General features: G+C 37.4%; 2 long non-coding RNA genes and 1 pseudogene across 3 annotated transcripts; 2 read left to right on the top strand and 1 right to left on the bottom strand.

The window, feature by feature from the left end:
* Positions 1–30461: 30461 nt before the first annotated feature.
* LOC140233078 (uncharacterized) lies at positions 30462–46570 on the bottom strand. Its single transcript, XR_011901525.1, has 3 exons — positions 46551–46570; positions 40323–40390; positions 30462–30727 (listed from the first exon to the last, which is right to left on the bottom strand). It is a non-coding gene; the product is annotated as an uncharacterized lncRNA (long non-coding RNA).
* A 4233-nt stretch (positions 46571–50803) lies between these two features.
* LOC140233077 (uncharacterized) lies at positions 50804–57163 on the top strand. Of its 2 annotated transcripts, none has more exons than XR_011901523.1 (4): positions 50804–50997; positions 54645–54883; positions 55174–55353; positions 56664–57163. It is a non-coding gene; the product is annotated as an uncharacterized lncRNA (long non-coding RNA). The 2 variants fall into 2 exon arrangements; XR_011901524.1 differs by lacking the exon at positions 50804–50997 and adding an exon at positions 51534–51565.
* A 2557-nt stretch (positions 57164–59720) lies between these two features.
* On the top strand, positions 59721–64476 carry LOC140233348 (uncharacterized; annotated as a pseudogene).
* Positions 64477–72089: the final 7613 nt, after the last annotated feature.

The following is a 72089-nucleotide window of genomic DNA, read 5'->3' as shown; positions in this document are numbered from 1 at the left end:
ATGCAATTCATTTGCGAATGCGTGTTTGCATGTTTGTGTGCACTTCCATGTGTGTTGTGTTGCTATAATTGATATAATCCACGCTGTTTCTTCACATTAAAAACACGTTTATGGCCTATACAACAGGGCAATGCCTGGAATGAACAATATGCGTGCAATATCAAGATTCTTTTCAATGTAAATCATACTGCTTGCTGCAGTGTGATGTTAATCCATGCACCTGTCATGCACTGTCACCATTCATGCTTATGTATGACGGTTATTTTTGATTCGTTTGACGTTTTTTCTTGAGTGTACACGTAACTATAATGTACACCATAAACATAGATATACTTGTGTGATTATTTCATTTAATTTCATGACATCACTATGTAATGTTTATTTATAATCGTAGCCTATGCATGATAATTTAGATAACAATTCAATCTAGATGATAACGATAATCAATATTTTGGTTAAATGAGCAAGTTGTCACTGACCACGCGTTTGTTTTAGCACGCAGCACATGCACAATATTACGTTTTCGTCTTCATGACTATCGACGATTTACTAATTATGCTTCAATATATCTTGTAGAATGATTCTGCACCGCAGAGTGGCAGATGAGAAGTTTAAACCTTCCAAACGTTTTACTTCTTCCAGTTCTCGTATCACTTCCAAGTCTAAACAACTATTACTTCATCTTGAGAGAACTATCCCGTACAAAGTTGTGGTCTTTTTTGGTTCTATCTTTTCATATTCAACATTTTGTCAATGACCTTCAAGAGCTTCAACACATCATCATGAATATATATTTGGATTAACTTTTTGTATCATTTTGACCAATAATGCAAAAAGTTAATCCCGATAATTAATTCTGATATGTGATATAACTCAAATGTTTTGATACTGTATTTTTGACTGAGAATGAAATAAATGAAACGAAACAAAGAAGGCACGATCTGTTATCCATGATAACGAAATTTGTATGTGCTGTCATTTTTTCATTTAACACACTCTTTGTGATATTCACATCCAATCGAGCCTGAGGCTATGTGAGAAAAGCTTCTCTATTTGTGCATAATGTCACCAATAGACCGGTTTATACTAATACAATATTCGGATATTACGTGCACGTTTGGGACACAGGTTAATTGTCACAGATAACAAACGACGTAACCATAACTAATGATGCATCTGGATTTCAAGCATAGAAATGAGTATGATGAGGGATAGGTGAACGGAATATCTATTCGCCAGTTGTCATAAAAAAATGTATCCAAACTGTGGATAACTTTCGTAAACTGGTCTATTGTCTGCTGCTTGTCACTCTGCACTGTAGTTTCCTCATTTGCCTTACTACGACTGACCGTGTGTGAAGTTTCTGTAAATCTTTTCCATCCTGCACTCACACCTGCAACGTTGAAGTACACATTTATACACCAATGCGCATGCATGCTGCTATACACTTATCGTATCCAATCAAATTAATGACCGCGCGATGAAACGGATGTTTATTTATATATTCACGCGTCTAGAAGGACAATCCAGGACCAGTTAAAGATGAGTATGAGATGAAAGAGTGGAAATGTCATAAGCACAACGATGAAAGTTTGACCAAATCATATAAAATTAGGGAAGTTTTGAAAATATGAAGTTCTGTTAATTTTCACAAACAGTTTTTGAACAGTGATATTATGAATATGCACATGAATGAGTTGTGTGTTTTTGCACTACGGAGATTTTATATAATGACCTACAAAGGGACAAAACATGTCTGCACTACAAAAAAAAGAAGAAAAAAAAACCAACTTGAAACAAAAGCAAAAATCAAACTGACAAAGCAACACAGCAACAAAGCAAATGTGCCGTTTCAATAAAATTCCAAAGCATGTATACTTTCCTCTGCAAAACAGCACCCCATCACAACTCGGCACAGCCTGGCACCTTGGTTGATTTACTTTATCGAAAGAGGATCCGGACTTAAAGAGAAGTCGGCATGGAGTAGCTGCCATACTCCTTTGTGCATGAACTTTTCAGGGCTACTCTATCAGTTTGAAAACTTTGATAATGATATTGTACAATGTTCCAATGAACACTCGATTCACTATATAGCCCTCACAAGAAATGTGACCCGAAAATGCGCTCTGACCTACAACAACGAACCAGAGTGGCTGGACCCAGTCTATGATCGTTGCCATCCTGAGACAACCACGGTCTCAACTACCACATCGTCCACTACAGTAAGAACACTTTTTACGTTAGTATGTGTTAATCTGTTCATTGATTTACTCTTTTTATGGTATCGGGTGCTTCCATCCACAAGCATAATCATACAGATGTGCTGTATGAGAGAGCCCTATACAGCAGAAAAGGTTACAAAATCACGATGATATATAATACACACGTATAATGATATCAAAGTTAAATTGTCTAATCAAAACATCTAAACAAACGGAAGAAAGGAAAACGAATTAACAAGGGATGGCTGACTTTGTGCAATTGTCATCGGAATGAATTATCGAATCTTATGATACTAAAACAACCCACAAAAAAAAAAGGCACTAGATGTATTATCATAATGAGACATTATTCATAGGTGATGGCTGCCAGTCAAATTTGCAAGCGAAGGAATTAATTTCAAACTAATTGTAGATTATGTTTCAAGTTTCAAGTTCAAGTTCAAGTTTCAAGTTTATTTAACCAATTCATTAAACATTTGACATTTTACAAAAGGATACAGCATTAAGAATAATGAATGGTTTGGGACCCCAAAAGAAGCAGAGCTTGTAAAAAAGGGGTCCCGGATAAACATATAAAACAAAGCAAAACATACTAAAGTTTTAAACATATTAACAAGAAGTATAATAGTAACATATTTACATAGGACAGATGCAACACAAGCACACACACACACACACACACACACATTCAATCACACAAACACGTGTCACAAAAACGCTCATGCACATACATATAATTCACATGAAATTGCAGAAAGATACTTTCTATTTTACTATACTTTTAAATTCAGCTTCCCTGATCAATTCTTGTTTTACAAATTTCCCTCAAGATAGATGCGACATGTACGTTTAAAGTTGGATAGTGATGAGGCTGACCTAATTCTCAATGGCAAATTATTCCATTCTCTAATACAAACATATACAAATGAATTTTGGGCAGTTTGAGTTCTTGCAAAGGGTTGATGAATGAGATTACTTTTACGCGTATTATAAGCATGAACGGTAGAATTTAACACAAACGCATCCTTCATGAAAGATTTCGGATCATCTTGTGTCTTAAACATAAAAATCAAGCAACTCAAGATAACTAATTTTTCAAATGGCAAAATATGAAGTTGAATAAACAATGGCAAACTTGGACTTCTATAGTTTGAATTTGTAATATACCTTACAGCTTTTTTCTGAAGAACAATCAACTTATCTATATGAGTCTTATAAGTATGTTATTGAAAGGTATCTGTGTGTCTGCTTGTAATTTCGAAACTACGTAGATTATTGTTATTAAAGGTTAGCTGTGTGTCTGCTTGTAATTTTCAAACTATAATGTAGGAAGCAAGAACAACTGAAATCGTAAGAGATACAACAGAAAGGCAGAGAGAACGGTCCACCACTGAAACATTTACGAAGAAGTCGACTGAAGCCACGACATCGTATTCTACGTCCGGTGCGCCTGCAGTGACTACCACCGAAGAGGGCTTGTCAGTGAGCACAGAGAACGGGCTGACTTCCCCTAGTAGACAGACCACAGATGGTTTAAGATTCACCACTGATGTTACTTCAAAAGAGGCGACGACGTTTTCGACTACACAGACATCCACACAAAACGGCCTAATTGAGAGTACTAGCTCACGTTCTTCCACTGCACGGACATCCACTGAAACACGCCCGACGACTTCCCCTAGTAGACAGACCACAGATGGCGTGAGACTCACCACTGATGTCACTTCAAAAGAGGCGACGGCGTTTTCGACTACACAGATATCCACACAAAATGGCCTAATTGAGAGTACTAGCGCACGTTCTTCCACTGCACGGACATCCACTGAAACAAGCCCTACGACAGACGACGTTAAACTCACAGTAGCGACAGAATCTTCAACACTTTCCGCGAGCAGTGAAAGAGGCCTAACTGAGGTTGATAGTGCTTTATATTCCACTTTACAGACACCGACCGAAACAAGCTCGCTTGCAAAAGATAGATCACTGCAATCCACAGTAACATCAAAAACTTCGAGCCCGCCGTCATCAAGTGAAGTTGGCGTCACAGACAGTGAATTTAACACTGACCAAGCTTGCGGGAACGAATTTGTAATCTTGGAATCCGGACATAGAGTCAATTTTTCCCGGACTCCCGCTAACAAGGAGACACTTGTCCGGATTAAGTGCACGAGTAGCAGTCACGTTCGTAAGTTCTGAGCCATTGCGGTGGGATAACAAATTCAGCAACTCCCGAGGAAGCATATATTTGCAATACAGAGTGAATACCATAAAAACGCCAAAATATCAAAGAGAAATACAAAATAATCTTTCAGTGACTCTACCCTCTATTATTTCCAATTTGATCGGCAGTACATGTCGAGTCAGTAGGTGAAGCTACATAAGCTGAATAAACACTGATAAGGACAGAAACGTAAATAGAAAAGTGAATAGATGACCTAGAATGCTCTAGATATAAAGATGTTAGAAAATTCCATTATTATGTACGAACAATATACGAACAGTAGGATACTGATTGCACTGTGCTTGCTGCGAGTGACTATATAGGTGTAAAAAAATGTGATATTCATAAGTGCTTAAGGATGCATGTTTTTGTGTTTATATGCATGTGTGTCTTTGGGCATTATAGGGAATGAACTGATGGGTGGAACGTTAGAGTGCTCGCAAAAGCTGAAATACATTAAAACCTGTGGTCTAAAGATATAGACCGAATAAGGGCTCTGCATATGCAACACTTTTAGGTGAACTAGTTACACTGATGTGTACATTTAGTACTGTGCAGGCCCGTAGCCAGGATTTTTCAAGGGGGGTGCGGTCACTAAAAAAACGGACCTTCGGTACCAATACCAATGATGACACACACACACACACACACACACACACACAATTATATATATATATATATATATATATATATATATATATATATATATATTCTTTGGACGACCAAACTACAAAAGTTGTATAGGAATTTGCGCGCGAAGCGCGCCGCAAATTGTGAATTTTGACTGTTTTAATGACGTTTTAAAGTCTCGAGGAAATTTGTATTTTTGTCTGTTGCATGTAATCGCGTTACGGTATTTCATCTAGGAAATAGTAAAAACTCATTTTGCCAGGAAGTTGCAAAGTTTAATTGTGTTCGAGACTCTGCGCGCATAGCGCGCCGCAAAATTGAGAATAGTGATTTTCCTGGTGTTGTTTTAACTTTTATTTTTTCTATTGTATACCCGCGTTAGCAGGCCTGAAGCCTGATATGCGAGTTTGTCAAAAACGAAAATGAATAAGAAAATTTTAAAAACAAAATGAATTGTAAATGTGAACCATTTATATTTTGCCTCCTTGTGGTAGAATATTTCCAGCATTTCCGAACTTTCAAATAATCATTTTAGATTTAATAATATTAAAGGTAGTAGATCCGATTCGCAAACATCTCCAATATCAGTCAAATGTCATATTAACCATCATGCTAAGAAGGTTTTCTTTGTGAAATTTGGAGGCCAGTGAAATTCAAAAATTAAACATCCGTTAGCCATTGGAAGAAGTTGAGTGCAAATTCAGACCTCAGGCTTAGTGCTCAGATGTTTTCCTATTTGATTTGACCTGTCTCACTGTGCACACTAAGATACATACTGGAATGGTTATTTCTTATTTATTAAATTATAGTAGCATATTTGGTTACTAGCTGTCTCTAGGCATTTTCGAATTTGGGCTGCAAAGAGATCCACTACCTTTAAGTTAGAAGAGAGATAAGTAAATAATGATAAAATAAACAAACAAAAAAGAATGAGTTTCTTTTGTAGTACTATCTGACAAACCTTTTACTTTACCGTTTTACTTCATAGCTCAGCACTTTCCATTCTCTCTCATACCCTCTTACCCATTACATTTAAATGAAATACAACTAAAATGAGTTTGCGTGCCTGCATAATACTCTTTGGAAATTATAAGTGAAAATGTTCTTAGGTTTTGGCTCACTTTAAAATGAGAACCAATAGAACTGTCACAACATGAGAAAATGTATAAGTAATAATCAACAGTACATTTCCGAATTTGTCCTGCAAAGAAATCCGCTACCTGTAAGTTAGAAAAGAGATTAGTAAATAACGATAAACTAAACAACAAAAAAGAATGAGTTTCTACCGCCGTATCCAGAACAGAGCCTGAAACGGTGCAGGCTCAAGAAATCGTTTGTACTATAATACGTCTTGAAGTACTGTGTGATACTGTTGACTCAGACTTCTACAAAGCTGTAAGTGAGAATTGTAATCCAATCCGACTCATTACCCGAGATATTTATGAAAATATATCAATAAAGAATGTAAATTAAATAACGATGCGTCACAATGCAGTCTAACGCTCTCACAATGCTATCATACATAGGGTTTTTCACTGACTGTTTTTACCCCGGAGCTCTTGCAATATTCAGGCTTTTGTAATACTATCTGACAAACTTTTTACTTTACCATTTTACTTCATAGCTCAGCACTTTCCATTCTCTCTCATACCCTCTTACCCATTACATTTAAATGAAATACAACGAAAATGAGTTTGCGTGCCTGCATAATACTCTTTGGAAATTATAAGTGAGAATGTTCTTAGGTTTTGGCTCACTTTGAAATGAGAACCAATAGAACTGTCACAACATGAGAAAATGTGTAAGTAATAATCAACAGTACATTTCCGAATTTGGCCTGCAAAGAAATCCGCTACCTGTAAGTTAGTTTCTAACGCTCTCACAATGTTATCATACATAGGGTTTTTCCCTGACTGTTTTTACTCCGGAGCTCTTGCAATATTCAGGCTTTTGTAATACTATCTGACAAACTTTTTACTTTACCATTTTACTTCATAGCTCAGCATTCTCTCTCATACCCTCTTACCATTACATTTAAATGAAATACAACTAAATTGAGTTTGCGTGCCTGCATAATACTCTTTGGAAATTATAAGTGAGAATGTTCTTAGGTTTTGGCTCACTTCAAAATGAGAACCAATCGAACTGTCACAACATGAGAAAATGTATAACTAATAATTTGTTGGAACCGTAAGCAAATGCCAGCTGAAGGCGAGTAGGCAAGTGTGTTTAAAAGCATTAGATTATGCACGGAGATCGTACAGTTACTTGATAGATGATCTTTTCTCGAATGTTGGTACTAGCAGAAGGGCTAGAAAAAGCAGCTATTATAATTCGTTAGGCATGCATAATGGCCCAATGAGTGTTACAAGAGAACTGGAGTAAGACAGGTCTTTCATTTTGTTTTGTCTCTCCTGATCGTTCGTAAGAAATGCTATTTCATGACCACCTTTTCACAATTTGATTGGAGCATGCATTCATAATGGAAAATAGTTGACATAATAATCTATCCCCAGGCATTATCATGCCAACATGTACTTATATATACATGTACTATATCTTTGTGAGACGTAGATATAAAATGTCTCAGGTTTTCGATTATAGTAATTTCGAGGAAATTTCTTTAATATTTATCATATATGTAAACTTGAGGCTATTAGATTTTCATCCACTTACCTCTGTTCCTGTGAAAAAATGCAAGTGTCAACCTCAATGTCATCCACGAATCGCACGTACTCGGGCGGCCAGTGGAAAAAAAAACCACCGGTCACACGCGCCAAGGGCCATGGCATGCAGTGCCAATATAATAATAGCTCGCACAAACTGATACATAACATTTGTGTTTGTGTGCATGGGGACGATCCGATGGTTCATACAACAAAAGGGTTTCGTACAATTATTTTTAACATTGTTAAACGTACTCTTCCACATTTACGTAGCATATAATGTGTCTTTATATTTATTTGGATTGTTATCTTGAGAATTGCTAAAAACCGTTATTATGAAAAAGTGGACCTTTCAGAATTTGGGGGGGGGGGGGTGCGTACGCACCCGACGCACCCCCCCCCCCCCCCCCCGGCTACGGGCCTGCTGTGGTATAATGCTGTGGCTCTATATATACTGTAGACGATAATGATGTAGTCGGTGCTTTAGTACATTCCAAGATATTTCCCATTTGATCTTTATGAACCATCGATATTTGAAACATGGATTTTTCTCTGCTCCAGTCATTTTGAAGACAGACCAGTATTGAACAGCATATTTGTAGTTAGGCCCTTCTTTTACGCGTATCCTTCAAAATCCTAATCTTTGCCTGATTTAGTGTGATGGGAAAATTTTTTCAAATCAATAGAAAATGAAAGGAAACAGGCTACCAATTTGATTCGACATTATTTCCTTTTCCAACAGAAAGTCAAATAAAATGCAAAGCTTTATTTGTAAAATATTTTGCTTACAATACAATGTATGATATTTATAAAGTCAATTCAAGGTAAGTCTCATGCTAGCCTGACATAATTAACATGTTCTGTAAAAATTAAGCGGCTATGGCTGACATTATCAAATATATCAGGCCAAAAGGCATTCATGAATCGGAAATCAAGTTAAACATATTGGCCAATCACTTTCACGTAGAGATATTCCATGTCTCCATCAAGTAAGAATTTCTTCAGATAAGAATTTCTACCCGCTCAACGGGGTACTATATAGTGAAGTGTGACCATATGTGACCTTAGCTCGCTTAATACTCCGTGAACTCTTGAATCAGATCATACTTTCGTTTGACAAAAGTGTATCTTTGATTGGGATCTTATCTTTTCCACTTTACTTCACTTGCTTTAACTTTGCTTACTGTTCTGACTAAGAACTTGCTTTTGTGCACCGTATTTCAGTAATTCAACGAAATGTAACTCGAAAGTGTGTTCTGACCGTTAACAACATACCAAAGTGGGAGAGTCCAGTTTATGAACCGTGTCAACTGGAGACGACGTCAATCTCAACCACACTGACCAGCAACCCTCCAGTCACGAAGTTGATAGAAGTGAGTATTTGCAGTATATCTAATTATCAAATATTGGTAGGTGATTGGTCATAATGCATTGACGTGCCAAATGCAGCAGGGATCAAAATTGTTATATTTGCGAGCAGTGACACCACGTCAGGTAACCTAATTCAGGAATTTCACTCACTACCGACGGGAATAGATTGAAATGTTAATATGACTCTTTTGTTGTTTTCGTTGATCTCTCTTTCTAGTGGGCTTCCAGACTTTTACTTTGTTCTCAACTGGTGTTTTTTTTTTCTCTGAGGGGCCCACATTCTACAAGCTTTGTCTTTTTAGTGGGTCCCTCCATTTTTCGAATTTTGCATACTGTTTAGTTACTTCTAATCACTTGATTTCTATGATAGTGTATAATTATTGTAAGGTGGTACAATCATTGTACATTCTTTTCATGTTACATAGTTTACGCACCTTATTTTCTGTTGCCAAAAAAGTGATGTTTATATTTTTGTCGAAAAATGAAATAAAACAATGAATTGAAATTGAATCTGCGCACTGCCGTCATTCGGATACAGTCTAGTCTGCTCAGTGTTGTGTACAACTTATTGTGCAACAAAATGTTTACCATACTCAATACGTCAATAACGGACTGTCAACTTTTAGATAAACATAATGTGATTCTTACTCCAAATTAAGCATCAAAATGTCAATGCATGTGAATGATTCTGAATACAACATTTTGCTAACAATACGTTGTACAGAGTATAGGATTAGCCAAATGGCAATCATCAGAATTTTTTATACGAGAAGTCCTTACACGAGTTTGATGATAAAATGGTTGTATCCGCGTGTTCTTTTTCTCTGTGTTTTTATTTCGGTTATTAGGTACCTGAAAATCTGACTGCAAATAATGTCGATAACGTGACGAGATCCCTGCAGAAAGAGACAACAGACCGCTCGAGTTTCACTGAGGATGATCTTGAACTCGTCACGGAAATATTTTCTGATGTCATAGAGCTGGACCTTGTAGAAGAAGAGGTTTGTACAATTAAGTTGGTACAAGTGAGAACCTATATCACGTTTATAGCGACAGTTAGTCACGCTGAATGTTTAAATCTTCCTGGTAGGCCTACTGTCAGAGCCAAAAACAACAACAACAACACAATTTCAATTTACAAATCAGCAACAAAGAGACTGTACAGAAGTTCATAAGCTCTTAAAGCGCAAACTGGGTGGTGAGCGCTCTGGCATAGTGGATAAGACTCACGACTCGCAATCGGAAGACCCGAGTTCGATTCCCGCCCATACAGTGGACAAGATGTTTTTACCATCGGGTACCTTTCGACCCAGGTGTTTTAATGGATACCTGGCAACGCTAGGGTAATAAAGATGGCAGGACCCTTGGTAAAGCAGTGGCAACACTGAAGAGGCTACCCTGGATAAAAGAAACACGAATTTTGTTATTGGATGTGTTGGACAACGAATTGTAAAAGAAACCCAAGTTCCCACTCAAAAAGTGACATAATTTGTATGCATCATCTGATTATGTACAAATGCCTCTACTTCATATAAGGCCCAAGTCACACAATGCTCTGCGTCCGGCGGCGTTACGTCAAAAAAAAAAAAAAAAAAAAAATTATTTTTTTTTTTTTTGCGGACTCCCGCGGATCCCTCGCCGTCCCGTGAAAATTTTGACAAAACTTACGACAGAAAAAGCGGGCGATACGGACAGATACGACCAGATGCGGATACTTGCGTCCACTTGCGGATAATCTTACGAATTGACACATAAATCGTTCTTTCGACTTGCGTTAACTTCCGAATACTTCTGAACACTTGCGGAAAGTTGCGAATATTTACGGAGAGTTGCGAATATTTTCGGATAGTTGCGGAGAGTTACAGATTGGTATGAATGATTGTGGACAATGTGGTTTTCTCTGGAGACCCCTGCTTATTCGGTGTATTAATGCCAGCAAGGTTATCACATTTATGACTGTCTTAGTACAATGGGGGAAAACTGAAATTATGTCATGTTCAAGTTGTGAAGACTTTCCGTATTATTTTGAATTTGTTTAATAACAATAAAGAAAAATGAAATTTGGAACTTTTCAAATTTTGAAAGTTTTTTATTTCATTTGTGCAACTCAAATATAAATGTGCATCATAAATGATTTTATCTTATTTTATTTCCTTTTATTTCTGCCTTTTTCACAAAGTATTTACAACATAAACAATTTTCCAATACTGTAATCATGCTTTATCCAACACAAAATGAATATAAATATCATCATGTAAACGTACCAATAATGAAATATTGTATAAGTGAGTTATAATCATACTTAAATTATTTGAAAATCATTAACATTTCAATCGAATTGATACAAACAAATTGGAGGAGACCGTCATCCTAAGCTAAAGCTTGAATTTGATGACGGCCTCTGGATAAGCATATAGCTTATACTTCATTACATAAATACTTCAATACATATTAAATTGTATAACGGAGTAGGGTACGTATAAATGCATCAGTGCAAAGGTGTTGTAAGGTGAGTTAGGGTACAAGTCTTATTTGCAGTTATGTTGTTTGATTATTGAAATGAAATTTGTTGCTATTTAGAAAAAATGTGTATGTTTATTTTCATATAAAAAATGATATACACAGTGTTTATGTATGCATACGTGCGGATACGAGTCATGTAATGTGAAAAGGTGGTGATAAGAATAAAGTGTACCTTGGCAAATATATAAGAACTGCGTCCGCACTCTGTGTTTTATCAGACATGGAATCCTTCAGAAAGTTTAAGATTTCACTTCAAAACTAATTCATGAATTTAAAAAAATGTATGACTAAATGCATAGAATACATAACATAATTATACCACGAATAAAATACTACATGGATCGATAAGTTAACCCAAACTAGGCCGGGCTATTTAGGTAGATCATAGAGCCGGGTGGGGGGGGGGGGGGGCCTCCCAGGCCCCCTCCAGATCTCGGCCGTCGACCGCTCGATCACGACGAAAATTAGCACACACATTGCCTATGACGTAATCTAAAGTACCACGAAGTTAAATTTTAAAAAAAAATTATCATTCATGCTTAATTATGCTAATTTATGCATAATGATGCATGAAATCAGACAAATTGGTATAAATCACTAAATAAAGCTCGAAATGGGCACATTTTTTGTGTAAATATTCTTTTTAGTGTCCTGAGCAAATACATGAGAAAAAAATTGTACCATCTGAAAAAAATTTTCATGTATTTTATTGTTTCTTTAATTTCTTATGTATTTCATTGTTTTTTCGACTTTATGTTTTTCATTGTTTTTCGATGAAACTTGTCCGCGACATTGTCCCAAACAAGAAAATATGTTATTGATTGATTTTAATCAATAAAACCCCAAAATAATCATGCTTTTGTGAAATTTGCCTGTAAGCACAGTTTGCATTGAAATTGTACACGAATTCACGTTTTTGAGCAATTTTTGGTCTGACATGCACGTACATATTTATGCGCAACTTCGTAATCGCGCCCGGGCATCGCAAATTTGGTGTCAAAAGATGCGGGAGACTCGAAAGAAAAAAAGTCATGAAACGTCGCGGCGTTAGCTTTTCGCGTTAGCGATACATCGCGCGAAACGTCGAGGGGAGGGGGGGGGGGGCCCTCGGAGCCCCCTCCCGACCTAGTTAGGGTTAAACAACATAGTAAGAAAATATAGTTTAGAGTCCTAGAATAAACAAATTTTGGTTACGTTGTAATTGTGCATGGATATTCATGACTTACTGGATTATGTTACGGAGATTGTTAAAGTAATGCTTGATAAATCTCCAGACAAAAATGGACTTTAGAACACCCCTCCCCCATCCAGATACAATATAAAATATGTATACACATTCCATGGAGTGTGGAATGGCTATAAGACTATAGAGAAATACTAAATTCGTTCTCATTTTTTTTTATAGCTTATCACTGTCCCACACCTTCCCCCGGCCAGAAAAGTAAATAAAATGCTGTCACTCTATCCCCTACCAAAAAATATTGACCCTTTCGAATAATATACATTCAAGGTTGCAAGGAAAACAAGTTCACCACCCGGGGTCAACCGATGTCATCTGTATGTGGGTGTCATCTTAAATTGACCATTTGCGGGGAGAAATTTCATAACTCGACCATGCGGTTGTACCACTCCACCGCTCCTTCAGGTACATGCGCTGTAGTGGTTTCTCGGAGTCTCTGCTCCCATGGGAGTGGAAAACGGAAAACGTCAAGGGACGCAGTTGTCCGCAGCTTTCGTAACTGTCCGCAGGTGTCCGTAAGCAGACGTAAGTGTTGTGATACGTTAACTTGCGGTTAATTTCGGATACTTGCGGCGGACGCAAATGAATGCAAATGGACGGGAGGTAAAACATTTTGCGGATGGTCTGCGTCCAAGCTACGGATAGTTACATTCAGTTACGGATAGTTACGTTTAGTTACGGTTACTTGTGTAATGCCCCAGTCACACAGTGCTTTGCGATGGGTAACTTTGCGATGGGCGGTGAGTTGGCTCAGTCGGTAGCGCGTCTGCCTCACGATCACGCGGCCCGTGTTCGAACCCGAGTCTGGACTGAGCAATGTTGTGTGTAAACATACCGTCCCCTCTAGCAAGAGGCAAAACACTCTGTCCCTCGGATAGGACATAAAATGGAGGTCCCGTGTATGAGAGAGCAACAACTCATCCACGTAAAAGATCCCGCTTCATTCATTCATCGCAAAGAGCAGGGTGTTTAACCCGGTGAAGCGGTCCCACCTCACATCCAACTGGACCCCATGGAAGACCAGCTTAACGTAGCCGAATATGGGCTATCCAGCCATCTTGTCAGATGGAAAATGAACAAACAAACAAACAAACAAACGTCCGCCGCGGATAGATACTGATGAGTGAACGCAGGGGGACGCAGCGTGGACGCATCCGCAGGGACGTATGTAGACGTAACTGTCCGCTACTCATCCGTAAAGAAACGCAAAATGACGGCGCCAAGCCTGCGAAATTCTGAAATGTTCAAAATTTCGCATAGGGATTATACAGATGCAGACTTTCGCAAGTAACCGTAACCAAACGTAATTATCCGTAACTGAACGTAACTATCCGTAGCCTGGACGCAGACCATCCGCAAAAAAATTTACCTCCCGTCCGTTTGGGTTCGTTTACGTCCACCGTAAGTATCCGAAAGTAATCGCAAGTTAACGTATATCAACACTTTCGTCCGCTTACGGATATTTGCGGACAGTTACGGATGCTACGGAAGATTACGTTTCGACGTTTTCCGTTTTCCACTCGCATTGGAACACAGAGACTCGTGGGAAGCCACACAACTCATGTTGCCAAGCTGCAGCGCATTTACCTGAAGGAATGCTACAATACTGTCGGAGCAGTGGAGAGGCAGAAACGCATGGTCAAATTATGACATTTCTACCACAAATGGTCATTTTAGGTGGCACCCATATACTCATGTCATCGGTTGACCCTTGGTGCTGAACTTTTTTTCTTGCACTCTTTGAATGTATATTTTTCGAAAAGGCAAAATTTTGATTACGGGAAGGGGTGACAGCATTTCATTCACTTTTCTGGCCGGGAAAGGTGTGTGACAGCGATAACTATATAAAATTCTCTATGTCAATGATATGTCAAAATTCTCTATGTAGGGGATGGGGTGAGAGCATTTCATTCACTTTTCTGGCCGGGAAAGGTGTGTGACCGCGATAACTAAATAAAATTCTCTATGTCCATGTCAACATTCTCTATGTCAATGATATGTCAAATTCTTCAAACATCCTCTCTTTCTTATCATTTGCGGATGATAACAATGTGTTTTATCTGATTCTCATTCTGATCGATTAACACATGACACTTTAAACTATGAATTAACGAAGTTACTCCATTGGGTAAGAGCGAACAAACTGTCAATAAATTTGAAAAAAAAAAACTGCAAGAAAAAATGCATGCTGTTCAGTAATTCGCTGGAAAATCTACCGAGAAATGTTTTCCTGGAAAAAACGGTCATAGACGAAGTCTCTTCCATCAAATTTCTAGGTTTGATTCTGGACAATAAACTTACCCGGGGTTTGCGTATTGATTCTGTATGTCGCGTTACTTCAAGGAATATAGGTATTATAAACAAAGTTTAATTTTATCTTCCAAAAAATTTACTTTTCATGTTATATTCTGCTTTGATACTACCTTACCTAAACTATGGTATACTCGCATGGGGAAACACTTTTTCTACTTATACAGAAAGAATACTATTATTACAGAAAAAAGCTCTTCGTATCATTTGTCACGAATCGTGGAGAAGTCATACTTATAATCATTTCACGAAAATAATATTTTGAAAATATGACCTTTATCGTTTGCAATTAGGACAATTCATGTATAAACTCACCAATCATTCTCTCCCCCTTGTGTTTGATTCCATGCTCTTAAACAATGAAACTGTTCATGCATATCCAACCCGTCAATCCCATGAATATCATTTGCCTTTGACTAGGACGGTTTTTGCAAAACCTTTTTTCTCCTTTTCTGGACCAAAATTCTGGAATTTTTTTGACAATAATATAAAAGAAGCTATAATTCTTAATACATTTTCTTTAAAGTTAAACAATTATTTAAAACCTTCATATGCAGTAAAATAAATAATTCCTTTTTTTTATACTTTTGATTTTCAAAATCGTTGCTGCGTCGGTAACCTCACTACTCTTTGTTTATCAGCGAGCCTGTGCCTCCAGTGCCCTGGTTATGACCCACCATTTCCCTCTCCTCCCCCTCCCCCCCCCCCGTCCACCTCGGATTTCCTACCTTCCTTATTATCTTTCTATATCCTCTCATCAATCTTTAATTACAAGAGAGCCGCTTCATGTTTGTTAATGTGAGTTGGTATGTGTGCATGTATGTGTGTTACTCTGTCTGTCTTTTTTTTTACTACCGTTAAGGGAAATTGTTGTTGTTGTTTTTTGCTATTATAGTTTTTTTCTGTATGAAGGGACTGCATTCTACAAGCCCTGTTTTTTAGCAGTCCCCTCCATTTCCAGCAATATTGTTTATGCATTCACCACAGTGACGTACCAGTTATTTGTATCTCTGTTTATAATCTACCTGTATCTCTTTTACAATGTTATTCTGTTCATTGCATTGTGGTACTGATTTCATGACATCTGCGTATTCGAGTGTTTCATTGTATTTCTAATTATTTTATTTGTGGAAATGAAATAAATTAACTTGAAAAAATGAGAACGAATTTGGTATTTCTCTATAGTCTTACCCACTTTTACGCTCCATGGAATGTGTATTACATTTTTTGTATATATATTGTACTTGGGTGTGGGAGGGGTGTTTCAATGTCTTGATGTCTTTTTTTTCTGGAAATCTAATAAGTATTGCTTTATTATAAAAAATCTCCTTAACATAACCCAATAAGGCATGAATATCGCTGCACAACGACAACGTAACCACAGTTTGTCTATTCCATGACTGTAAGTAATAATTTTCTTACCCTAATGTTTAACTTATCGATCTATATTGTATTATATTTGTGGTATAATTATGTTATGTATTCTTTACATTTATGAAGTTTATTCATATTTGAGTTGCACAAATAGAATTTAAACCTCAAGTTCAAAATTTCATATATCTTTTATCACTGCAAAGCAAATTAAAGGATTACAATTTTTTCACAAATTGTACGTAATTGAATTTCAGTTTTCCCCAGTCATGCCAGTGTGCAATGTAAGACAGTCCACTATGTGATAACCTTGCTGTCATAATACACTGACTTAGCAGGGGTCGTCACAGAAAACAATACTGTCCATAATTATCTATAACAATCTGTAACTATCCCTAACTATCCGCAAATATCTGCAACTCTCCGCAAGTGTTCAGAACTATCATGTGCCAATTCGAAAGAATATCCGCAAGTGGACGCAAGTATTCACATCTGGTCGTATTTGTCCGTATCACCCGCACTTTTTTTCGGTATGTTTTGAATACATTTTCTAGTGACGGCAAAGGATCCGCGGGAGTCCGCAGAAAAAAATGACTTTTTTGGACGTAACGCCGGACGCAGAGCATTATGTGACTGGGGCTTAAGTCTGCATCCGTGGAGTCCCTTTGCGAAATTTTGAACATTTCAAAATTTCGCAGGCTTGGTGCCGTCATTTTGCGTTTCTTTACGGATTAGTTACGAACAGTTACGTCTACATACGACCCTGCGGATGCCTGCGTCCTCGCTGCGTCCCCCTGCGTCCACTCATCCGTATCTATCCGTGGCGGACGTAACCCATTGTACGGTATTGTGTGACTGGGGCATAAATCAGTATGCCAGACAAGATTTCAACACAGTGATGTACATGTACACTATTGTAAGTAGTTGTTTAATGGATCAATTTAACCTAGGAGAACTATAAAAAGGATATTCAGGCTTTTCATGTTCAAACAAATTTACTGATGAATTGTTCCTATTCAGGTATCCGATCATCTGTTTAACACGGTTGATAACATTCTAAGTACGGCTGAGAACACATTTCAACCAGCCAGCGACGACCGTGGTGACGATGATGACGTTGAAGTAGCCACCGTTGCCAACAAATTTCTCTCCAAAACCAACGAGTTGATTACTGCCATCCAAAACAATTCCAATAACAACTTCACCTTCAACGGGGACAACGTTGACGTTGCCGCTGTCAAGGTGAACAGGCAAAGATTCCCCATCGCGGTCGAGTTTGCGACGAGCTCGCCGACGAACGAGAGCATCCTGTTCTCACCCAACGATGACACCCTATCTGATGCGGCGGTTGAGACATCTGTAGTCATTCCCGAATCCATTTTGAATTTCGTACCTGGTAAACATGCATATAATCTCAATTAAGGTATAGATTAAGGCTTAGATTCCCGGCGGAGACTAATTTTTCAACCCGTGCACTTTTTTTCAACAAAGGAGGAACAAGAAGAGGAATAATAATTTCAATTTCAATTTTTCATATTTCTCGATGAAAAAAAAATACATCAAATATAAGGAAATTAAATAATTAATACATGATATCCAGCATGTCCAGAGTACTGCAAATATATAGAACACAGTGGTCGATCTATGAAAGTTGGAATCTGAGAATGAATGCTAAAGAAATATGTTGGAACCTACATAGAAGCAAGGTTGTCGAGCGTTGGTCCCACGATTCCAAGCTGTGCATTGTTTTCTCTCTCGTCATATCTTATAACTTATGTATACAATCAGCAAAAAAAAAGTAAACACTATTTTTTTCGAGTTCAAATTATTCATAGAAAAGTTGGATGAAAATTAATTTATTATATACCGTATTAAAGGTAATTTAATTGGCTATTACCCTAGTAGGTCAGTATAAAATGGAAACATTATACGCATGAGTGAACACATTCGTTTTAGTTCTTCAAGGCACAAAAGTGAAAATTCCAAAAAAAAAAATTAAAAAAAAGTTAACAATGATGTTATAACAAAAGAACAGTTTAACAGAATGAGAGACATGAATGAAATAGCAAAGAAAAAAGGTTTTCACTATTTTTATTTCTTTCTAACCTCAAACAATCAAAGTGGGAACCAGAGGGGGAAGATAAGAATTTTCTGTCAACTCAAACCTCAAATGAAATAAGGAGTAAGGACATAGAGATCGAAGAGAATATCTTTTTTTTTTCATTCTTCAATGTATTCATTCAAGAATTCATGAGAGAAATTCATGGACTGATTATTATTTACAATCTTCCGAATTTGACACAAAAAAGAATTCAAATTCCTACCAGTTTTCTTAGTATTGCTTCTTCTCTCATTTGATTTTAATTTGGATGAGATAGAATATTCTTCATTTTCCTTCAATATCTTTAGCCTTTATTGATCTTTTGGGCTTCAATAATTATTATTGACATCACGGTTTTTTTGCAGCTTCATTCATGTTTTTCGTTGTGTTTAATTTGTCTTTTTTTTATTGTTACATGGAAGAGCACTTACACATGAATGACAACTTGTTCATTTTTGCAGTTTCAACTTTTGTGCCATGGAAAAAAAAATGGTGTACAGTCATACATCAAGTTTTTCTTTTTATTGACGTACCAGGTTAATATCCAGTTAAATTACCTTTCATTTGGTATAAAAACATTAACTCTCAACCAATTATTTATAAGAATATTAACTTGAAAAAGCGTTTACTTTCTTTTCTTTTTTTTTTGCTGAGTATATATATATATATATATATATATATATATGTATACCCATATGCATATATATGTATAATTAAATACATACATACATACACATGTATGCGAATGATGCAGGAACATTGCAGAGGAAATGGGAGGCCGGTTTGAGAATTTATTGTTTGTTTAATGTTACAAAGCAGTTTGCTTTCAATGCCGTATTACCTTTTTTTCACATTGTTCTTTAGAGGGTGTAGATGTCAGTGTGAGCATAATGGTGGTAAAGACACCCGAGTTCTTTCAAGAAGTCCAGAACTCGTCCATAACGACACCGAAGAAGCCCGAAGGATCGATCTCGACCAAGAGACGAGTGGCAGCTCCGATTATATCCATCACCGTGGAGGGCGCTGAGATAGGGAGCTTGCCGGAGAACGGGTCGCTGGAATTTTCGTTCCAGTTGGAGATACCGGTAAGATGCCTGTCCTCATTTTCGGTTTTATATCCATGATTATGTACGATACTCGTAATATGGGAAGAGAGAGGTTTAAGATGGACGTTTTCAGTGATCTAATAATCTCTCAAACAAGGCGGTCAGTGATAATAACGTCATGCACAAATGCATGTTAAAGGCATACCATTTGCAGATGAAACAAAAACCCAGCATTAGTGCTTGAAAATAGTTCTAAAATGTGAGTCAGGTATAGAAACAACCACTGTAAAAATTTAAATTTGTATACTTGATGTTATGTGTTGTTAAATACACAAAATGTGAACAATAGTTAAAATAAGAATGTTTCCAGACTAAACCGTATACAGTTACGGTTTGTTGAGAAAAACATTGATATCTCCTTATATTTTAGGATTTATTGCGAAAATGTTATATGGTAGGATGTTTTGTGACACAACAGACCTACATATATGTATCAAATGTGATATCTTGAACATTTTTGAAATCACTGCTCCCAAAGGTAAACTGGACCTTTAAGTAGATAATAAGTTATAACTAGATAAACATTACAGTCTGAAAATGTTATATAAAATGTTACCTATATATAATAGTTGCACTGTAGTTCCAACTACGGTAATAGTAATAGGATAGAAAATCATATCGAAATGTTTCAACCTCGGAGTTTCTTGAGTAATCTTGATCATCTCAATCTAAATTCAGTTAAACATGTTAAATGGAAGAAATACTCACACAATCTACATCGCATTGAATATTCTAGCGAAGAGAATTTGATATTCAAACATTGATATCTAAATGAGTCACGTTCATTTTGGTAAACGTTCCTTTAATAGGATAGATATAGGCCAACAAGTACGAGCTGCGTGTTTTGGGAGACGATTGGGAATACCACACAAAGATGGTCCACCGAGGGATGTTTGACCCTCAGCATCTCGACCGATGAAGTGCTGTACTGCCAGTGTAACCACTTGACCAGCTTTTCAGTTCTTATGGTAAGTATGTATTACACGTAGTGCCTTAGACTTCGGATGCTACATTTCTCTTTATGTATATCACAAACATATATAACCACAAACACACAGAATATATATATATATATATATATATATATATATATATATATATATATATATATAATTTGTTTGTTTATTCATTTGTATTATACGTGTGTGCCTGCGTATATTTGCACTCACGTAAATACAATATGTAATCTCAAGATGTACACGTGGTATAGATGCTAATTTCTTAAAATACTTTATGTTTTGAACTGCAAAGTGCTTCGCGAGATTTTTTCGTTTATAATAGATATTATAAAGTTTTGTCTTTAATAGTATCATCATTATGGTTACCAATCTCTGCTTCCAATTTTAAATTTAATACAAAATAAACTCTCGTATAGCCCAAAGTTGGAATTAGAATTCATTCAATGTTTGCGATTTTCTTTCTTTTTTCTTTAATTGTATAGTCGTCATGCCGGAAAAAAAGGAACTTTTTGCATCCAAAAAGGTATAGTTTAATGAGTGCCAGGTCTTCTTTGACATTAGTAAGCACGGATGAAGACGATATTTTGCAGAAGATATTTAACTTGACATGTCCCATTCTAGCACTATAAAGACAATGAAGTGTTACACCTTTCTATCATCAACACAGGATATTGAAAAAGTACCAAGTCCCTCTCCGCTGTTGCTTGACATTCTAAGCATGATCGGTTGCGGCATGTCTATAGTGTGTCTGATTCTTACAGAGTTTATTCTTCTTGGGATAAGGTAAGATTGTGTATCTATTTTGAAAACGCAACGACTGAATATAGTCCATACATAACAGCTGGGTCTCAGTGATTAAACTGTTATTCCATGGGGTCAAGATGAAAATATGATTTGAATACAGGGTGGTATTGTAAACAAAATTAACATTTACGTTATAACAAGCATGGACGAGAGGAACTGAAACAAGGCGTTATTGAAAAAAAAAACATATCACAACATTATGCTTAAGAACGAGATGAAATATACAAAATATAAACCAATCTACACATATTCTGAACTGCGCTGTATTTGTATCAATTTGATGCGACTATAAAATTATAGGGGATTCATTCAAGATCAAGTTCAAGTTATTAATTTCATCTACAACAAAATGTACAGAGAATGAAAAGTTCGAATACACATAATGCCAGTACAATAATGTTATATTATAATATTAAAGATGTAATATACACAATAATATGTTATAATCCATACGACAAATTAATGAGCTGATCTAAAACGTCGTCGAAACTATTTTATGTTTTTCTTTAAAAAGTCTTAGGTGATGTCTTAATTGCATAAACCATTTTACGTAAATGTGCACAATGAAAATAATTATGTTGGGTTTTTTTTTCAGGAAAAAGTTATCATTGATGTGCAGAACAGATTTGATTTGACAATAGTGATTTCCTGTCAAAAATAAAATTCAGAGGAGATTTATGTGTTGACCAATTTTATATCATTTTTCTGACGAAACTGATCCTCTTGAGTACCTGTAGCATTTTGTGCAATGTTGTTTCCAGCTTTAATAGATGATTATGACTTTGGTAAGGATCAAAAGTCAACTGAAGGGCGTGAGTGCCGTATGCATACGGCGCTATATAGTGTACAGTGTAAGCAGAGCACCAAATGTACGTTTCGATGCTGGTGTAAATTGAAAAAGATATCGTCTCTTGAATTGCCCAGCGAGTTTACCTGCGATTTCCTTCCATGCGTTTAGAACACGAAGATGCTATGCAATATGATAAATAACACTGAATAAAGACTAGAGAATGATGGTTAAAGAAAAGTTGCATTCTACATCTTAATTCTCAAGGAAGCTCCGTAAGAACCCGCCACAACGAATCATCGCCTGTCTGTGCTTTGCTCTGCTGGGACTCTACGTCACCTTCCTAGTGGGCATAGACAGGGTGAACTGGGGCTGGGGTTGTCTCGTGGTTGCCTCCTTGCTGCACTTCTTCTGTCTGGCCGCCATGTTTTGGATGGGCATCGAAGCCTTCAACATGTACCTGATGTTCGTCCGTGTCTTCAACACGTACACGCGCAATCTGATAATGAAGTGTTCACTCATCGGCTGGGGTGAGGGATTCATTATACACGTTGTTATTATTCACTTCACTTCACTTCAGTTCAGTTCATCTCAATTCAATTCAATTCAATTCAGTTCAATTCAATTCAATTTAATTCAATTCAATTCAATTCAATTCAATTCAATTCATTTCAATTAATTTACAGGCCTAATATTCCATATATATAATTTCCATCCAACGAAAGATATTACAAAGTGTTAACTTTTGAAAAATCATGTTGTTTAACAAATTATGAGAAGTACAAAGACATAAATGCAAACTTTGTAAATTACGAATTTATGTATTAAACAGAAACACAGAACGTTTACTATGTTATATGCAACTGCAAGGATGACATAAAGGTAAATACAGCGATGAAAAGACTGTAGAATTTATATTCAGTCTTTGATAGCCGCCGTCGAATAGAAATACACTCTTCCAACATTACTGATTGATAGATTAAGCCTACTCTTCATTGGCGTAAATAAACCTGTAAATAAACCTAGAAGTATAGCCATGATAAGAATCATGGGCATATACGGCATGCTTGGGTTGGACTCGAACCAGTAGTTCCCTTCGAGTCCATCCCGAGTATGGATGTCCATGATTTTGTCAATCAGTTGCAATAAAAACAAATCGACGCGAGACTCATTGAATGAAAACATTGTTGTTAAGGCGTTTCAAAGTTATACGCTTATCATTAATGTCATGTTTTTCCATCAAATCGGAGAAACGGTTGTTGTTGTTTTTTTTTTGCAATGTATACTATTTTATCATACTACAGTCCTTGTTACCGTTGCACAGTAAATAAAAAAGTGGCGAGTTTTAGATCAGCGACACAACGCTAAGACGACTCTAATAAGGGAACAAATTGTGTTATGCATTATGCACGGGACAGTTGTTTCCATTGTCCAACGAGCAGTGAGGTTGCAGCGCCAAGCATTCGCGTCGCACATCTCAAGCTCGCTGATAAATATATATATATATATATATATGTAATATATATATATATGATATATATATATAAATAAATATATATATATATATATATATATATATATATATATATATGTATATATATATATATATATATATATATATATATATATATATATATATACATATATATATATATATAGTGTATGAAGGAGCTACACTGGTGCTGTAAATGGTCGAGAACCCTTCTCGCAGTCTATTTGTGCCCTCCGTCGCTCATGCATATTGTTGTTCTCAGTAACGTATGGAATTGTCAAAACTGCTATTAATGATTCTTAAACTGGCAGCATTTTTTCTTTGTTTCCTTTAAACTGTAACTGTATTTTTGTTGGAAATAGGATAAATAAATGAAATGAAATGAAGCGAAACAGGCAAAACTGTGGGAGGGTTTTTTTTTGGGTTATCTGATTACATTCAAAACTAATGAATTTAAATCTGTTCCATGCATGTTATCTTCTTCCCATGCAGTTAGATTAAGTGGTGCCAATTCTTGATAGGTTCAAGACCGTATCCGGGCACTTACCCCCTGGGCAACTACCCTCCGGATAACTACCACCCGGATAATTACCCCCAGGTCTATTCCCCCCTAGGGCAACTACCCCCCCCCCCCCGGACAACTACCCTCCTAGGGCAATCATCCTCCAGGGTCATTACCCCCTAGGACAACTACCACCAGGTTATCTACCCTCCTAGGGCAATTACCCCCAAGGGCAATTACCCCTAGGACATCTACCCCCGGATAACTACCCCCTGGGTAACTACCCCCTGGATGACTACCCCCCCCCCCCCGGATAACTACCCCCAGATAACTACCACCCGGATAACTACCCCCTGGATAACTACCCCCCGGAGAACTACCCCCCAGTTAACTACCCCCGGATAACTACCCCCAGATAACTACCACCCGGATAACTACCCCCTGGATAACTACCCCCCAGAGAACTACCCCCCCCCCGTTAACTACCCCCGGATAACTACCCCCTGGATAACTACCCCCCGGAGACGGAGAACTACCCCCTGGGTAACGTACCCCCGGATAACTACCCCCAGGATAACTACCACCCGGATAACTACCCCCGGATAACTACCCCCGGATAACTACCCCCAGGATAACTACCACCCGGATTACCACCCCGAGATACCCCCCCCCCCATAACCATACCCCAAACCCCCCCCCTCCTGATACTTACCCACTGGACAACCCTCCCCCCCCCCCCCGAAAGTTAACATACACCCGACGTTGTAATTTTTCCATAAGTTCATAACACCATATCAGAAGACTAAGCTCATGTAGGCCCTACATTAATGCACCTTTCTCTTACACTGTCATCATTTACTCTGTCATCATTTACTCCTTTGGCTTGTAATTTTCCACCATTATAACACATTAGACGATAAACATAAGAAAAGGAGAGTTGATTTCACTGCAATTCTTATTCCCTTAAAATTAGCGAGGGACCCTTCGATATAAAGCCATAGTTTCTGATAGGATCCGGGCACGGTTTTATGAAAGTTATCAGTCCTGACAAGCTGTCAGTTTCACACAATTACCAATCGTTGTAGGTCGATCAAAGCAGGTCCATGGTAACAAGTCAGTGACTCGAGCTTATCAATCAAGCAGAACCCATGGTTTTATTGAAATTATTAGAGACTAACAAGATGCCATAACTGGCAACTTTTATCAAACGGTGCCCTAATCTGTCATTTGAGTAAAATTACAGCTTATTTTACTTACAAGTAGAATTGTGCTAGTTTTCAAATTAAATGTTCTCGACACTTTATGGGGAAATCCAGTTCATTCAATCCATTCCAGTCTGATTAGAAAGAGTAAAATATTACGAGTTTAACGGTATTTCTTTTTCTAGTTGTTAACGAAGTCTTTTGTCCTGCACCCTCTTTTTGAATAGATCTAGAGAGTTGTAGTTGACAGAATCCTTTTTACATTAGGGCTGCTCTGTTTTATCCCGGCCATTTTAAGACTATTTTTTTTTTCACAAAACTTGAATCCTTCTTGGAATAACATGCTCTTTAATATTTCGTAAGGGGTTTCTAATTATCTCACACAAAAGATGTTAAAAACCTGAAGTTAGGTCTCGACCAAAACCAGACGATATGAAAAAATGTTGTTGTTTTTTTTCAATTCAAATAACAAACGTTGTTCGAAAATGACAATGAGAGACGTAATTTTCTGGGGGGGGGGGGAGTTATTGCAAGAGGGGTGATTGTTTGGAGCCTAATTTTAATAAGGAGTAATTGTCAAGAGAGGTAATGCTCTGCGGTGATAATACCAAGGATGTGACAATCTCTTCCCGCATCCTTGATATACTATGTAGTTGTTAATGCCCAATGATGCAGTAGGGTAATTCTGAAATGAGCGTTAACAGATAATAGTAAAACAGTTACAAAATTGATGAAACAATGCAAAGAAATCAAATTAAGACAGAGACGAAGTACACAAATAAAGAAACAGTGTACTCCCGTTACAACGAACACGGTTATAACGAAATTTCGCTATAACGAAGCAAAACCTGTGGTCCCAAAATTATCGCCATTAAAGTCTATGGTACAAAATTCGCTTATAACGAAGACGGTTATAACAAAATTTTCGTTATCACGAAGTCTTTTCTGAGCGCCACTGACAAAGAAAAACAAAAGAAATGTGCTCCGTTACAACGAAATGCGGATCGCATTCGAAAATGCGTAGCGGAACAGGCATTTTTATAGCGTCTCTGCATGCAACATGAGCGAACGCTTCACATCATTGTATGTTCACTCCGTGTATCACGCACAGTTTCCGAGGGGAACTTGCGTTTTTGTAATAGAATAATCTGAATTCAGATAAGGTTTGTTTCATTGTTCCGTAAGTCCTTTAATACAAAACACACAGATTCTGATAGAACTAAATGTCCGTAATAGTTCGGAAATGAAATATTAAGCACATTTTGGCGTTATTCCAAAGGTTCGTTAATCCGATAATAAAATATGGTTCTTATTCTTATACGGTTCGTTAGTCCGAAAATGATAGGAATTCAAAACGTTCGTTAGTGATCTGAACATTACAAAAAGAATCGTTAATCCATGGTGGAAGAAGGTGAGTAGACTAACAAAACTTAAGAATTGCAATCCTTATAATCGTCTTAAGATAAATAAATCTTCGAAATAACTAACCTTTCTCATTTTTTTTTTTCATTAACAAACTTTCTTCGGAATAACGAACCTTATTTCATTTTTGGATGAAAAAGCCTTCGGAACAACGGACTTTCTGAATGGTGAACCTTTCTCATTTTTTGGATTTATAATCAACCTTCAGAATGACGAACTTAATTTCATTTTCAGATCAACGAACCTTCGGAAAATGAACAATATATTATTTTAATCTAAATTAAGAACTTTCGGAATAAGGATTTTTTGGAAATGCGAACCTTCAGATAAACAAACCATCGGAATCCCGGGAATGGCGAAACTTCGGAATAAGGAGCCTTCGGGGTAACGTTCTTAAGTAAGAAAAGAACCTTTGGAATAGCGAACTGTAACCAAATCCTACACCGTCATTTTCTACACATGTGTGACAACACAAACAACTTTATGCTCTTTTTAAAATGTAATATTTAAACGAAATTAAAAAGGTACTCTCCCATTTCACATAGCTCTCCAGCGTATGATGATGATTCAACAAACAGATTTTTTTTTTTTTTTTATGCGTTGTTTCCTTCTTTTCGTTATACATTGGATATTATATTTGTTCGGTTATAACGAAATTTCGTTAAAACGAAAAAAAAAAAACAACAACTGCCGGTCCTGAGTATTTCGTCATAACGGGAGTGCACTGCACATGAACACACACGAGATAATTAAATCCCTTGTAATGAGAGAAAGAGGAAAGGTGAGTAATGAATGACAGGAATAGACTATACCTTCACGGTACATGGACAGAGAAAAGCGAGAGGGAAGAGGAAGATGATGGGTCAAAATCAGGGCACGTGAGGCATGAGATATAAGCTCCTCAAAATAAAGAAGTGTTACATGGAGTTGTGGTAAATGATAGACGATTGTGGTTAAAAAAAAATATTGCAAAAAGTGAAGTGTACCATTTCTTCAAAGTGTCTTTAGCTCAATGGTAAAGGCATTCAAACTTAAAACTTCTTTTATACTACTATCAAGAGAAATCCGAAATTTCGGAACAGTAAAAGAAAATACAGATTTAGCGAAAATAGTTTTGGTTAAAGGCATTGACATTTACTGGATTACCGGGTAGGATATGCAGGGACAGTTTTGTTTTTGATGAACATAGAGTCAAAATACCGAAGGGAGAAATTAAGCTTGTACATAAATCGTCCTTAATGCAAACGATACAAATCGTAAATCCTTAAGATGTTGTTTTCATAAGATGAAGTATCAGTATGGCATCTCCGTGATTCCTGGCAAATGATACAAAGAACTTCGTTTCCTGTAGTAATATTCTTTTTATTAAAAGTAAGAGTTGGGGGGGGGGGGGGCAATGACCTGGGGGGTAGTTATCCAGAGGGTAATTGACGTGGTACTGTCCTGGGGGTAATTTTCCTTTTGATAGTTATTTAGGGGAGGGGGAGTTGTGGGCCTACTTATCCGGGGTAATCATCCATGGGAAGTTATCGGAGGGGGTAGTTATCGGGTGGAAGTTATCTGGGGTCTAGTTATCGGAGGAGGGGGTAGTTAACCTGGGGATAATCATCCTGGTAGTAATTATCTGGGGGGTAGTTATCCGGAGGGGAATTATCCGAGGGGTAATTAACCGGGGGGTAACTATCCGGGGGGGGGGGGGGTAGTTATCCGGGGGGTAGTTACCCAGGGGGTAATTCTCCGGGGGGGGGGGGTAGTTATCCAGAGGGTAGTTCTCCGGGGGGTAGTTACCCAGGGGGTAGTTCTCCGGGGGTAGTTATCCAGGGGGTAGTTATCCGAAGGGGGTAGTTATCCAGGGGTAGTTATCCGAGGGGTAGTTATCCCGGGGGTAGTTTTCCTAAGAGGGGATTGCCCAGGGGGGTGATTGCCCTAGGAGGGTAGTTGTCCGGGGGGTAGTTGACCTAGGGGGGAATTTTCCTGGGGGGTAATAATCCGGGTGGTAGTTATCCGGAGGGTGGTTTTCCAGGGGGTAGTGTTCCTAGACCCGTTAAAGAATTTATTCTAGATAATAATACTTTTTTTACCCTGATGTTTCCTTTCCTATAGGAGTGCCTCTGGGGATCACAATAGCTTGCGTGGCTACTAATTGGAAAGGATATCAGAACTCGCAGTAGTAAGCTCCACCTTCCGTCCAAATGGAGATTACATTTCCCTCTCTATAATTATTTCTAGTATGTTAAAGGGTGTGTACAGTTCTGGTCGAGGTGAGGATTTAGCTTTTAACGTTTTGCGAGATATTCAGAAACCACTCTATGAGATGTCAAAGAACATGCAATTCTGAGGGGCCCGTATCAAAAGTTTATTTGATGAAAATCGGTTTTGAAATGGCCGAGATATCCAAAAACAAGGTGAAACAAAGACTCTATCCTAATAGAGTTGTGGCCTGTATTCTTTTATTATTATCACTTTTTTGGATATCGCAGCCATTTGAAAACCAATTTTCATCAAATAAACATTGGATCCTTCTTGAAATTACATGCTCTTTCATATTTCACAAGAGGTTTCTCATATCTCACTTTGGAATGTAAAAAACATGAATCCCCACCTCAACCAGTACTGTACAGCCCCTTCAACGCCCTTTCAGAACATATTTGCAACACCCCAAGATAAAACAGAATGGACTTGTTTTGGTCCAAATATAGAATGAATATACATTGTATTACATTATTTGATTGAAATCAAGACATGCAGGTACTAATATTTTAGTATTCAGAATTTCGTCTGAAGGGAAAGAAAAATAAGAAACTAAATTTTAACAGGGAATTCAAAATTGCAAATAGAGGTCTTCTATCAAGGTACAAATTAAACATCTTGTTTATTCAACAGTGGTCATTCTACAACAGGGGATAAGATTCCTGTGTCATTTGGTGAATCCCATAATTCTTTTAAAAACTCTCGGTATATTTGTACTTCATGCTATAACACAAACCGGTTATTTAATTCGTGAAGCAGGTTAAAGGCGTGGAAATTCCCGTTTTACTATAGTAACTATGTAATAATAATAATGATGATGATAATAATAATAATAATAATAATAATAATAATGGTGGTGGTGGTAAGGATAATGATGATGATAGTAATAATAATAATAATGACAACAACAACAACAACAACTATGCAACGGATTGAGATCTGCTGATGCATTTAATGAAACCCTTGATAAGTGGATCTTATGCGGATTTTTTTTTTCTGCTTCTTGTCTATTAGTTGTTTCATAGCAGCAGGACCAGCCAAAAACTACGGGCTTCTGTTACCCATGGCGATAATCATCGTCTTTAACATCATCGTCTACTGCGTGGTCATGTACAAGCTGACGTGTGGTAGGAAAATGGCGACAAGCCAGCCTGACAGCGGAAGGGGCGCGGAGAGTCGCGCGGAAACCATACGGCGACTTAAGAACGCCATCGCCATCGCCACGCTCCTCGGGCTGACGTGGGCTTTTGGATTTCTGACCATCGCGGAAGGTCACGGCTTTTTCAGCGTTCTGTTCGTCGTATTTAACTCCTTCCAGGGAGTTTTCATCTTTTTCCTGTTTGGCGTCAGGCAGACAGAGGCGTGGGAGAAGCTGATGTCTTGGCGAGCTAGCCTCAGGCAGCAACTCTCGGGTCTGCAGTCTTGGAGCAATCCCAACGATGCGTCCTCAACCATGTCAACGGCAGGTGGCGCCACGGATCGGTACTGCACTGCTCGTAGTGTCCAAGCCAGCGCTGTGTCCAAGACAGACTATGCGTCCTCATCAAGCTATTATGCAGAAACGAAGATGTAAATAATTATAGAATTATTCCTGATCTTTACTCTATCAATATCAAGAGACACTTGGTATCATTCCGCATGGGGCATGCAGCTAACCCAGAAGGTGTCGACATACTGTATCTGCATTGTCGATCATGCATGTATGTCGACATGCTGTATCTGCATTGTAACATTGCGTTCGACATCAAATGATAACTGTAGAACGATTTAACAATAAACCGAAAAGATGATGTCGTACTCTATTCGATATTATTTTCCCTTATTAAACCAGATCATATTCTCGTAAAGAAAGTAGGAATCATCTCTAGTAAATGTAAATATTTTGACTGTCTTGTTTTTCAGTCATCGTGATATGAACACACCATTGTGTGTTACAGATATTTTGTAACCAGATTTAAAGATTTTTGTTTTAAACTCACCATCTTGCAGGGGCCAAGCCAAGTGAACAATGCTATGTATATTACGCGTCAGTTCTTATAGTTTCCAACAGCGCAATTCATTATTGTTGTATTTGTTCGAGACACAATGCATTGGCAAACATACCCTATAGATGAATCTGTGAACATGGCATTGGTTTAAACAACAACAACAACAACAACAACAACAACAACAACAACAACAACAACAACAACAACAACAACAACAACAACAACAACAACAATAACAACAACACGGAATCAATGACATAACCAAAAGTTTTACAGTCTCCGCATTCCAACTCGGAAGTATAACGTTGGATATTAGTTTGGTTCATTCAAGGGCATTATTTCATTGTTCCGAATTGCAGTCTGTATAGGCCTACATGCTTCCAGTGACTCTGCTGTCATGTAGAAATGAAGATATCAAAACAGTTTAAATTGATCTTTAAAAGCTTTAGGAAAATAATGATTTGAGCGACAGGATTTAGTACATTAAGTTCTTCCTAATGAACAGTATACAAAGTGTATACGATAAGCTGCTTTGTCTGCTTGTAATAATTCATTTGCATTGTGATATTTGTTCGTATTAGTTCTAACAGTGATAGGATAATTTTTAAGAGTTGTGTGTGCCTGAGTGCGTGTGTGTGTGTGTGTGTGTGTTTGTGTTTTTTGATCCATTTTAACATTGTTATACTGGCCAGTCATCAAAGTCCGACAACCTTCGATAAATAATTTGAGGCACCATTATGTGTTTTTGAATATGCCAGTACAATTTCATTCTGTACGAGGAACCTGTCAAAGAAACTTGCCTACACAAAAATGCATGAATGAGTCGGAAAAGATACAACTGGGGAGGCGAAAACCTAGCTATAGTATGATGAATTTTTAAAACTTGTCGTTGGTATAATAGTTGTTTTGATAGACATCGTAATCTGTTGTCATAAGTTGGTTTGTTTCATTCTTCGAAAAAATATAATGATAACAACACTATGCATTATAAACGCGTGAGTTGCCAACCTGGTGCTGGCAAATTGATATTCATTTGTGCTTTCATGATCAATTTCCGAATTATGATATATGTTTATTGTTATACGTGTATTCTTTAGAAGCTTACGCATGAACAAACCTCGTTGCTTTATTGTACACACATGATGATTTTACTACCGAATAAATGTTTTGTATAATTTTGTAGCGCAGTCTCCATAGTATCTTGATTTATGTAAGATATGTTACCTACTTTCTTAAACATTCATTCACAAAATACATGGAAACCACGTACATCCCATTATCCAAATATCACATAATTATTACTGTCATATACGCCTATATTGTAGTCTGATTAAAGTTTGCAACTTTTCGTTCCAATTTATAAACCACATACTGCAGACAAATTAACGGTTGTTCTGATATAGCAATGTTGACAGCAATGTGATAGTGCGATTGAGACATTCATGAAGCTATAATTATATTTGGGTCCTCAGAAGATACCGGGGGAAAATTGGGAAAAGGAAAACATGTAGCAACAAATCAAGAATGATCTATACCAGCCCGATGCAATGAGGCGAATAAAACAATGCCAAAAAATGTTGCCGCGCCCCAAAACTCTTGAGTAGAAGGGAAAGCACTTCACAATCGTGGAATTTGAGAGCACAGATTAACAACTTTATATGCTGAAGTCTGATTTGCATAGCAATAACCGAGCAGTATACAGAACATTCATGAACATGATAATGTCAGTGAACTTGTGTTATGGAGTAATTCTTCAACAAATACTGTCTTAAATTACATTTAAAGGATGACAGTGCCGATAAACGAGCTGTGGAGATTGTTTCAGTGTTTCGGCCCTGCCAATACACATGAAAATCAGGGTTTTTTTGTTTGTTGTTGTTGTTGCGATAATTATTGTTTGAGTGCATGGATGGTGATAAACGTTACGTTGGCTTGTATAGGATAAAACTACAGTTATGGAAAGAGTATAGTTTATTTTGTACATTTTGAAGAAAACATCGGGAAGATCAGTAAAGGAAAATTTGTACTGTAATCAAACCAATCTATCAATTTTCAGATTCTGCTTTTCTTTCTTTCTTTCTTTCTTTCTTTCTTTCTTTCTTTCTTTGTTTCTTTTTTTGTTTCTTTGTTTCTTTGTTTCTTTCTTTTTTTAGGGTGGGTTATCTAAAACCGATCAACTTCTACTTTTCGTGAAGGTGAAACTCATACACTCTTTGTGATAGAGCATGATTAATATCAATCAGTATCTTCTAAAAACAAAATAACTCTGCTGCCTACAATTACCTGTCCATATTTGCTATGATTACAACATCCAGGCACAACCAATGGATGGAAGGATTGACCACTCATTATAGTTTGTATCCATTCATAACATGAAAATGTGATTCATACTTTTCATTATGTTTAGTCTTGTTCAAGATGTCTTTTCCATTAAATTCTTTTCTTTAGTTTGTAGCCAAAAAAAAAAAAATCAACAACAACAAAAAACAAACAAACAAACAAACAAACACCTATACCAAATCTGTCTATCCTATAGTGGCAGCCAGTGAAGTTAGGTTCTTTATTCTGCTAACGTTTGGAATGTAAAATATAGGAAATGTTTTATGTTCTGAGTCTTTTTGGTCAATCCCCTTGAATGCGACGTGATACCTCTAGGTATCCTGAGGTTATACATTCGCAATTTCTTTTGATACGTTCAGCAGAATTTAGAGTGCTTTACAGGTCACTCTTACATTGCAGCTATAAAAGAATTTTTTATCATTTTGTTATCATTGATATTGTTATCATTATTATTATTGTCATCATTGTTGTAGGCCTAATTACCATCATTAATGTTGTTTATCATTATTATCATTATGATCAATATCAAATCTAATGATCACAGAGATCTGTGCAATCGTTTCTCATTCTTGCCATCAGGATTTTGAGTAGTACACAATAGTTAAATAATCGACGATTGAAATACGTTTTGTAGTCATTTTAAGATCTTCTGGCACTTCATGTCATGAAGTCTAACTCTTGCAGCTCTCTGGACCATCCATTTTGTGATTTAGATAATGATTTATTACAACAATGGTGTGACAAGTTTAAACAGTATACCTTCTTGGTATAATACATTCAATTCATTTATTTCATTCTCATTTTTCTTCCAACAAAACATACCATAGAGTAAATCAGGAATTATATCATAAGCATATTATATACATTACAAAGTACGAAAAATAAATAATAGTCAACAAACTTATATTTAAAGATGATGTGCATATTACACACTGGAAAATACTAAGTTATGTTTAGAGGGGAAAAAGAGAACTGACAGATCCACTAAAAAGCAATGTTTGTAGATTGTGGACCCCTTGATGTCGAGCTAGAGAGGACGCAAAATTTGGAGCTGCGCTTAAACCTTTACTTTTGACGGCCTAATTTCATTTGGACCAAGTTTTAACAGTTTTTTCTTTCCTGAAAGTAAAGAGCCATGCTTAGTTTCAAACGTCTCCGTGTGTCGAGTTCTGAGGATAAATCAGGAGAAGCGGACCAAGAGAAAACAGTAAGTGAAAGTGCCACTCCCATATCACCTTCCATTGCTGAGGTACGTACGGAAAATACCGAGTCTCTACTTCGTAACATTCTAGAAAAGGTGTCGATGCTTGATGGTATGTGCAAAAAAATTGATGTTATCTCCGAAAAAGTCACGAAGATAGAGGGAAACATTGAAAGCCTAGACACTAGAATATCTGACCTTGAACATGGAGTGTCATATATGGAGACAGAAATGGGAGAAATCAAGCAAGATCTTGGGGAAATTCGCAGAGTAAAGGCCGACCTTGAGTATGTAAATGAGCTACGCAGGAATGTTGTTGACCTTGTCAACCGCAGCAAGCAGAACAACGTCATATATACTACACGGGATTCCAGAAGGGGAAGAATCTTCGAATGGATCGCAGGATTGCGTAACATATGCCCGCGACTTCTTGGCGACTCATCTGAATATGCGTGAGGTGGAGATTGAGCGTGCTCATCGCACACCACGTGTACACCGCCCTACTGGGAACGAAGGTAGCCGCTCGAGACCACGCCCCATCCACATCAAGCTGCTGCGTTTCACTGATCGCGAAGCGATTCTGAAGCGTAGTTCCGTTCTGAAAGGTGTCACCATTCGCGGATCCAAAGTGGGCGTGAGCGACGATGTACACAAAGACACGCGGATGGAACACAAGCAGCTCATGGTCAAAGTGAAAAAGCTCAGGGAAGAAAATAAGTTCGCTTTCATCCCGAACTCGGTACCAAGACTTATCAAGTACAAAGACGGCCCTAAAGATTCCCCCGGTTCTCTGAAAACACTGAGGTTGTCAGATTTGCATAAAATGTAGGTCTTACAGTCGTAAGTGCATAGAATGATGTTCTATGGAGGTAGCTATTCTGTCCATCACGTCTATTATAAAATGTGTGTTTAAAATAAAGACAAAATTGCTATCAAGAGATGTAACTATTATAAACGACATATACTATATAGGTTTTTTGCTCGAGGTAACAAAGTCAAATAATGTGAGTTATTTTATTTCATGCTGCTTTAGAAGGCCAAAATACTCAAATGACGAGCTCCTTTTTGCACGCCATGGAAATGTATGCTGGCGGAAAAACGAAAATCGCAAATCAGCAATTTTCGTTTTTTACTGTTTCTTTTGGGTGGTGGTGGTTTTTGTTTTGTTTCACTTCAAATCTGCCTACAAATCTAGGCCAAAAACTCAATTCACATCACTTGTTCATACTGTGCCTTTTGAGTCTCGGAATGAAAATACATGCCAATTTCCTTCTCATATTGTATCTGTACAATCCGTATAATACTGTGAGAATGTTTTACGTACGTCATGAGTGAGCCAATTGATATCAAGCTCTGTTCTTTGAATGTGAGGGGACTCGGAAACCCCTTTAAAAGACGATGTGTTTTTAATTGGATAAGAAATTCAGATTATCATGTGATTTTTTTACAAGAAACACATTCTTCACCAGATTCAGAAAAAAGATGGTGTCAAGAATGGGGATATAAAATCATATTCAACCATGGTCGATCTGACAGTGCAGGAGTATGTATGCTTCTGAAACCTTCTGCAACTTTTGAAATAGTGAATACTGTCAGAGATGACAATGGGAGAATATTGTTGGTCATCCTGAAAGTAAATGCAAATTTGTTAACACTCGGTAATATTTACGGCCCCAATAATGACAAAGATAGTTTTTTTACTGATCTGCATAAGCTACTTGCAATGCACGGGGAAGAACCATATGTAATCGGTGGTGATTTTAACACAATTTTAGATGCTAAGTTAGATAAATTTCCCAATTTGATTCAAAATCATCCACGATGCTTCAAGGCCATAACCGATATAATATTAGATTTTGATTTGATTGATATATGGAGATCCTTTAATTTATCAAAATTGAAATACACTTGGATGTCTCATGACAGTAAGATAGGAAGTCGTATTGATTATTTTTTGATATCCCAAAGCTTAACCACTTCAGTTGAAAAATGTGATATCCGCTTTGGATATAAAACAGACCATTCTTTGATTTCTTTGATGTTAATGAAGTCCGTTGTAAAGCGGGGGCCGGGATTTTGGAAACTCAACACATCTATTCTAGCTTCGGCAAAAAACGTTGAAAAGATACAAAGTGTAGTAGATTTAGTTTTGATCGAAAACAAAGATTTGAACCCAATAAAGACTTGGGAATATTTGAAATATAAAGTAAGACAAAAGTGTATTCAAATTTCAAAAGAAAATAAAAGTGTTCGTCAGAAAAGATTGAGTAAATTAGAATCAGAAATTAATAAATTGCGTAATATAGATAATTTGAAAGATCACAACGTGTTATTGAATGATCTTAAAAGGAAAGAAAGGGAATATGAAGAATTACAGGAAGAAGTCGTGCGTGGTATAATTGTCCGCACCAAAGCCAAATGGATTGCTGAAGGTGAACGTAATACTAAGTATTTTTTTAATTTGGAAAAGAGAAATTATCAACAGAAGTGTATTTCTCGATTATGTACTAACAATGGCATCTTAACCGATGCAACTGATATTCTTGAAGAAGAAAGGTTATTTTATCTCCGATTATATACCAAAGACAATATGAAAAGGTTAGATGTTGATCCCATTAAAAATTTGGTGTTACCCACACTGCATCAGAATGAAGAACGATTCATTGGGGGAAAGATTTCAGAGAAAGAATGTTATGAATCTATAATGTCGTTTGCAAACGATAAAACACCGGGATCTGATGGTTTACCCATTGAGTTTTACAAAATATTTTGGTCTCAGATTAGAGATTTGTTATGTTCTATGTATAATAAATGTTTTGAGGAAAAATCTCTTCCACATTCAATGCGAAGAAGCATTATAACTTTGATTCCAAAAAAAGGTAAAGACCTGTTACTTTTAAAGAACTGGCGTCCAATATCACTTCTTAATAGTGATTATAAGATTTTGGCAAAAATTCTCTCCCAAAGACTTAAAAAGGTTTTACCTTATATAATAAGTAGGGATCAATATGGTTTCCTGAAAGGTAGATACATAGGAGAAATTATACGGTTGTTCATTGATATAAAACATTATTGTGAAATGCATAACGTGGAAGGTATTGCTTTAAGCATTGATTTTGAAAAAGCCTTTGATATGTTAGATTGGGATTTCTTATATAATGCTCTCTATACCTTTGGTTTTGACCAGTCTTTTATTCAGTGGGTCAAATTGCTGTATTGCAAAATTGAGGGTTGTGTAATAAATAATGGGTTTTCTTCGAAATCTTTTGATATACAACGTGGAGTGAGACAAGGTTGTCCTTTATCTCCATATCTTTTTATAATTGCAGTTGAGTTACTTGGCTGTTTAATGCGACAAAATGAGGAAATCAAGGGATTAAGAATATACGATATGGATGTGAAAATATGTCAATATGCAGACGACACAATTATGTTTTTGAAGCCGAATGAATTGAATCTAAGAAAATGTCTTGGAGTGTTGGATAGTTTCAGAGAAATGTCAGGCCTAAAAATAAACCTTGAGAAATGCAATGTAGTCAGACTTGGAGGTTTTTCAGAAACATTGTGTCGAGACATTCCATTTATTTGGCCAACAGATTTGTTTATGTATCTAGGAATAAAGATTCCCCTCTCTGATTGTATCAACGATTATGATTTGAATTTCAGACCTCAAATTGCAGAAATAAGAGCACTTTTGAATTTGTGGAATTGTAGATCTTTGACACTGTATGGAAAAATTGTTATCATAAAATCTTTAATAATTCCAAAATTGATTTATCCTTTAAGTATTTTGCCAAATCCTCCTTCATCTTTCTTTGATGAGGTTCAAAAATTATTCTTTGGGTTTTTATGGAGTTATAAGAACGATAAGATAAAACGTTCTTTGTTGTATAATGATTATGATGAGGGTGGTCTGAAAATGCCGCATCTGCAATCTTTTACCTCTGGTTTGAAAATAACTTGGGTAAAGAGGTACCTTGATGAAGAAAATGAGAGTAAACATAAAATTTTTCTTAGAATGTATGTAAAAACTATGGGCGGTGATATGTTCTTTAAATGGAATCTTTCACCCCGGCACCTTATTCTAAATGATAATATTGATATTTTTTGGTACGATGTTCTTTTTGCATGGTGTCATTACAAGTACTACAATCCAGTTAAATTCAAGGAAATTGTTTCACAGCCATTATGGTTTAATTCCCATATTTTAGTTGATGGTCAGCCTATTTATTCTAGAAATTTGTTTCAATCAAACATGACTTACATAGGAGATATTATCAACCCTGATGGTTCCTTCATGAATTATGACCAAATATTACAGAAGTTTAATCCAGGGTCATTCTTGCTTTATTTTTCTATAGTATATGCAATTCCTCAAGAATGGAAATTCACCATAAAACAAAATATAGATTGTCAAAGTGTTGTATTACTTTCGAATCCTTGTGATCTTCTACTGAACAATTTTCTTAAATCCAAGAGAGTTTCAAATTTTTGTTACCCATACTTTGTGAAGAATCATAAAACCACACTTTCAGAGACAGACCATCAAGTAAAATGGGAAACTGATCTGTTGTTGAACTTACAAGATTCTTTGTTATGGAAGTCTCGTTTTTCTTTGATCTATAGATCATCGATAGAGAATAGAATTCGTAATTTTCAATTTAAGTTCGTACATAGAAAAATCGCTACTCAATATTATCTATGTAAAATAGGTATCAGTGATTCTGCAATTTGTAATTTTTGTGACTGTCATCCACAAACATTAATACATTTATTTCTGAAATGTACCCATGTGTCATCTTTCTGGTATGAAGTATTTTTTTGGCTCAAAGCTAAAAACGTCCGCAATGTTATGTTCACAAATGAAGAAATCTGTTTTGGAACTTTGCATGTTGAAAGGGGACATTTCGTGAATACAATTATCTATTATGCAAAATATTTTATATTTTCTTGTAAAATCAAAAATATCATTCCAACTCTAAGTCCGTTTCTGTTTTCTATGAAGCATTTGGAAAATACAGAACGTATCATAGCTATGAAAAAGAATCGTCTAGATTTTCATGTGAGTAAATGGCAAGCTCTTATACCATAGTTTTCTATGTTATTTGTTTTTTTCCATAATGTACTATTCATTATTATGCATGTATTTGTTATATGAAGCAGCATGTGAATTGGGAAAATAAAGTTGGAGAAAAAAAAAAAAAAAAAGATTGTGGACCACTCAAGAGTTTCTTCAAAATTACTGTAATTACAAATACATAACACAAAAGTAATTAAGACAGAATGGAACAAACAACAGTGACACAACAACATGGCATGACTAAACTGAGGGGAATACGATTGAAAGGAATGAGGCAAAAACAAAAACAACTAGAGATTGTAATTTGTCATCACTGACAAATTAAGGTGATCCGATTTTTTTTTTTTATCAATGATTCGACTCCTGATCGGAATAGGCATGACCATACAGGTTTCATCTGTGTTTAGAGACATTAGCCGTGTGATGTTTGGATTCTCATTTAGCAAAGGGAGTCATATCTGCCATGTTAGGTACCAAATTCTGTAGACACTATAACGAAGAAACAGCAACAAGTACATATGACCTTTGACCCACCTTTGCACTCCCAAGATGGCATCTGATGAAATAGTGGTTATTTTGGAAAATGATTCTTGCGACATCGTCTATACGTGTAAAAAATATGGGAAAGATAGGACAGGTATTCACCAAGATACAAGATGAAACATTAATGACCTTTGACCCTAATTTACATACCCAAGATGTTGTCCGATTAAGTACTTGTTATTTTATGAAATAATGTACATGATATGAACTAAACATGTGCAAAATATGGGGGTGATAGGGTTTTTCTTTCTTGAGTTATTGCAAAGAAAGTAGCAGAAAGAAAGAAATATCTCAATACATAGAAGTTAAGCTTTAATTTCAACCAAGATTCTTAACGTGATCCCGACATCGTATGAAAAAACGAAGGGCACATTATCGATAGCGCAAAGTCTTAGCTACAACATATTAGAATCTGGGAGAAATTCACCAAAGGGTAAGTGAGCTAGTGCTCGATAAAGACAATCATGTCAATTTTCACAATAAAAAAAAAATCCCTCCCATAAAGATAACACGTCATAACGAAAATACAGAAAGAAGAACATATGACCTTTGAACTCAATTTGCATAGACAAGCTGGCATCTGAGCAAAAAGAGGTTATTTTTTAAATGATCCTTGTAACATGGTCTTTGCGTGTGCAAAATATGGGAAAGATAGGACATGTATTCACCAAGATACAGGATGAAACATTTATGACCTTTGACCCTAATTTACATACCCAAGATGGTGTCCGATCAAGTACTTGTAAATTTATGAAATAATGTAAGTGACATAAACTAAACATGTGCAAAATATGGAAGTGATAGAGGCCGTTTTTCTTGAGTTATTGCAAAGAAAGTTGCAGAAATAAAGAAATATGTCAATATATCGAAGATATACTTGAATTTCAACCAAAATTTTTGACGTGATCCCGACAACGTATGAAAAAACAAAGGGCACATTACGGTAACGTAAAGTCTCAGCTACAACATATTAGAATCTGGGAGAAATTCACCAAAGGGTAAGTGAGCTAGGGCTCGATAAAGATAGTCATGTCAATTTTCATTTCCAGAAAAACTGCACTCCCATAGAGATAACACGTCATAACAAAGATACAGAAAGAAGTACATATGATCTTTGACCCCACTTTGCACTCCCAAGATGGCATCTGAGCAAAAAGCGGTTATTTTGTGAAATGATTCTTGTAACATGGCCTTTGCGTGTGCAAAATATGGCAAAAGATAGGACATGTATTCACCAAGATACAGGTTAAAACATTTATGACCTTTGACCCTAATTTACATACCCAAGATGGTGTCTGATCAAGTAGTTGTTATTTTATGAAATAATGTACGTGACATAAACTAAACATGTGCAAAATATGGGGATGATAGGGGCTGTTTTTCTTAAGTTATTGCAAAGAAAGTTGCAGAGAGAAAGAAATATCTCAATACATCGAAGATAAGTTTGATGTCAACCAAGTTTTTTGACGTGATCTCGGCGTCGTATGAAAAAATGGAGAATCACTGATGATAGCCCAAAGTCTCAGCTACAACATATTAAAATCTGGGAGAAATTTACAGAAGAGTAAGTGAGGTAGTGCTCGATAAAGACCGTCATGTCAATTTTCATTTCCAGAAAAATTCCCTCCCATAGAGATAACACGTAAACTGGTTAAATTTGACAAGGTTACATTATATCCATTTTCACGTGGTGAAGACATCATCCGATTAAAACTTTGATTAACAAAACTTAAAGAGTATTACATTGGCTACAACATACTAAAATCTGGAAGAAATTCACCGAAGGGTAATTGAGCTAGTCGTCGATAAAGACAATCATGTCAATTTTCACATCTACAAAAATTCCCTCCCATAGAGATAACACGTCATAATGAAGATAAAGAAAGAAGTACATATGACCTTTGACCCTACTTTGCACAGACAAGATGGCGTCTGAGCAAAAAGTGGTTATTTTGTGAAATGATTCTTGTAACATGGTCTTTACGTATGCAAAATATGGGAAAGATAAGACATGTATTCACCAAGATACAGGATGAAACATTTTTGACCTTTGACCCTAATTTACATACCCAAGAAGGTGCCCGATCAAGTAGTTGTTATTTTATGAAATAATGTACGTGACATAAACTAAACATGTGCAAAATATTGGGCTGATAGAGCTTGTTTTTCTTGAGTTATTGCAAAGAAAGTTGCAGAGAGAAAGAAATATCTCAATACATCGAAGATAAGTTTGATGTCAACCAAGTTTTTTGACGTGATCTCGGCGTCGTATGAAAAAATGGAGAATCACTGATGATAGCCCAAAGTCTCAGCTACAACATATTAAAATCTGGGAGAAATTTACAGAAGAGTAAGTGAGGTAGTGCTCGATAAAGACCGTCATGTCAATTTTCATTTCCAGAAAAATTCCCTCCCGTAGAGATAACACGTAAACTGGTTAAATTTGACAAGGTTACATTATATCCATTTTCACGTGGTGAAGACATCATCCGATTAAAACTTTGATTAACAAAACTTAAAGAGTATTACATTGGCTACAACATACTAAAATCTGGAAGAAATTCACCGAAGGGTAATTGAGCTAGTCGTCGATAAAGACAATCATGTCAATTTTCACATCTAGAAAAATTCCCTCCCATAGAGATAACACGTCATAATGAAGATAAAGAAAGAAGTACATATGACCTTTGACCCTACTTTGCACAGACAAGATGGCGTCTGAGCAAAAAGCGGTTATTTTGTGAAATGATTCTTGTAACATGGTCTTTACGTATGCAAAATATGGGAAAGATAAGACATGTATTCACCAAGATACAGGATGAAACATTTTTGACCTTTGACCCTAATTTACATACCCAAGAAGGTGCCTGATCAAGTAGTTGTTATTTTATGAAATAATGTACGTGACATAAACTAAACATGTGCAATATATTGGGCTGATAGAGCTTGTTTTTCTTGAGTTATTGCAAAGAAAGTTGCAGAAAGAAAGGAATATGAAAATACATGGAAGATAAGCTTTAATTTCAACCAAGTTTTTGGGCATGATGCCGACACAGTATGAAAGAACAAAGGGCACACTTACGATAGCCCAAAGTCTCAGCTACAACATACTAGAATATGGGAGAAATTCACCGAAGCATAAGTGAGCTAGTGCTCTATAAAGATAGTCATGTCAGTTTTCATTTCCAGAAAAACTGCACTCCCATAGAGATAACACGTAAACCGGTTAAATTTAACAATGTTACTTTTAATCCCTTTTTACGAGGTGATGCCGTCATCCAATCAAATTGCTGTTATTACATATCTGAAAGACCATTTAATAAGCTACAACATATTGAAATTTGGATGAAAATCAACTAAAGAATAAGTGAGATATGCTTGAATGAACTTGAAATTTGATGACGTCATTTTGAAAATTTACTTTTTTAACTTTATTAAGAAATTTGATATATTTTAATCATTTTTCCAGCATTGCCAACCCATGAAATGACATGTACAACTCATCAGCTTTCAGAATATGTAAAGAAAATGGGGGGTCACCGTCCATCCTGACGAGTAAAATCGGGTTTAAAATTGGCAGTTTTTTGGCATTGTTGCACTGTATATCGCCATTGACGCGCGCGCGGAATTTCAACTTTGACGGACCCGTATGACGTCATTTTGAGTGGGATTGACTTGAAACTTGGTAGAAATATTCCTTGACATTTCAGACATCCGATCAAAGTGAAAAAACGGGAAATTTTCATTGCATATGAGCTGTGCGTGCGTATATGTGCGCACGCGTACGCGTCCGTCCGATTTTTTCAATTTTTCAAAAAATGCTCCAAATGGTCTGAAACGTGTGCAAAAAAATTTTGAGCTCGATTTGAGCATACAAATATTTCAACGCGCGCGTACGCGCGCGTCTTAAGAGAAAATATGAATTTTGACAATATGAGTAGAATGCGCATAACTTGAAATATATGTGACGTAAATTTCATTGAAAAATTCCATTCCATTGATGAGATATGTTTGAGAATGTGTTTTCATATAATGACGTCATAGTGACGTCACGGTCGACTGATCACTATGATTTTATTAGACCCGTCGTCTTTGGGACATGATACATATATGGTATAAGTTTGAAATTGATAGGAAGAACACTTTCTGAGCTAATCGATACACAAATTTTGTCCAGAAATAAAGAAAGAAGAAGAAGAAGAAGAACACCCAACAAAGAATCCGTACAGATACAGAAGGTGATCCGAGAGGATACTCGGATCACCTAAAAATTAAAGGAAGAATTAAAGGAAAGAAGATGCACACTTTGATGACCATTCCTCCCCCCCCCCCCCCCCCCGGAAAGAGCTGTGTCTTATTAGTATTACATGAAGATTCTTGTCGGGATATTTCAAATTCATGTGAATATGTATCGCGTGCAATTAGGCCAACTGAGTACACTGTAAAAAATTGCTGTAAAAATTACAGTAATTTTTAACGGTAGAATGCTGTAGGAGCGATTTTACAGCAATTTGCCGTATTTTTAGGCGGTTCACGGTAATTTCCTGGAAGCATTACAACTTTAGTGCTGTTCTTTTCGCAGACAAATGTTACGGTAAATTACTGTAACAGAGCGCCCGAAGTGCATTCTGGGATACACAACGTCACACGCGCATATGCGCACCATGCGCGAGCGCAGAACATAAATCTCTGCAAACGTTGGGTGTCTGAAGGAGAACATAAGTTGCCAGTTATCTGTGGAAATCATCGAGAATCAAGTGCAAGTGTAAATTTCCCTGGTAAGTGGTGATGATGTTTTTTCTAAGGATCTTTTAGATCTGGAAATTTTGTGTCTATATTTTTCCAATATTATGTAATATTTCATGGAAATTTGACATTCAATTCATCGTACTCACTTTTCGCGCTTTCTGTCTTGTCTACGCAAGATGTGTGTGTTAATGTGTATGTTGTGTTGTCTACCTAAGATGTGTACGTGTGCGGGTAGCCCGACCAGACGCTGTTAATACGCTACGTATGTACAGCGGCGACTGGGCTGTGTATAGTTAGTGTGCGGGGTGTTTTATGTGTGTGGCTATTACTATGCCTATGCCTAACTATACACAGCCCAGTCGCTGTACATGGTACGTCGCGACAGGGTTACCAGTGTCTGGTCGGGCTAGCCTATGCCATGCAGATTCGAACGAGACGACTGGACTGGACTGGACTGAATGACTTTAATAACTTAGTTTTGAATGCTCAAATATTTCAACACAAGATCTATCTATAGAATGTTACAACAAGTTGAAATTATCTTATTAGTGCTTCTTAACATTTTATTGGTATCACGTCGCAGGGTGTGGTTTTTCATTCGCAGTAGACTAACATGCATAGGGTCTAACACTACAGTTAGTTTGCAAGAATCCACAGTCAATTGAAGGAGGCAGACTTAATCAGAAGAAGAGAAATCCTAATGCGTATCATGTACAAGTATGGTACTGTGCACTACATAATGTACGTGTATGGTCTATAGTTTACTGCATGCTATCCTAGCTGGCTGCCGGCTGACAATGACAATGACAATGATTGGCTATTCTAGGCGTCCTTCTTCTTCTTCTTCTGATTAAGTCTGCCTCCTTCAATAGACTGAAGATTCTTGCAGACTGGTGCTATTTACATTATAATACAATTTATTTACAGATATTTACAAGCACATAGAAAATTTGACGAAAATACTAGCCACTGTGATCAACCGTTAGACGGTTTCGAAATGATCCCACAGATGGCGCTGAAACAATTTCTGACGACAGGGAATTCCAGTTCCTTACAGTTCTTGGGAAGAACTTTGTCCTTTGTTCACAGCGCGCTACGCTAGCGTACAGCCTGCCTGTGTGAGCTGAGATCTATCTTCATTTGCATTGATTAGCACCTTCTGTCTCTTCTGACAACTGTAACACTGAATACTTGACCCATGCAGTCCCAATCAGGCATGCATAGTCAGGAGCAAACGATTTCAGCGGTTATCTTAGAAGTTATCAGAACATACATAAAAATGCACATATGGGACTAGATTCTAAATGTAAACAAGTAATGAATGCACCTCTAACTGTTAGTACTGCCGCTGCTTATTTTGACACCTCGGAAGGCATTGATGATATTAAATATATATTGTTAATCTTCGATCTGATTTAGCTGATAAAATAAAATCACATAGATAAAGAGTTATTTTATTTGATCTTTTACCGAGGGAGAGGGGTCCACAGTCGCGTCAGTGCAGGGAGTGACTGTTTTTATTTGTATGGCGCAGCAACGCAGGTAGCCCGACAGACAACGCAACCTTTTTCTTTTTCTTTTTCTTTTTTCCTACCATGATATATGCACTGTACTGCGCATGTGTATGTGCGGACAAATCCGACGTGACTGAATGGACCCCTCGCCCACGGTAAAAGATCATTTAATAAAAATAACTCTTTATCCCATGTGAAAAAGTACTTCAAGTACTGCAGGAAATACTGCAGTATTATTGCAGTACTACTGCAGTACTCGTAGTACTTTTGAAGTACTTGCAGTAATCATAGTATATTTGCAGTACTTATGAGGTAGTACTGCAGTACTTCTATGGTAGTACGGCAGTATTATAGCAGAACTACTGCAGTACTCGTAGTACTTTTGAGGTACTTGCAGTAATAATAGTACATTTGCAGTACTTTTGAGGTAGTATACTGCAGTACTTCTATGGTAGTACGGCAGTAATTGCAGTACTTTCGAGGTACTTGCAGTACTCACGCTATTCTCATTGTAATTTTGCAGTACTTTTGAGGTAGTACTGCAGTACTTCTATGGTAGTACGGCAGTAATTGCAGTACCTTCGAGGTACTTGCAGTACCAATGGTACTCACGCTATTCTCATTGCAATTTTGCAGTACTTTTGAGGTAGTACTGCAGTACTTCTATGGTAGTACGGCAGTAATTGCAGTTCCTTCGAGGTACTTGCAGTACTCACGCTATTCTCATTGTAATTTTGCAGTACTTTTGAGGTAGTACTGTAGTACAGTACTTCTATGGTAGTATATATACGGCAGTAAATCGCAGTACCTTACATCGAAATACTTGCATTACTCATGCCATTCTCATTTAAATTTTGTAGTGCTTTTTTGAGGCAGCACAGTACATTGTATAGTATTGCAGTACTTGAGAGGTAGTTTTATTGATGATTCTTCTGCAGATTATAAGTTGGAGTACTGCAGTACTTTTGATTTTTTTTTTGAAGTGGCTTATTGTCAGTACTACTATTATTTTTTCTTCCAAAATCTCTTCGAATATAATAGAGCATGTTACATTCTTGACAAACATAGGCTTATATCATTATCATTAAAATCAGATTGCATAAAATGTGTTTAAGTTTTTCTAAACACCAGCGCAAATAAAGTAACATACATGCGTTGTTTACCGGACCTTGCGAGGCATTTTTACGCTGGTTTCGAGCGGGAATGGGATAATTTCATGATTCACATCGGCTGTAAATCTTATACAATTTATGATTGTAGCGGCCGAAAGGATTAAAATGCGTTATTTTCTTTCGAAAATCTCTTCGCGTTTTGTACATCCGTTCTTGAAAAATAAGCGACAGGAATGAATCTAGAAGGTTGTGATTCTTTTTACACATCAGATATGTTCCTAATAGACCATTCTGAAAGAAAGAAAATGTTCATTGTGAAATGCGTTGTTAAAAATTGTGGTTATGAACAAACCCAGATCTATTCAAATTGTTAAATGCGTTAATTTCTTTTTCTGAACACCGACTAGGTAGCTTAACATGCGTTATTCAATTATTTTTACGCTATATACTGTCCACCGGCGAGATCGCGATGATTAAAGTAACATAACATTATGTGTCGTTTATCGTAACTTGTGAGATTCTTTTTTTCTTTTTTCTTTTTTTTTTACGCTGTTGGTGCCCAGTGGGAATGTGATAATTTCATAAATCATTTCGGCTGTCATCAAGATTCTCATACAATGTATTATCGTTGCACCCGAAGGGATTGAAGATGCGTTGTTCATTTTCTTCTGAAAATCCCTTCGCGTTTTGTACATCCCTTCTTGAAAAATATGCGACATGATTGAATTCAGAAAGTTTGTGATCCATTTTACGCAAATCTGTTCTTCGTAGACCATTCTGAAAGAAAGAAATATCTGCATTGTAAACTGCGTTGTTAAAATTGTGATAATAAACAAATCCAGATCAATTCAAAGAGTTAAATGCGTTTGTTTCTTCTTCTGAACACCGATTACGTAGCTTAACATGCGTTATTCAACTATTTTACGCTACTGTCATCCGGCGAGATCGCGATGATTTCAGAGTATGTGCGACGTTTAATACCTTAACTTGCGAGATTAGGTTATACGTTATACGTTGTTGGTGCCCATGCAGCGGGAATGCGAAGATTTCATGAATCATTTTGGCTGTATAATCTCATACAATGTATTATCGTTGCGCCCAGGATCAAAGATGCTTCTTTATCTTTTCCCGAAAATCCCTTCGCGTTGTATACATCCATTAAATTAATATGCGACAGGATTGCGTTATTTAACATTTTTTACGCTACTGTCAACCGGAGAGATCGCAATTGTATTAATCATTTCAGCTATAATCATATATTCGTACAATATTTTTGCTAACCAGCAAAAGAACAGGAAGTCGGGACTACAAATGTTACCTCCATTTTCTTATTTGGCACCATGACATAATCTGGTCTTGACTTCTATCCGTTCTCCGTTTCTTTTTCGCCAACACTGATTACTCGGGGCTTACAGCCAAACAAGATATAGGTCCCGTCATACTTCTCTTTAATCAACCCCATTTCGATTTCGATTTTAACCAGTTATCACTACATGTAATTATTGTGTTAACACCATATATTTTGTGTTCCACACATTGTAAAAAAGGTTAACTTACTGGTTTGATTTCTGTTATAATGCTCATGAGAAGTATGGAAAAGAAATGAATTTAATTGAATTGAAATGGAAAGGTTAATGTTGAGTTTTACACGCGTTCCAATTTTCATATTTGCCACGAGTGTCGCCTCAAAAGTTGGAGTGCGTTATCTTTTTTTGCTTGTTGCATTTTGTGGGCTGACCTATAAAATTACGCACACGAAATGATTATGTTTGATAATTAATAGTAGGAAGATCTGATGTTATCTTATTGCATTTTTTTTTTTTTTACCAAAGAAACATGGAAGGAACCGCGGTCTCTGCAAAATGGGAAAAACACGGGTGTAAATTCGAAATTCCGTGTTTGAAAAGCGGCAAGTCTACAAATGGTACCTAGTTCTGTTCACCTTGCCTACTATTATGCTGATCCTAACAGAATTTTGTAAGCATGACTACCTCCGTGTCTCAGAATAACGTGGCACACAGGGGATTTCCACCATGGCACATAAAGAGTTGAAATCCGATCAAATTTCTTCTGTTTTATTTTATCACGATGCGCCGAAAATGTACTAACCGGATCTCCGATAGCCCCCCCCCCCCCCCATTCGTGTCTACTTAGTATTTTGTGGCGCCAATCGAGTGCACGTGTGATCGCCAGCCCGCGCGCACGCACATATTGCTTCTATGACCACTGAGTGGGGTTTACTGTATAATCTTCTGTGGTTAATACATGTAGTAGCTACGCGCGCGTGCGTGTGCACAGTACCGCCGTTGAGTTGCATTTTCAAATTCTGTAAAACGTTACGCGTACAAAGCAAAATGGCAGCGCAGAGAACGAACATACACTTTTTGTAATACTATTCTCATTAATTCATTAAATTAGGCCTATGAATGATGAAAATTACTAGAAACAAATCCCCTTTGAATTCAACTTCCTTCTCATCTTCTTTTCTCTCTCTTTCTCTCTCCCTAATAGCCCAACATTTTTTCTTCCACTTTTCCTTCAACCATATTCTATTCCCTTCAATACTGTTCAAATTAAATAATTTAATCTAAATTATTATCAACTTTTTTCATGATAAAATCAATACTTGGCACCATTTTTAAAGAAAGGAATAATCGCACCAATAATTTGAATAGTGGTAATCATGATAGTGGCAATGAAAACAAAGAACTATCACAATAGCTCACTTGAGCCTTCGACCAGGGAGGTGGTCCCACGCCTCCCTGCTTCGACTCGGGTGAGCTAACAATAAGAAAAAAAAAATAGAAAAAGAAAGTAGGGCCTAGGGGCTACACGTATTGCACGAGTCGAGTTCGATATTGTTAGTAAGCGGCTAATTAGAGACTACCAGAATCGATTATAATCGTTGACATCGTTCTCTGCGAAATCGGTGCACTAGTTACGTCGGAGACTATGTTCGCGACCGACGTACTTTTCAACTCCGATTTCTCATTTTTCTTACCTTTTCGGCTTTCTAATTCCATGAAAACTCTCTGATAGCTTCTCTCCAATAGCTTCAAAAAATTTGATTGACAAACAGCGAAGCGAACGGTAGGTGTGCATTTCTACACGATTACCGAAATTTTATGCCCTGTTGTGGCTGTGATGACAGCGTTGGAAAAGGTCCTGTGGTGAACTGGATAAAGGACAATGCCCAATATTCACGTTGTTGTTCCCATGAGGAAGTGACTGTAGTATGAGGCAGCGGAAAATCTGCATCAACACATCAAGCAAAGCTGCTTGCAGCTAATGGTAAGTTACGTACAACTGTATACCCTACGGCTACATGTTGATTGTGTGTGATTGAGGGTACCACCTATCGTCACCCTATTGGATTTGTAGCTTGTTTATTCCAAAAATATATTACAAATTCGCCTAAATCTTACCTCAAATATGCCATAAATACTACAGTTTCGAATGTCGTGACCTTCTTGTTGGTTTTAAATCTCCATTTTAAAATAGCGCAATTTTAGTGCACGCAATCCGTTTTCTTTGCACAACGTTAGTTCTAGCGATCGGCACCTTTCCCTCCATAGGTAATACACGTAAATTTCACAGCCATGCGTCGTTACTGAGCGCATGTGTTATGTGTAACATTGTTAGGGCTACACAACACATGCGCATGTGTTATGTGTTATCAGTCAGACCGCAACGCTGCTGTTAATGAGCTCAAATCAAAAATTTATCGTACGCGCAGGTTTTTGCGCATGTCCTTCTCAGCACCCGAGATTTTGCGAGATAATTCAGAGACAAAGTGCATGGTCTACGAGATTCACTTATTGGCGACATGAAGATCTACTATCCGTGACCGATTGACATGGTTTGTAAATATTTGAAATAAATCACAGCTTTTAATGCTTACATTATACAAAATGAGCTTATGATATCATTATTCATATCTCTGCATTATATCGATATTTTCCAAACGACCCTGAGACAAATTAGAACAAGGCTTTCTATTTATTGCCAACCCGACCCGTTCATAGGTTGAATCACCACATGAATGATAGTCAACGTTTTAGATATACCTGTTATAACAGCACACTAAGAACTGAATTGGTCCCTCGCTTAGAAAACAATAAAAATTGAAAGTCTCGTCGAGTAAAAATCATAGTGTGGTAATTTGAGATACATACGCTCCCAGGGTATCATTAGATAAATTAATCAGCGATGTATACAGTGGATTAATAAGGAATAATTATTCTAATACCAAAAAGAGAGCCCCAAAGAACTGATGTGTGCAAACACAGTGCTAGATCTTGTATTATTGATTTGTATGCTACTTATTAATGCACTCTACTCTTATCTAGTTGTGCCGGCAAAAAAAAAGTTCAAGCCAAAGTTGAGCCGTCGATCAGAGTGGAGTGTTGTTCTTGTTGTTTACGTGGAGATCTTACACCAGCTGCAGTTGCCTGAACCTGAGCGCGTATACACACATTGTGTGCGCGCGCACACACACACACCATAGGGTCCTACACAGTCATCTACACACAGTGTATTACTGTTATGTAGAGTACACGTTTACTGTCGTTCCGCGAGGTGCGTTCAACTCGCCACTCAGAGGGAATTAACCAATCAGAAACGCGTATTTGCGGCAAACTGAAATCTCGTCAAAAATTAACTGTACAACGCAATGATTTATTCGCCAACCTGACCCGTTCATAGGATCAGTCCACATAAAGTCATTATGTTTTCATAGAATGATATTTCCTCTTTCATTTTATACCTCTTCCATTTTGGTCCACCTTAATTTCGTCGGTCTAGTGTACCCCTTAAGAAGAATGGAAAATATGCAAATTTTGTGTTTTATAATTTCCTTGTTCAGTATATTTTATATGTCATAACCTTTCAAGTGGTCAAATTTCATCAAAGTACAACTCTTCAGCTTTTTATCGATATATAAATCATGAAGATTGATAATGTCGTTTAGATTTACAGACACTCTAAAAATGTGGTCTCCCAGCTCATTACGTATTCATGTCCGCGAGGTCCATGCATACGCGTACGATAAATGCAAAGGCTTTTCAGGACGTTGCGGTCTGACTGTTATGTCTAGGGCTACTACTATCGGCAGGGCACCTTCCCATCGGCACCCTGCGTATCATGGCTGTTTGCGTATAGAACGAAAAGGTACGCGTGGGATTAAGTGTCATTAGCTATAAAGACAATAAAAACGAAGAAACGAAAATCAAACTCAAACAAACCAAGCTAAAAAATTACACATCCGCTCAGTATAACGACGCATGGCTGTGAAATTCACGTGTATTACCTATGGCCTGTGAAATTCACATGTATTACCTTAGCCCCGGAGACCCGCCGTTCTGCGTTGTACGTTGTACGTTGGGGCTGCTGGTCGCAGTTAGTATTACCTATGCTGTGAAATTCACGTGTATAGACTCTACCAATGGAGGGGAGGGGGTCACAGGGGGTGCCGATCGCAAGGTTCCCTTTTTAGCTGCCCGAAGAAAACGGAACGCACGTACTAAAATTGCGCTATTTTAAAACGGAGATTCATAATCAACGAGACGGTCACGACATTCAAAACTGCAGTATTTATGGCATATTTGAGGTAAGAATAAGGCGGATTTGTGTTCTATTTTTAGAATAAACAAGCTACAGATCCTTAGGGTGACGATACGTGGTACCCCCAACCCTACTACTACAGTAGTTTGGTTTGTTAGTTTGTTTGTGAGTTTGATTTGCGTTTCTTCGTTTTTATTGTTTTCAAAGCTAATGACACTTACTGTAATCCCGCGCATACTTTTTCGTTCATACGCAAACAGCCATGATAAATACGCAGGGTGCCGATGTCAAGCAGGTACCCTGCCGATAGGTGGTACCCTTACCATAAGATATAACGTTAGAATCTGTATTCACATGTATGTTACGTTCAGCCGGGGGAGTTTTCAGCTGCCTCTAGACTCTACAATCAACTTTGCATCATACCTTTACCCAGATATCCTGAATAGTAACCACCTATGTCACATCCATAAAAAATGAGAATTTGGACACAGAGGCTCGGAATTTGATTTTGCACTTCCTTAAGCGTGCAGCTAACTGTAAGGAGACATACGTTTAGATTTAAGACATTCCTTGTCAAATTCCTATGATTGTGACAAAAGTTTTTGTCAACTAAAGGCTAAAGCTCAGTCTAACCGTTAGGATACACCTCTTCACTCCATCACAAGCATTTTGCAAGTAACTTTCTGTGAGATTTGTGGGTTTAACCACTTGGCTGCGGACCACGTAATATCCTTGGCAACATTCCATTGTGTGCTGAGCATGTAATATAATATTACGTCTTCATATAATGTGTAATTTGAAGCCTCAGCGCTGTGCTACCCCTACTCCTACAGTTCAAACAGCACCTGAATGACATGATTGAATGTACGGGCAACAGGTGCCCCCCAAAATCAGTGATTTAGCTGTGATTTGTGAGGGTTTTGATTGGTCTCCAAGGTGAAAGTTTCTATAGAGTCTCAATTCAAAATGGCGACCTACAGTGGGAAGAAGGATTTTGATGAATCTTTTGATGATAGTAAGTAAAGCTGCTCTTTGTGAAGGATTTGTGGAGGTATCGCAGATCAGGAGAGGATGATGCCTCACTATTTCATATTTCAAGCAATATAATCTTGGCCAATCTTTCCCCTTCTGGAAGGCATGTTTTGAGATACACATGCATTATTATGCATCAGCACCCAGGTGTTCAGTGTGCGTAATAGCCTGCAGCAGTCCAGTGGTTAATTGTTTCATCCATTGTGAAGCATTATTATTATTATTATTATTATTACTTATAGTGCGCTTTTCCCACAAGGCCCAAAGCACTTACAATCAATTCAAAATATGCACGACAGTACGTCTTTAATCTTTTGAATGCTTTTCTTCATCTGCATTTTCAGATCAGAGGATGTTCACTCTCCATAGGCTTGAAGTATTGGAGAGGCTAGACCAACATGAGCAGGTGTACATTCAAATTGCAGAGCGCCACCACAGCAGGTTGCTTTACCAGTAAACATGGAGATTGGTGAGCTGAGGAGACTACGATGCCGCCATTACCCCCTCGAGAGTAAGGCAGCTTTCCAGGAGCTCGACAGCCTTCTAGCTTCTGGAGATTTCTTATGCTGGTAGAAAGATATTGGTGAGCAAAATACTAGTATTCGAAAGTGTTGCCTATATGTGTCATTTTTCTTTCCCTTGACCTCTGTCCTCTGTAATCTGTTGTTAGTTTTTAACCAAATCAATTCAATAACGGTGAACATAGTGTTTATATGAAATTAAATGTCACATAAAATGAGAAATGAGATTTGAATGTTTCTTTACATGTATACAAAAGTAAGGAATTAATCATTTGTCTTGTCAGCTGCTTGTTTCAGTTTAGTAAATTCTCTTATTTTATTTAAGGATTTGATCTTTTCAACTCTTTTTCAGACATGCATCCTCAGAATCAGTGGATCCTAATGGCAGGCGGTGTGCGGCAACTCTCTGGAGAAGATTGTGGGTCATGAGATCAGAAAGACCTGCATGGCAACAACGGGTTGAGCATGAAGGGGACATCTTCGTTTGCAGATTTACAAGGTTGCCATGCTTTCGTCTCAAGTACTATTTTCAGTAAGTCAAGCCAAGCCCTCTTCAAAAACAGAATTACTTTCTTAGCCATTTTTTTTTTTTTTATTTCCACATTCAAAGTTTTTTTTTTTTCCTTCGTTTTTATAGGATACAGAGCTCTATCATAAAGTTTTGGTTGAGACTTGGCTTAAGGTTTTTGTCATGTTTTTTTTTTTTTGTGGGATAGTGAGAAACCTCTTGTAAAATGCAATTTTATGAACGACCATGTAGTTTCATGGGGATTTCAATTTTTTTTTTTTTTTTTTAATGAAAATCAATTTTGAAATGGCTGGGATGTCCAAAACAGAGCAATCCTATTAGAGTGTGGAATCCAAATTTTATTACAATCTTTTAGTTGTACTTTTTGGATTTTGTAGCTATTCCATATCTAATTTTCATCAAATAAACTTTGAATTCCTCTTACCCCTAACCAGGCCAGGCCCTTTTTAGTGTTCTGTGGCCTGGGAGGGGTTGATTCAATTACCACCCCCCCCCCCCCCCCCCCCCCCGAGATCTCAGCGTTTGATTGCACAATCGCTGTGAAATTTGGCTTGTTCATTACCCGTGGTGTAATCTACCAAGCTATACAAAAAGAAATGGAAATTTTCGTCATACAGTATATGCATAAAATCATGCATTTTGCTCCCTATCAGATATTAAAGCTCCTAGAACCCTATTTTTTGGTGAAAACATTCTTTGTGGCATTTCTAACAATGAATTTGAAAAAAAAAGTAGTATCAAAGTCAATTTCTTCAGTATTTTATTGTTGTATTAATTTCTTGGTAATCTTAGGTACATGTATTTTTTTGTTTTTTCGGCCTGTTGATTTATCATTTTTTTCCCGCAGAATTTATGTCAGAACCCATTTCAAGCATTATCATGATAAATTTAATTAGTTTCAGCCCATGAAAGTGAAAATGATCAGATTGTGTTTTCTCTTCTTATTCATAAAGATATAAATATCTTTATGAATAAGAAGAGAAAACTCAATTTGCTTAGACTTTATACACAAAATCACGTTTTGAGCCATTTTCAGTCTGACAGGCATACATAAAATGTCATGCAGCGTCATGACAGTATCAAAAGATGTGCAAGACTTGAAAGTAAAAAGTCAGGGAACGATGCAGTCAAAAAATTTTATGTGGCGGAGTAGTCGCCAAAATGTGGAGGGGGAGGGGGTTGATTCAATATCTGGATACTTGGAATAAAATTTCCATGATGTTTCATTTTTTCAATCTTGAAATTCATGTATGTATACACAGGTATGTACTGACAATTTAGCATTTCCTTTTCTATCATCTTTTCTACTGCAGACATGATACATTCGTATGCACAAGCAAAGGGATGCAAGATACCAGCGAGAAAGAGACCACAAACTGGGCTTGCCACTGGATTTCCAACTCGCGTGATCATAAAGGAAACATGCAGACGAGGAGGAGGACAAAGAGTGTGCAAGAGGCTCTAGCTGGAAATTAAGAAAAAGATTGACTGTCGCCTTTGTGATTGTAGACTATGGTGGGACATTTATCACATTCAGTGACATTTCTTCTCTTTTTTTTGTAAATGAGGAGAATGTTGATTGTGTTTTCTTGAATGAAAAGGAAAAGTGTCAGGATCAAGTCGGCTACGTACTACTACTTGGACTGTAAAATCAAACCAAGTATTGGAATTTTTTTCATGCATCATTTTTATTTATATGATCATAATTGAAAATACATATAATTCCTTATACATGTACTGTATCATGATATTGACAGAACATTACAATTTTTTTTTTCTTGCATGCATTGTGAATATGTTCCTTCATTTGCTGGACTTTCCATAATAAATAGTTTAAATTTTATGCTACATCAAGTCTACTCAGATTTGAATTCTTTGTGTTCTCTACTCCTCTCAACTTAACTTTACATCAGGATTGCATGTTTTCGTAATACATGTACATCATATTGATCATTATTCCCGTCAGCGTTTGAAGTGTCATCTCTTGTGCCAACAAACCGTTTCTGTAATGTATTACATAACAACTTACGGATATTTCTTTTCCAACAGCCTAGAAATGAAGCATATCATTCACCTGCTCCCTTCCACCGAGTTCCACAGACATGAATTCCCATGGCTGTTGCTGGTTTGGGCAAGCCTTCAGTCAAGCTTTGTGGTTGTTAAGGTTCAATTTTGTGAAGAAAGCATGCATAAAATCTTACTAAATTGCAGAAGCGGTCTGTTGTAATTCATCTTCATACATTTACTGTATGTTGTTTGTTATTTCATTTCTTTGCAAACATTCACATGAGAGAAATCTGTGTTTCCACCTTGGAAAACAAATTTCCCTTTCAACCTAGCTACACTTACACTGTTGAAGAATATCTTCTAGATTACATGCCTGCCCTGACAAAACCAATGTGGGCCCCATGTGGTGTATATGGGGAAAATATGGAACTAAATTGGCAAAGCCCATTTGGCCCATATGGGCCCCAGATGGGGTGTAGGCCTACAGTGAAAAACATACATGGGTCTCATATAGTACTTGAATTCTAGAAAAAAACAAACATTGTATTATATTTTATTTATTGTTTATGTATGCTATGAAAGCGGATATAGATTGTCACTTGTTTACCGTTGTAATTGTACATGTACATTGTATATTCATTTGCAGTAATGAAGTACAGGGTAACCCTTTTATAATGAGGTTGGTGGGACCACCATTTTTTCCTTGTTATAACCGGTACCTCATTGTAAACATATGCATACTGTATGTTTACTATTTCAATATTTGCAAATTCAGATGAGACCAATAAGATATCCTCGTTTCCCAGGTTTCCCTGTACTGGTACTACTGCAGTACCATTGTAGTACTACTGTAGTACTGGTACTACAGTAGTACAGCAGTGCCAGTTCTGAGTACTGCAGTACCATTACTGGTACTGTAGTACCACTATTGGTACTGTAGTACTACTGCAGTACTGGTACTGCAGTAGTACAGCAGTGCCGGTACTGAGTACTGCAGTACCATTACTGGTACTGTAGTACTACTGCAGTACTACTGAAGTACTGGTACTACTGCAGTACTGGTACTGCAGTGGTACTGCAGTACTACTGTAGTACTGGTACTACTGCAGTACCAGTACTGCAATGGTACTGCAGTACTACTGTAGTACTGGTACTACTGCAGTACTGGTACTGCAGTGGTACTGCAGTACTACTGCAGTGCTGGTACTGCAGTAGTACTACAGTGGTACTGCAGTACTACTGCAGTGCTGGTACTGCAGTAGTACTGCAGTAGTACTGCAGTAGTACTGCAGTAGTACTGCAGTAGTACTGCAGTGGTGCTGCAGTACCAGTACTGCAGTAGTACTGCAGTACTGGTACTGCAGTACTACTGCTGTGTAGTACTGGTACTGCAATAGGCCTACTGGTACTGCAGTACCAGTACTGCAGTACTACTGATGCAATGACTACTGCAGTACCAGTACTGCAGTACTACTGATGCAATGACTACTGCAGTACTAGTACTGCAGTACGCAGTACTAGTACTGCAGTACTGGTACTGCAGTACTGCAGTACTGCAGTACTAGTACTGCAGTAAAGTGTCCAATTTACTACAGTACATCTGCAGTACTAGTACTGCAGTACTACTGCAGTACGTGTACTGCAGTAGTACTGCAGTACTTGTACTGCAGTACTACTGCAGTACTTTTTCACAAGGGATCTATGACATGATTCTATATTTTATCAGCTAAATCAGATTGAAGATTAACAGCATATTTAATATCAATGCCTTCCGAGGTGTCAAAATAAACAGCGGCAGTACTAACAGAGGTGCATTCATTGCTTGTTTACATTTAGAATCTAGTCCCATATGTACATTTTTATGTATGTTCTGATAACTTCTAAGATAACCGCTGAAATTGGTCACTCCTGACTATGCATGCCTGAGTGGGACTGGGTCAAGTATTCACTGTTACAGTTGTCAGAAGAGACAGAAGGTGCTAATGCACTTTCATATCCTGCCCGCATCCGTGAAAGAATTTTCGTCAAAATTTCAGAGAGTAATCACCAACATGTATCGCATCTTTCACCTCAATTTGAATCAAGTGAGACAGAGGCCGAGGGAACTCTCTGTCACTGTCATCGCTCAACACGATCTCTCTGCTGTATGCTGAAGTTAGTATCAAATCTCAGTGTTACTTGCATGTTGGATACACATTCGCCTAAATTTTGATTGCTAAATGCTAGCGTCGGTTTAAACATCGCACACAAAGTACACACTAACACAGCGGAGAGACCGTGCTGAGCGACAAAGCGACGACACCAACATCAGAGCCGTAATGGAGTCTTCCCTCTGTCCAATGTGATTCAAATTGAGGTGAAAGATGCAATACATGTTGGTGACTTTAATGACCATTACATATTATCTACAAAGAAAGGTTCAATGGGCCACCACCACAGATGGTACACCGAATCAAGGACCAGTGGCCGTATAAATCTCTTCCTTCCTACCATGTTCAGTATAAGCATTTTTCAACCCTTACTGGTGTCAATATTACCTCCACCCTTCTGACCGCATTTAGAGAGAAAGGACAAGCCATCCTTCAATTCCTAGTGAAGGAGAAATGGGACGATAAGAACGATGCCCGCCAAATTGTGGAAGCGGTATATGGCGAAGGGGATCCCAACTTGCACCAGGTCGCATGGGCCATCTTGACAGGTCTCCAGAGCTTCTTCAAAGTGAAGGATGATGCACTCTTCCTACTCTGGGATGTAAGAATTAATAATTACATTTTATTCTTATCTGTACCCAAAAAATATTTTGCAATATTAGTCTGGAGTACAAAAATTAAGCATTTGGTTATTGCTTTCATGCCAATCACTCTACGCTTTGTGAATATGTTTTCTTTATAAAATTCATCTTGCCAGCTAGTGCATTGGATTGAAGGATTGAACCGGTTAAATGTGTTTAAGCTACTAGTTCTCAAGAACCTTAAATTCTTTTCTCTGTGGAACTGTTCCTTAGACTTTTTTTTTTTTTTGGTGGGGGGTTGAGTGAGGCATTGGCACACCCCATCTAAAAAAAAAAACTCCCACCCTGCAAGTATTATGCAAGTTCATTGATGAACAACTGAAACTTGATTTGAGATTGGATTGGAGCTTCAAATTTGGGGACTGCTATATTTAAATCAAAATCAATTAAATGACACTATAGTGTAGAAGAGTTGAATCAAATGTGTAATTGTGGTATAAACACTTGATTTTCATATGATTCTTTTCCTTTATGCACCCTTAATCTTCAGGTAACTGCTACTGCTGAGGAATTCGAAAGAGCAAGCGAGGCAACTGAATGTGAAGCACCGAAGCTTGTCATCCAAGGTGCGTTATCATTTAAGACTTCCAAAGATTTTGATTGAAAATCGTTGTAGAATGATATAATTGGACATTAAAAACATTTTCACTTTTGGGTGTAGATTAATGTCTGTATAGATTATGTGTCCATCTTCTTAACCAGACTTGTAGTTATCGTACTTTCAGCCTTTTACAGTCTTTAATTCATTTCAAACTGTAACATCATTTGAATGTACAATGCAATCACTTACCAAGGAGACATGTGAATACTGTATGATCCTAACCAAATGGTAAAAACAAGAGAGGAAGAAAAGAGCAAAAAACAATCTATACTTTTCACTCTGTGCTCTTGTCTTGTGATATTTCCACAATGTGTATTGGATTGGAGGGGGGGGGGGGGAAGGAAAAAACATATCTGGTCTATCAAAAATGAGAAGAAAATATTATACATATAGTGCATGCTCTTGAGTTGAATATGTACCATAATATGTGCATCCATATACGGTATATTTGACGAAAATGAGCATGTACTATGCGTTATATACATGTAAGATGGGAAACTGCTTTTGGGATCGGAACTCACAAACTCTACATTGCAACATTCATTGATACAGTGCAATGAACTCTGTATTATCGATTAATTTTTATCGTTATCGAGCGTTGTTTATGGCAGTTTGTGTAAAAAATGGCATATAATGAATTATGCAATGGCAAGACACGCGAATCTGACCAATCAGAAACCTTAATTGTTTCATACAATATATTTTACTCTTTAGTGAAAGGTGTCAGAGATGTTCCCATCAGCCAGTGTAGCAGAAGCAAAACCATAAATCAGTTAAGCCAAATGAAGGTCATAATGATTAAATTGTAACTTTATTTTTGTTTGATAGGGGATCCCATTGCCTCAGCAACATCCAGATGGACGGTTCTTGTGGAAAATGGTGTTATTGGTCAATCTACACCAGCTGAAGCAGGCTTCATTTGTGGGTTATCCTTCCCGTTTGCCTCATACTACAATCTGAACTTGCAGTATCAGAGCACCGCATCCACAACACTCGAATTCATTCAGAGGTACTAATGGCATGCAAAATATCAGAAGCATAGAATATCTGAGCTCTTTTTTATTTTGAATGTACTTTATCATGTGTCAATATGCTGCAGCCTGCTGGAGGTGGGTGCCGGAGGGATTAATTTTGTTGTTGTTGTTGTTGTCCGTTCATCTGTCCTGTTTTCATTCTCTCGATAGCTGAAGACCCTTTTGGTGGCTCCCCTTCAAACTTGGCTCATTTGGGGTCAAAAGTCATAGAGGTTATTGTATACATGAAAAATACCATCATTCTTGTGATAACTTAGGAAGCAACTGACAGAACAACTAAAAACTTTACTCACGTATGCATATGGCAATGACAATCTGATTAGATTATCAAAGTTTTTGAAAATATTAAAAGTTCAGTGTATTCAGATATGGCAATGTTGGAGGCATTAATTTTGACTGCCATTCAAGAATCCATCTGGTTATTATATTGTTTTCATTGAAAGGATTTATTCAGGGTGGCTTTAAGAAAATGCAACATTCTAGATCTTTTGATTGTGATCTGGAATTTTTTGAGGTATTTGATAGATCAGCACTTCCCGTTTTATATGACATCCACATCATTAATATCAGAACTTAAGGCATTTTGATTCTAGAGCATTTTTTCTTGAAAAAATAGACAATTCCAAAATATGTTTCATGTACTTTGCTACCCAAATCATGCTTGGTGAGTAAGCAACAGCACTTGTGGACTTGCCCTAGAAAACAAAAGCATAAGCATGAGTTTTTGGTAAGGCAAATAAGATTTTCTTCACAACTGTCACATTTTGAAGGTAAACATACCTTTGGGCAATGCTGTGTGAAACTCCAGAATGTCAAGAACTACTAGCTACTAGCCCAAACTCAGGCATACTAAGGTGTTTTCTTTTAGTTTGTGTTTGTGTTTGCGTTTGTTATGCCTCCGCCACGAAGTGGTGCCGGAGGCATTATGTTTTCGGGTTGTCCGTCCGTCCGTCCTTCCGTCCGTCCGTTCCGTCCGTCCGTCCGTAATGAATTTTGTGGACAAGGTAACTATCAAAACCGGTTGAGGTATCCTAATGAAACTTGGCATGTATGTGTATTAGGGGGTGAAGTTGTGCACATGCTCAAGGTCAAAGGTCAAAAGGTCAAGGTCAAATACATAAAATTCCACTATTTCCACCATATCTATTGAATGTCTGAAGATATTTTCTTGAAACTTAGTGTATACATGTATTACCCAATTAAGATTCTATGGTGAAAGTTGGGTCATGAGGTCAAAGGTCAAAGGTCAAAAGGTCAGGGTCAAATACATAAAATTTCACTATTTCCACCATATCTATTGAATGCCTGAAGATATTTTCTTCAAAATTAGTGTATACATGTATTACCCGATTAAGATTCTCTGGTGAAAGTTTGGGTCATGAGGTCAAAGGTCAAAGGTCAAAAGGTCAAGTAAAAATATTAAAACTTCTTTTTTTTCTCCGTACCTTGGAAAATTGTTCAAGGTATCTTCATGGAACATAGTATATACATGTACTGACTGGAAGTGATTATCTAGAGAATGTAGGGTTCATGGGGTCAAAGGTCAGGGGTCAAAGGTCAAGTGCAACATTTCAAAATTTTACTATTTTCCTCATATTTATGCAATGCCAGCAGGGTTATTTTTTTTTTACACCTGGTGTATGCATGTGTATTACCTAATAGAAATTCTCTGGAAAGTTCTTTTTTTCTTCTTTTTTACCCTCAAAGGTCGAAAGGTCAAAGATCAAGTGAAAGTGCTGAACTAACTTTTTCCTCCATATATCGGAAGTGGCTCAAGTTATCTTGAAACTTAGTACATATTATGCATGTTCTACCTGAAAGTGATTATCTTATGAATTTTAGGGTCAAAGGCCAGATGAAAATGGTAACAATTTACTATTCAATTCAGAAATTGCACTTTTTTCACACCTGTACCTTGAAAATTACTCAATGCCTAAATGTATAAATGGGTCAAAGTCAAGTTAAAGTCCTTAAATCCCTAGATACATGCTCTTCTATTCATCCAATTAAACGTAGGTCAAGGAAGGTGAACATTCAACACATTTGTGACAAACTTGTCATTTCAATATTTGCCAATTTTGTGAAAATGTAATCACACATTGTCCACTTACTACTATCTAGACCTATTGGGAAAATCATGCATTATGGCGGAGGCATACCAGTCGCCAAAGCGACATTTCTAGTTTATAATTTTTTTTGATAGTTTGTTTGTTTGTTTTTGCCTCCTTTGTTTCAGGAAAGAGCTTGGCTCTTTACTAGCCAAAAAAAAAAAATAAAATGTATAATCTATTATTAATGTTTAATAAATTTCAGTATAGGCTTGCTAATCATGAGTCCATTATTTATGTAAAGCCAAACAAAAAAATTAAAAAATCATTTCAATTGTGAAATTAATCTATTTTTGTAATATCTTACCATCTTTTTTTCTTTCTCTCTGTCAGATATCTCCTTGGAATAAGTCTGGACGGATCCAAGTGCGGCGGATGTAAGAGACAGTGCAACCCCAAAGTAGTGGCATTTGTATGCCGCTTCGCTGACTTCCAGTGGCTTTAATTTTCACCTCTAGAGATTGAAATCTACACTCCTGTAGCCAGAGGCAGCACTGCAACCCAAAATAGTGTCATTCGTACGCCAATTTGCTGACTTCCAGTGCTTTTATGCTTCACCTATTACTGCATGTAGCCAGTCCTAGGGTGTCGTTACCACCAAGTGCCTGCATGAATGCTGGCACACTTAATTGGAATCAGTCCTGATGGGTCCAAGTGCAGAGGATCTAAGGGGCAGCAGTACAACCCCCAAATAAGTGTCGTTCATACGCCGATATGCTGATTTTCACTGGGCTTAATGCTTTTAATAAACCTGTATATTTTATGTGGATTTTGCCAGTTGTTAGGTCATCCTGAATTTCAAATGCCTGTATGAACAATCACACACATGCCTGTGTGTTGTCATAGAAGTGTAGATTACAATCTGATTCTGAGTATTTTTTTTTTTACTTCCAAAGTCAAATTTTAGACCTTTTCTTTTTCAATTTGAATGTGTAGAAATATACACATTGTAAAGGACCTATTACTATAGAAATTCATGTTGACTTGTTGCTTCATACTTTTGTATACATCACACATTCATTAAAGGGGTACCGAATGCTGAAACAATGTTAGTTCATTTTAAAAAACATGTTTTTATTAGCAGAAAATCATCTGCCTAAAGTTTTTTAAAAATTTGTGTTGCCAGAAAAACCCTGAATTATGGTAAGATTTCAGGATAGTTTGGCCCCTCAGCTGTGTCCCAATTTCAGCTAGTTAACCACAATGACGTCAAAGTGGTTACGTTGTCGCCCAATTCTAGCGAAATGTGCGCAAGGTATAAAGCATTTTGTACAGTCTAGGGCGCGACACAACTGCAATACGCGAACCTTGGTAACCACTTTGACTAATAAAATCATGATCTTTTAAATGAACTAAGATTGTTTCAGCATTGGGTACCCCCTTTAAAGGGGATTCTAGGACAACTACCTAATAGACAGCCCCGGTGAACTACCCTCCAGGAAACCACCTCCCCCCCCCCCCCCCCCCCCCGAAACTGACGACTGCCCCCTAGACAACTAACCCCCCCCCCCCCCCCCCCCCCCCCCCCCCCGGAAAGTCAGCCCCTGACAACTATCACAAGGACAACTGTCCCCAGGACAACCAACCACCAAACAACTATCCCTTGGACAGGTACCCTGGGGTAGGGTAGTTGTTTGAGGGGTAGTAGTCTCGGGGGTAGTCGCTGGGGGCGAGCTAGAGCCCCCTCCCCCTACGTATTTATGCCTCCGCCTACCAAAGTTGGTGCCAGAGGCATTATGTTTTCTGGTTGTCTGTCCGTCCTGCCATTATAAAAACAACAATGGCCCTGACTGGCCATATAATACCTCATTCTTTGAGTTATATATTCATGTTCAAAATCTGATGCATGAATGAACATCTGAGAAAACAAATTTTGAAGTTCTTTGCAATCAAGTTTTATACATGTATGATATTAGACCACTAGTGTAAAGCTGTTTACTTGGAGCGTTTTGTGTAATGTATAATATCGGTGATGTACATTGTGTATATAGTTCTGAAATAACAGCTCGTTTGTCCAAAGATTTTTTGGCAATCTAGAGCTTGTGGCGGCCAGCCCCACTGGTTAGTATTGCAGTACATGTATTAGGAAGATTTTACTGAATGCAATTTCGTCTATTTGGCAATTTAATGTGTAATTGGTAATTTAAAGGCACAGGCTTACCCTGAAAGAGCTGGGTTAATTTTTAGTCTTGTTAGATCCTTTGGGGGGGGGGGGGGGGGGGTGATCACATTGTGGCCTGGAAAAAAAGTCACATAAAGTCGTCGTGGCAAAAAGTTTTCACCTTTCACTGCTTCCTCGTTCTTGCAATACAATGTAACTCAAAATCCATTTCAAACATGATGCTGGTATGTATCACCATATAAAGACGATATGATTAGATTTTGGGATATGTAGGTCGAAGGTCAAGGTCATAGACATCAGTTGCTGTGCTGGTAGACGTTAGCCTTGTTAATGCGATATCTCCAGACCGATTTCAGGCATGAACTTCTAACTTTGTGTAAGTATGTATCACCATAGGTAGATGATCTTGGGTATGTAGGTCAAAGGTCAAAGGTTAGAGAGGTAAATTCTGAAATTGAAGGATTTTTTGCCTTGTTTACACTATTGGAGTGTTGCAAGAAAGTTGCAATTAATAGACCGGTTTACTAATGTATGCACAGATCTTTAATTTTGCACACGGCCGCAACCTCGGGCAAACAAAGGATGCGAGCCTGCAACGTCGGCTGCTGCAGCCGTCCCCGATACATCCCCACATGTAGACTTACGTGTATGTTGTGTACATGTGTAAGATGCATCAACTTCGACTTTACCTCGTGGCATTTCGTGTGGCTCTAAATCAATTCCCAACCTTAGATGAGGGAAAATTCTGCTGTGATCAAACGCAATTTGGACTATAGTTTCGATTTTATTGAATTTTGGCTTCGATTTTGTCTTCAGTAGTTCTGAAAATGGGTGGAAAACACTGCTGCTACGGAACATACAACAGTATGACCGCATCACTTCAAACTTCAATGATTCTAAGCATTATGATTGATTGTGAAATCTAAACTAGACAACGAATCTCTCATAATCGATATGTTTCCAAGGATTTTTTTTTATAAGTTAGACTCAGACTGATTAAACTTCATGAAATAGAATGGCGATTTTGACTTATTTTTCTATTAACAATAACAGTTAGGGCCTAGGGGCCTAGCCCTATATAGACTAGATCTAGAGTAGATCTAGACGTAGACCTAAAATTAAAAACAAAAACAATGATAGACCTAACCTCCCTGACATTCGCAGTAGGCAACATTTATTTCCCCCGTTGACTTATTCATCACAACCCAGGTCTGGTACGTTGGTTTGTTGAGGTATGTCCGGTCGGCCTAACCTCACTAAGGAAAACACGAAAAGAGCTCGTGTCCGAAACCTCGTTGAACTTCAGGCTTGAAACACTCCCATCCGCGAAAAGACGGTAGTCGTCAAATGACTTGTATCCCTTTAGCTTTTACAGTCATAGTCAGTCCGATTGATGATCAGGTAGTTGAACACGTCAAAGAGTCCAAAATCTGTCAAAGTTGGATGTAAACCCAGCGAGCTTGTTAGGATCGGAGAACAAGCAGCCTACCAGAGCGAGCTTCTCCTGCAGTGACCGGCCGGTGTCCGCCCGGGAGAGGTCGGGATCGATGGGCAAATCCAAATCGGCTACGGCAGTTGCACTAGTTTGATGAGTTTCTCCTTGTTGTAGCCGCTTGTGCTCACACCTATATCCCTCAAATACTCAGTTAATTCCTTAACTGTCCAATTCTTCCATGGCTTGCTCGAACTTTGGCTAGAACTTGAAGCTGACGCCATCTCAAAGCAAGATTATAGCAAACAAAAGTTGTCGATAATCCGCAGCGAGTAATGATCGTAGACAATACACGCGTGAATGCAAAAACAGTGTGGCGCGCGCGTCCGCGCTTATTTCGCTTGCCCGACCTAGTTACAATCACTAGGGTCGCGTGGGGTTGACGTCATTATGCATATCATTAGTAAACCGGTCTATTGCAACTGATTGTCACTGGCCAATCAAAATCATTGTTGCATGCATGTCTTCTTAATAGGGCAGACCCTGAGCCAATCAGAATGGTTGTTTCAAAATTAGCAATTATTTGCAATTGATTGCAACTTTCTTGCAACACCCCATATATCTCAAGAACCACTTGTTCCATTAACTTCAAACTTGTACTTGGTACTAGTACATGTATGTATCACCATAGGAAGACAATCAGATTAGATTGTGACAAATGTAGGCCAAAGGTCACTACCATGAAAATTCAGGTTTTTGCATTGTTAACAACACTCTTGAACAATTTGAGCCATGAACTTAAAACTTGGAACAACATGTAGTATTCATCACCATAGTGAGACAAACTGATTAGATTTTTGTTCACTGAGGTCAAAGTCAAGAGGTCATTGATGTCATTATACATATGAAGTTGTTGGGTTGTTTTAGCTTTGTTATCATACATTCATATACCTCAACTATTTTGTACTCACGACTAGGAGGATGTAAAGTGATCAGACTTTGGGGTTATAAGGTGTGAGGTCCATTGTCAAAGAGGTCAACTAATATGTATGTTTTTATTCTGGTTATCACAATAATCAAAGTACAATTTGAGCCATCTATTTAGAGGAGGCATATAGGAGATGCAGTCGCATTCATCTTGTTTTGGTTAATCAATTGTAAAGAATTTCAAAACTGAGTTGTATACTGCACTGCATAGTATGCCTTTGCTCATGAAGATATTGACAAATACTGTGATAAGCTGTTTGCTGGGAACATTGTAAACATTCAATTTATAGGACTAACTTGTCCAGCCCACCAAGGTTAAGGTATTAAGATTAAGGAATCATTGTGATATCTGTCCATTATGCCGTCAAAAAAAAATGTAAAATACTTTGACCAAAATTTAGTAGGTACCGGTATATTACAAAGTGTGGGTAAAGAAAATGAAACCCAGATTAATTTTCAAATCTCTAAAATTAGTCATTGGAATAACTTTTGAACACTAGTCTTAATTTAAGCCTTTTGTTGGCAACATTTGCTGAAGTCTGATTGAGCTCAAATCTTTTTGGTGTGACGATTGCAAGCAATTTAAACCTAAAAATGCCAGGCTATTTGTAGTCTTGTGTGTGTGTGGGGAGGAGGGGGGGGGGGGCATTATGGCCCCCCTACAAACTTAGCCGTGGATTGCGCGATCACAAATCAGCATGCATGTTGCCTGCGTCATAATCTACAAAATCGTATATTTAATTTCCTTCAATGATTTTATTGTTTTAATTATGCTAATTTATACATGAAATCAGAGTTTTTGCTCTGAATCACTACATAAAGCTCAAAAATGCTATTTTTATGCCTTCGCCAACGAAGTGGCCGGAGGCATTATTTATCTGGATTTTGTTTTTGTTTGGAAATAGGATATTGTTGTGTTGTGTGTTTATGCAATAAAGACTTTCCAAAGTTTCATGCAAATGTTGTACTTCAGTGTATTTTTGTGTCAATTACTGTAAAACAATACTTTAATTTAAATGGTATTTCACTGTAAATTGGGTAAATTTACCGTAATTTACTGTGGAAAGTGTACAGTATATGGGGTAAATTACTGTAAATTGGGTAAATTTACAGTAATTTACTGTGGAAAGTGTACAGTATATGGGGTAAATTGGGCAGGTTTACAGCAATCTACTGTAGGAAGTGTACAGTATCACTGTAATGTAACCAAAAAATTACAATACATTACTGTAATTTAACCAAAATTTACAGTAGCTACCATTACAAAAGTTTTAAATTTTACAGCAAGATACAGTAAATTGTACAGTATCTCCCTGTAGATATTAGAAATTTACAGTAATTTACCGTAGGACAAAGTTACAATAGCTTACTGTAAGATGAAAATTACAGTAAATTACTGTGCAGCAGAGTTGCCAGCAATTTACTGTAAAAACTACAGTAAATTTTTTACAGTGTAGATAGGAAATCACAGTTTTGGAATTCTCTGATGTGAATTTGATGCATAATTATAAGCAACTCATTTAAAAAAAGAAACAGTTCCCTCTCTGCTAGCGAAGGGATGTCCAGTTGTGTTACTTTACTGTTATGCCAAGACCATGAGAAATCTTTCTCACAATAATGACTAAATATGAACAACTTAACATTAACTGAAATAAAGGCTTCCATCAATCACGTACTATGACGATGCAAAATGCAACAGAGTGTCGTCTGCTAGCACTGATAATTCGCTGCTACCTCATTAGTTTAAACATCAGCCAGGAATGGAGAGGAGCTAAAGGAATCGCATGAGAGCAGCTAATTGTTACACAATACTAGCATCGTACTACAAATCACGTTCACTGTACACTGATGGTATGGCTGTGTACGTGTATGACGACCGCCGAAGAGAACGTGTAAAATGGCAAGCTTTCTTGGCAAACGCTTTCTGTCGCTGATGTCCTGCAGATATACCATCCTGACTGACTCAAGTCTTGGTAAGAAACATGAAACATGAATATCACTTATGGTAGCGTGAAATGAGCCCATGCCATGGGCATGGCCTGCCATTCTGTTGCAATATTCATAATGGGATTGCGACAGGCCGATTGGCCGCTCGAGGCCCTTCCTTTTCCATACGTTTTGTACATCTAGAGACAGGTTAGAGTAGGCCTAACGTTACACAGCATAGGTGCTCTGTATTTACATATCGTACATGTACGTATGGTACACAGCTAGTTTCTACAGCTTCAGCGAACCCGTTGCCGTAGAACGGAGCGGAGCATTCAGCAGGGATCGAATACATGTACACTCGGTATCACTCAAAAAACGTAGTAGAATCTGTGCTGACCATGTCCAAACGTCGTAGAGCAGCTAATTACAACTTGTGGCCTAACTAGTTTAACACTAAGTTACAGCTTTTACCCTACCCTATATCCAGCCGCATCAAAACTCCTGCTACGACCCCTGTCAGTCAATCATGATTAAAGGGAAAGCAAACCCAAAGAGCAATGTGGATTGAGTTAAAGCAGCAACATTAGTAGAGCACATCAGTGAAAGTTTGAAGAAAATCGGACAATCGATGCAAAAGTTATGAATTTTTAAAGTTTTGGTGTTGGAACCGCTGGATGAGGAGACTACTAGAGGTTATGACGTATGAGTGGACAACAATACAAAGAAAATATAAAGAAAATTTCACAAAAAAATCATTTTTCATGAAAATTTCAAATTCCATCAACTTGATACTGACATAATGTTAAGGGTAGCAATTATTCCCCCTGCTTTCTGAAAGCGGTAAGTCAAGTGCTCTTTCATAATGCTAGAAAAGTGCATTTGTGTTGATTTTCCTTTATATTTTCTTTGTATTGTTGTCCACTCACACGTCATAACCTCTAATAGTCTCCTCATCTAGCGGTTCCAACACCAAAACTTTAAAAATTTATAACTTTTGCATCGATTGTCCGATTTTCCCCAAACCTTCACTGATGTGTTCTACTAATGTTGCTGCTTTCACTCAATCCACATTGCTCTTTGGGTTTGCTTTCCCTTTAAGTAAGAAAAATGATGCTAATTTGTCATGTTCATTTATTATGAAGCCATGGCAATGTCAAGGCAGTGGCAATGACAATGTGCTACAACGTATAAATGGCCTACCGGCTCGGGAATGTCCGGAAGTCGTCTTCTTCTTCTGGTTCTGGGTGATAAAATTGACTTTCCAGAAGGTTACGATTTTATTTTTAAATAGGCCTACTTCACAACATACAACTCAGATTTAGTTACACTTTTCCGCATATGATTCGGCACGCCGTATACCAGGGTACCGTTGTAACCCGGAGTACCGCGTTGTATAGCGCCATCTCATGCCCATTATTTATAATGCATTTCCGAACTCAGATACGACGATTCCGAATTCGGATGTACACGGCAAAGTCGTCGCAATGTGAACTAGCACCATAAGTGTTTTTCGAGGTAATTCCTAGCACCACACCGTTTTGTAAACATCATCTACCGTAACTTTTATTTTCAGAAAAAAAAAATAATCACCGAAAGCCGAGAAAATTCACCCAAAATCAACTGTATTTCTTCAAAATTTGATCATGGGGGCTGCCATCTTTATAATCTTCTATGCGTGTGCGAATGGTCGATAATAAGAGATGAAATGCGAAAGAAAAAGGTTCAATT

This window comes from Diadema setosum, chromosome 9 (genome assembly GCF_964275005.1).
Source record: "Diadema setosum chromosome 9, eeDiaSeto1, whole genome shotgun sequence".
NCBI classification, from domain to species: domain Eukaryota; kingdom Metazoa; phylum Echinodermata; class Echinoidea; order Diadematoida; family Diadematidae; genus Diadema; species Diadema setosum.
Note: the sequence above shows the minus strand (reverse complement) of the source record. Positions and strands in the feature narration are given on the sequence as shown.